The sequence below is a fragment of the Vombatus ursinus genome, unplaced genomic scaffold, assembly GCF_900497805.2.
Source record: "Vombatus ursinus unplaced genomic scaffold, bare-nosed wombat genome assembly UNPS02014802.1, whole genome shotgun sequence".
In the NCBI taxonomy this organism is placed as follows: Eukaryota; Metazoa; Chordata; class Mammalia; order Diprotodontia; family Vombatidae; genus Vombatus; species Vombatus ursinus.
The window spans coordinates 14,991,520-15,063,608 of NW_020954580.1; the positions used below are offsets into that span (position 1 = coordinate 14,991,520).

General features: G+C 37.7%; 1 protein-coding gene across 4 annotated transcripts; it reads left to right on the forward strand.

Moving 5' to 3' along the window:
* The first annotated feature begins 4,018 nt into the window (after positions 1–4,018).
* LANCL1 (LanC like 1) lies at positions 4,019–45,717 on the forward strand. Of its 4 annotated transcripts, none has more exons than XM_027873856.1 (10): positions 4,019–4,220; positions 5,233–5,329; positions 9,699–9,816; positions 28,027–28,234; positions 37,788–37,923; positions 38,510–38,656; positions 41,194–41,376; positions 43,606–43,782; positions 44,346–44,418; positions 44,822–45,717. In XM_027873856.1, exons 1-10 carry the CDS (start codon positions 4,201–4,203, stop codon positions 44,896–44,898), a joined length of 1,236 nt encoding a protein of 411 aa, XP_027729657.1. In that variant the 5' UTR covers positions 4,019–4,200; the 3' UTR covers positions 44,899–45,717. The 4 variants fall into 4 exon arrangements, with proteins under 4 accessions (XP_027729657.1, XP_027729654.1, XP_027729655.1 ...); XM_027873853.1 differs by lacking the exon at positions 4,019–4,220 and adding an exon at positions 4,711–4,806; XM_027873854.1 differs by lacking the exon at positions 4,019–4,220 and adding an exon at positions 4,885–4,950.
* The last annotated feature ends 26,372 nt before the right edge of the window (positions 45,718–72,089 follow it).

A 72,089-nucleotide genomic window follows, 5' to 3' on the forward strand; every position in this document is an offset into this window, starting at 1 on the left:
ATAGATATAGATATAGATATAGATATAGATATAGATATAGATAGATATAGATATAGATAGATATGTATAGGGTGCTAGTCCTACAGTCAGGAAGACTAATCTTCCTGAATTCAAATCTGGCCTTAGATACTTACTACAAATACTTACTTACTTACTTGTCCAGATACTGACTCTGGACAAATCACTTAACCCTGTTTGCCTTCATTTGCTCGATCTGTAAAATGAGCTCAAGAAGGAAATGGCAAACCACTCTAGAGTCTTTGCCAAGAAAACCCCAAATGGGATCATGAACATCAAACACAACTGAAACTATTGAACAATAACAACAATAAAGTTGCTTAATAAATGCCTTGTCATTCATTCATTATTATCGATAACTAGTATCTACATAGTACCTTATTAACTTTGAATAAATAGAATGGAATTAACATCATCTAATATGAAATTCATTCCCTCTATTTAAATGCATTCCTATTATAACTATTTTAAGGCATAGTGCTGTCATTAAAGCCTCTAGGTAACACTTACTACCAAGAACATTTAAAAATTACAAAGAAAAATTTTCCAAATGTTCTATTCAACAATCATTTACTAAAAGTTTACAATGTATAAGGTACTATTTTAGTAGCTGAAGACATAAGATAAATATTTATGTTAATATAAAATAAAAATAAAGTCTCTGACCTCAGGGAGCTTACATTATAATTGGTGAATAGAAAGGAGAAAGACAAATACATAAATAACTGTGATACAAGGGAGACATTGGTATGTTCAAAGGAGGAAAGGTCGAGGAAATGTTTTAAAAGAAATTTGCAGAGGAAGAGAACACTTTCCAGCCAAAAGAATCAGAGGGTGCTACACTGGGGTAGAGGAGAAATGGTACACTAATTCTGGCCTGACAATCAACACCAAGAAAGCAGAGAGGTTCTCCACCAGCCAGCACCACACCATCTATATGCTGAACCATCAGTTACAGCAAATGGAGAAATTTTGAACACTGTGAATAAGATCACTTACCTTGGCAGTATACTTTCTAGGCATGTCCACATTGATGACGAGGTTGATTCATGCATTGCCAGAGCTAACTGTGTTTTCGAGGCTCTGAAAGAAAGTGTGGAAGAGAAGTATTAGGCTGCATACCAAACTGAAGGTCTACAGAGTCATTGTGCTTACTTCATTGTTGTATGCCTGTGAAACCCAGATAGTCTACCAGAACCATGCCAGAAAATTGAACTGCTTCCATTTGAATTATCTTAGGAAGATTCTGAAGATCACCTGGCAAGATAAGGTACTAGACACTGAGGTCCTTTCCCCAGCTTAACTGTCAAGCATTCAAATGCTTGAGATCCTAACTCCAATGGGCTGGCCAGAGCCTGAATGTCAAATGCAAGTTTACCTAAAAGACTATTTTACTGACAACTCACACAGGGCAAATACACAGAGATCAGAAAAAGTGGTATGAGGACACTATCAAGGTTTCTCTGAAGAACACTGAAATTGACTTGTGAGACATGGGAGACACTAACACAAGACCACCCACATCAAAGAAAGTGCTTCTCCATGAACAAAGCAGAATCTGTGTTGTTTATGTTTAGTCGTTTTTCAGTTATGGAGAACTCTTCACGTGACCTGATTTGGGGTTTTCTTGGCAAAATCACGGGCGTCTTTTGCCATTTCCTTCTCCAGCTCATTTTAGAGACAAGGAAACTGAGGCAAACAAGGTTAAGTGACTTGCCCAGGGTCACACAGCTAGTGTCTCTATCCACTGTACCACCTAGTTGCCCAGAATCCCAGTAGCACAAAGGAAACATGAGATGTGCAAATCTGCAGACATCTCTATCCAAAATGTTCAAATGAACTATTTATGCCCCACCTATGGTACAGCATTCCAAGCTCATATTGGACTGATCAGCCACAGTTGAACACATGGACCCTTGACCCCAACATGATATCATTGGTCCTCTTTAAGTGAGAAGGATGAACAACAGTAACAGTTGTAATTGTTAAGAAAGTTTTTCCTTACATTGAGACTCAAACTGCCTCTGAAAGTTTCATTCATTGTTCTACTTGTGGTGAGGACAAACAGAACAAATCTCATTTCTCTTTCATGTTATAGATCTTCAAATATAGCTATCACATCACCATAAGTCCTCTTTTCTCCAGGCTAAATAACTCTCATTCCTTCGACCAATTCCATATGTGGAAAATTAGAAGTGATCTGCAAATGTTAAAATTTTATAATAATTATATATGTACACATACATGCACATATAAATGGACATATGTACTCATACATGTAAGCTATTTATTTATATTCTAACTAATCTGTGAGATTACTTTCTAGCTTAAGTTCCCACAAGATCCTTAACTGGATATTATTCTACAATCCATTATCTACAATGGCAATGTTAAAACTTTCTGCTATTATTCTAACTCTTCTAATTTTAGTTCTACAATATTCCAACATTATTAATGGATCTCATCACTCTTCTTCTTGACATTTTCTTTAAATTTGCCATCACTCTATCAACATATTATTTTACCTCTCATACCTTTCTCATTCCACTAAAGCTATGTATATTATAGTATTCTATCTCCTCTTCTCTCTATTAAGTATAGGATATACTTAAATAGCAGATTCTTTCTCATGATTAAGATGTGGGATACTTGTAGCAAATGTTTAATGATTTTTTAAAATGCTTAACATAATATTTTTCATTTTTTGTTTTTATTTATATGAATAAAATTGGTCTTTAATTTCATTTTATATTTTGTAATTTACTGATATTTAACAAAATACCCATTGAATCCCTGATACATTCCCTGAAAACAATTAACTTGTCAAATGACAAGCATTCTTCTCCCACACTCATTCCTCCATTTTCCAGAGTTTATAATAGCTTTGTTTAGTGGAAAGCACTGTATTATGAGATATAGGAACTGAGTTGCATTACCAGTTCTGTATTTTAATAGCTATGTGATCTTGGGCTAGTGGGTGGCAAGTGACTTAACAGCTGGGCAGCTAAGTGGCCTAGTCCATAAAGTACTGTACTTGGAATCATATAGACCTGACTTCACATCCTGCCTCACTTATACCTTGTGACCCTGGGCAAGTCACTTAAACTCTTTCAGGCTCTGTTTCTTCATCTTTAAAATGAGGATAATAACAGCATATAACATCCCAGGAGGACCTTGTGAGGCCCAAATGAGAGGTTTATAAAAGTATCATACAAATGCTAGCTATTATGTCCCCCCTTCAGTGAACTCTAATGACTCCCTAGCACCTCCAAAATAAAATGCAAATTCTTTTCCCTGCCTTCCAGTTTTCTTATGCCTTATAACCTTCCAGTACTCAGCTGATCCAGTGACTAACCTCCTGGCTGTTCCTCATGCAAGACATTCCATCTCCCTACTCTAGGCTTTTGCACTGGCTGTACTCCATACCTAGAATGGTTTCTCTTCATCTTAGTCTCCTGGGCTTCCTTTATTTTATATTGGGATTTAAATAAAATCCCACCTTCTACAAAATCCTTTTCCTGATGTCAATGCCTTCCCTCTAAAATCATCTCCCAATTTATATTTCGTTTTTATATTTAGTCTAGGGACACACCAAACCCCCAATACAATTGTCTGTAAATCTCCTCCATTAGATTGTGAGCTCCTTGAGGGCTGGGACTGTTTTTTACTTTCTCTGTATCCCCAGTGCTAAACCCAGTGCCTGGTGTAGAGTAGGTGACTTGACTCCTTCATTTTACTGGATTATAACCCCTCTAACTTCAAAATCCTGGGTTCTTTCCATTGCACTTCACCACTGCCTAAGGGCAAGTCTGACCTTGAAGGTTTCTGGATGAAATTAGCGCCCCCTGTGCAGAGGATAATCTATGCTTGTATTAACGTTAGGAGGGTAAGATGACCTGTCTGCGGCACATGTGCAGGACGGCACATTCATTAGGACGGTCAAGGTCACTTTTAGAGGCAGTGTTACATTTCGGGTTTAGACAGACAAACAGACATAACAAATCCGAGTTTGGGTCCGGGATCTGGAAGGGCCCAAGACCAGAAGCGGCTGGTTCTAAGGCTGTGGGAGGAGCCAACCTGAGTGAGTGGTTTGGGCTCGCGAGCAAGAAATGGAGAACGACCCGGAGCCAAAGAATCGATTTCAGGTTCTTAATCGGCTGGACAGCTTCCCGGGGCCGAAAAATGGGGCTAATCTGCACCAGGTGAGGCTCGGAGGGAGCCCCTCGCCCGAGGGTTCCTAAAGAACTGGCATTAGAGGGGACAGGGGAGAAAAGAAGGTCCTCTCCTGGTGGACTGGAGATCCAAGGGGGGCATAGAGGTTTGCCTCGACCACGCAGGCGCAGGATCCACACGGCGCTTAGCCATTGTATCTGGCATAAAGTAGACGCCTAACAAATGCTTGGTGTTGTAGAAAGGGCTCCTCCAGGCTTAGGAAACAGACGCCGGCAACCTAGCGTGGGCAGGTGTTCCCAGGTCGGCGTCTCGAGGCCCCGCGAGATCGGGTGAGGAATGGGAAACCACCGCCTCAAAGGAGACCTAGCCGGCTTTCAAGCCCAGTGCGGGAGCCGAGGGTTCTGACTCGAAGCGCCGTTACCTCTGCGCGCAGCCAGAGCGGAGATCTCGCGATAAGAAAGAGCATGAAATCTCCCGCCCCAAGGTGGGGAGGGGCATTGTGCGTGCGTGCAGGGGAGGTGGAGGGGGTGGAAAAAACAGATGATGTATGAAGTGCGGGATGGGCCACTTGAAGTCTAAGGAGACCAGGCGTTAGCGGCACCTTCTCCCCACCAGGTTCGAAAGTGTCCTCCTGTCTCTTTAACAAACTGACAACCAAAGGGTGGGTCCCTCGAGGGCGGGCGGACACTCCCATTGGCCCGAGTGGGCTAGAAGTGGGCGTGGCGAGAACGCTTCTGTTTTTAGAGTCGGAGGCTACGGGTGAGGGGCTTGGTGCTTCATCCTTGTCTCTATTGGGGGAAGGAAAAAAAAAAGGCTCCTTGGGGAGGGGGCGAAGTGGGGCAGGGAAGGGCGCGGGCAGAGATCCTCGGCTCGTCCCAGGTACGGGTGTGGAGGAGCCCCCGAGGGCTCAGGGCGAGGCCCTGCGTGGGAGATGCCCCACGCGGCTGTCCCCGTCGGAGCCTACCCGACCGACTGACCGCGCTGGCGGCCGCCCCCCAGCCCCGGCCCGCCCCAGCGCTCTCTCTCGCCCCTGTTTTGCAGGTTCGTGGCTGGCATCATGGCAGACAGGGCCTTCACGAATCCCTATCCAGATTATAGCAAATCCCAGGCCTTGGGATACTTTGACACTTCAGGGAGGGTGAGTTTTTGGTTTTTTTGGTTTTGTTGTGTGGTTTGGTTTTTTTTGGTTTGTTTTGGGGGGGGGATTGCAGTGGGGGTGGGGATGTCATTCAAGTCCTGCCACTTTCCCCCCATCCCCTCTCAACAGGGCCTTGGCTCCGCAATTAGATTTTCCTGCTGGTAAATTAAAGGAAAGAGAAAAGGATCAATTAATCAAAACATTTATTAAGTTCTTATGAAGTGCCAGGCACGTGCGTAGCGTTTGGGGACGCTAAAAAGAGGCAAAAGACAGCCCCCTGCCCTCAAGGAGCTTACATCTAGTAGAGGAAACAACATCAGTCAACAGACACCTATTAATAACCTGCTATGTGTCAGGCACTGTGTTAAGTGCTGGAGATTTTAAAAAAGGGGGGGGGAGCAAAAGATAGTCCCTGCCCTCAAAGAGTTTACAATCTAATGGAGGAGACGACATGCAAACAACTATTTATGTACAAATAAGCTACATACAAGATAAATAGGAAATAATCAAGAGAGGGAAAACACTAGAAATAAGAGGGAAAGGCTTCCTGTAGACAGTGGGATTTTATTTTGAACTTAAAGGAAACCAGGAAGATCAACAGCCTAAAGGGAGAGCATTGCAGTCCTGGGGGAAGGAAGGTAATTTATTAAGTACCTACTATGTGCCAGGCACTGTGCTATGCAAAATACAAGTAATATCTCATTTCATCTTTACAACAATCTTGGGAGGTAGGTACTGTTATTATCCCCATTTTACAGTTGAGGAAACTGAGGCAGGTTAAGTGACAGGAAGAGGTTAAGGCAGCTTTGTTGAGCAGTGTACAGTGTAGTACAGTGGTCTGGAGGGCTGAAACAAAACTCATCTCTTTTCCCCCAAAACTCTCTCTTCCTGCCAACTTTACTAATACTGTAGAGGGGACCACCATCCTCTCAGTCACCCAGGCTCATAACCCGGGTGTGCCTCATCTCTTTACATACACTCCCAACATGTATCTAATGTGTTGTCACCTCTTGTCATTTCTACCTTCACATCTCAGTGAAGGTCCTCATCTCCTTTCTCCTAAACTATTGCAGTATCCTTGTATTTGGTGTCTGTCTCAATGCTCTCTCCATTCTAATTCACTTAAAGAGCATATCTGACAGTATTACTGAGCTCCCGCCTCCTTACACAATAAACTCTACTGCTCCCTGTTCCCTTCAGGATCAAGTAGAAAGTCTCCATTTTTTCCCAAGTCCTTAACAACCTAGCCCCTTCCTGCCTTTCCAGATATCTTACACTCCACTTCCTCCTCACCCTCTATGATCCAATTAACAGCACCAACTTGTCTTCTTCTCACCTGACAATCATCTCTGGATTTAATGTCTTTTCACTGTTCCTCATTCCTTGAATGCTCTGCCCCATTGCCTCCTAACTTCCCTGGCTTCTTGCAATACTCATCTCTTTCAGGTTCTATCAACTACAACACTTAAAATGGATTCTCAGCATTTGGCAGCCATGCTGATGAAGGGACTCTGGAGTTCATGTCAAATAAGTAAACGTTGGCAGAACTCAGGATGTTTAGCCCCAAAAAATTTGGACTTAAAAGGGTTGTCAAGGATTTAAAAGGGCTGTCATGTAGAAATGGGATTGGAATTTTTTGTTTTGCCCCAGAGGGCCAGACTAAGACTACCGGTTTGAAGTTACAAAGTGACCAAGTTAGGCCAAATAAAAGGAGAAGTACTAATGCTAATACTTTGAGCTGTTAAAAAGTAGAATGGGATACTTTGGAGGTGATACTGGACAATCTCCCTCAAGGCTGACTGAACTCTATTCAGCAGTGCTAGAGAGGCTATTCATTTTTAAGTACAAATTAGAACTAGAAAGTTTTTTGTGATTCTGTGGTACATAAAAGAAAAGGACTGTGATTGTGATTAGAGAAATGAGGTTGGATTTTAGTCTTTAAATGTCACTGCAGTGAGAAGGTCTTTGCAATCTTGAAATCTCATAGCTCCATTTAGCAGTTTAAGACTAACTCTGAATCTAGGCTAACTGAATATTGAGATGCCACAAAAATAGGTCCTGACTTGTTCCATAAAGCTGTTAAAACATTGCTTATGTAACATTACTTCATGCCAGAACCTCAACACCAAAGGCCCTGAGGATGCAGGGTGTGCCTTATATGTAAAATGCTTTTAAGGAGGAAAGTGGTATTCATAATTCCTTTGATGTTAGGTATTTAATTTTATGCTGTGCTATCATTTTATTTCTTTCCATTTTTACTTTGCTTTATTTCTGTTACTTCACCACAATAAGTTAGTTCTAAACCACTGAAGACTTTTTTTGTCTTTTTTTAAAAAAGTATTTAATAGAGCACATCTCTATTGTGCTAAGTCTAAGCCAGATTCCCCAGACCCAAAAAAATAATCACAATTTATTACACAACACACTTTTTCTGATAGGCCCCAGAAAACAAAATCAAACAAGCAGAAACAGTTCCAAAAAACATTAAAATACAGGGGATCAAATGTCAGAGATCTGCCCTCTTTAATATGTTAACTCCCAAATTTCACTTTAGACACATAAATAGTGGAATGTATCTAAAAAGAGATATTCTATGAATAAAAGAAAGTACTGGCATCTTTATTGACTTGTAAGCTAGTTTTTGAGAGTTTCTTCAGGTTATTTATTGCCACAGTAGCAAGTATTTAATGACTTGCTACAAATGAATACTGTACTACATCGTAGAATGGCTTTATTATATATTATAGGCTAGGCAAAAAACATATTTCTCTAATTGAAATACCCCCATCCAGTCTGTTTTTTTTTTCTTTGAAGTGAAATGAGGATGATAACAACAGTTTATATTGGCTAGGTACATGAGATTATATTTATTCCTCACCATATACTGTCATTGATTTATAGACTTTTTATGTGCATTTCATCCCAATAAACATATAATATTCTTAAAGCTTCTAACCTGATAGAAGCTTAAACGATATTTCTTATCTTAGTGAAACATAACATTGGATATTTGCTCCACAGAAAAATGAATAGTGCAATGAAGAAGTTATATAGGTGTATGTAATTGATAGTTGTGTGGCCCTGGTACTTGAAATTTGAATAAGATCAGTGGATCACTTTTTTCTTCCATACTACTCTTAATGAGTTTTTAATAACAAAAGTAGTTAAAATATACCTTTAGGGGAAATAATTGGGAAAAAAATATTGCTGTTTGACTAATAAAACAGCAGCTTGAAAAACCAGTTAATATCCTCTAATGCTTCAATTTTTAAAATCATTGTAACTTAATAGATTAATAGTCTGTAGACATAGAGTAGATAATACATGGAGAATTAAGCTGTAAAGTATTCCCATTTTCTGGAAATTTTATTTATCATTAGCTTTTTGTTTGGTTTATTTAATCTGAGAAACCTTTGTTCTATTGAATTAAATTAGAAGGAAAAAGAAAAGGGGTATTGTCCGTGTCTCAGTACTGAGAGTGAGTATGTTGTAGTGGAGAGTAGTATACTTAGAAGCTTCAACAATTACTAACCATGTCACCTCGGACAAGTGGCAGCTACTCTGAGCCTTTGTTTCATCATCTGTAAAATAGGGTTACTGAGATTTGAACTCTCTGTGGCAAGAGTTCTTGAAGGTTAAGTGCTTTATAAATTAAGTGCTATTGTCATCAGCAACAAGCATTTACGAAGAGATTATGTGCCAGGCACTGTGCTAAATGCTAGGGATACAAAAAAAATAGCAAAAACAGAGGCTCTGCTCTCAATGAGCACATATACTCTATGAAAACGTGTTTTACTATTGTCATCTACCTGAAACTTTCTAGGAAGGTTTAAGGAAATTATGTCACCAAGGCCCACTCAGAATGGCAAGCAATCATGGAACTCTTGAGTAATTTAACAAATAATTGGATGGTTTGGACAAGCAGAAAAAATGTGCTCCTAAAGGAAAATCAAATGCCAGCCCATTTATTTGGGAAAAATTCTCATTAAGTGCCCACTAAATGCCAGGCACTCCACTGGGCTCTGGGGATACAAATAAAGAGAATGAAATAATCATTACTCTGAAAGAGCTTGCACTCTCATGGGAATAGATATTTATGTAACATCTTAAGGTTTATTCACATTATCTTGCTTGATCCTCGTAACAACCCTGCAAGGTAAATGCATTATCCCCATTTTACAAATAAGAAAACTGAAGGAAAGAGAGGTTAAGGGACTTCCCCAAAGTTGTACAGCTAGTAAGCAGTGGAGGAAGAATTTGAACTCAGGTCTTGGACTCCAAATTTGACACTCAGTCCATCATACTGCTAGGAGAATCAAATATCCTGTGTTTTATCACATGTATTTTTTTTCTTTTTTAATATTTACAGCTTACTACTGAATTCTCACAACGTATAAACAATAAGATTCGAGAGCTTCTTCAGCAGATGGAAATGGGCCTAAAATCAGCTGACCGTCGGGACTGCACTGTCTACACTGGATGGGCAGGTATGAAGACCTCACAAGGAGCTATCTTTTACATGAAGACAAAAATATTTGCTGATCATTACTGTCAAGTTGAGTAAGCCACTAGCTTACTTCTTGTTACCTTTTCTTTCAAAGAGTTTTTACTAGCAGATCATTATCAATCTAGTGGGCAGAGCCTAAAAGAATTGTCAGTTTTATTTGGAAATTGCATTTGTGGGGAGTAATGCTAAAAATATAAGCATTTATAGAGTGCTTTAAAGTTTACTAAACACCTTCCTCTCAACACTTACGTATGACAGTCAGTGGAAGTCTTACCCATTGTACAAAGATTAGAGAGGCTTATTGAGGCTAAGTCATTTGTCCACGATCACATAGCTAGGAAATACCAGGCAGGAATCAAGCCCAGGTCTTCATACTCCAGATCTAGTGCTCGTTCCACTATGGCAAGCTAGTCAGTTGTAGCCTCACTACATTTGATGTTCTCGTTAACTGTAGAGAAAGTATGCTCTTTAATTTCACAGATGACACCCACTCTGGAATAGCCTGCTGCAGAAAGGAATTAGGATTCAAAATTACCATGAAAAGTCATGAAAAGAAGCAAATAATTAATTGTGGTAAGGACACTTGGTCTAAGAGCACACTTAGCTACAAGATGTGGGAGTGTTCAGACACATGGAAATACATCTTATTAACAGCACAGTACTCATGAGTCAGTAGTATCACACTAGTTGAACCTATATAGGATGGAAGCTCTATAAGTTAATCTTTCTATTGTACCTAATGCTAATCACACTAAGTTTTATCAAGTTTCAAAACTTGAGTCTCTGACAATTTAGAAAGCACTGAAAAGAAATTTACAAAGATGACTCAAGAGTTATACAGTGAACCAGTGAGGGAAAATAAAAGTACTGAAATTTTGCCTAGAGGAAGGAATCTGAAAAGAAGCTTAATAGTCTTGAAAGATAACCAATTTAGAGATCTCATATTTTCCTTTTCCTCTGAAAATAGAAAAAGAAGAAATAGGTTTTTTTCAGTATTTGGAATTTAGGTTAGGCATAGAGAAGATTTTTTTTCAATAGCAAGAGTAATTAAATATTAAAATTAGAATAACTCATACTTGCTGGGATACACAGAGTGACATAGATTTAAAAAAAAGGCTGGCCATAGAGTTAGGAAAACCTGGTTTCAAGTCTTCTGACAAGTACTGGGTATGTGAGTGAAATTTATGATTGTTTTTCTCTTGGTAGTTAAAAACAATAAATCAAGCCCAGATTTTGAATTCTCTCTTCCTACCATATCTAATGCTTATGCTGCTATTTCATTCCTAGAAAGAAGAAAATCTTAAAAATAATGTGGAGTGGTTAGGTGAATTTAAGGGTTGATAACAAATACCATTCACCTGTAAATCACCAATTCAGGGGGAATCCAGGGTACTAGCATCTGAGGGTTAAGAGTACCCAAGTAGAATATGGAGCTTTTATTTCAGCTTTTGATAAGTGGTTTGACCTTTTCACAAAAGCCTTCTTGAAACCAAAGTTTGAATTGTCATAGAAACTGAAAAGTGATTTTGTGTGGAGTTAAAAGAGGCTTCTTGGCAGAATGGGGTTTTACCCATACCGTACCTCTTCTGTATGCCAAGTTTACTTCGTCTTTCTCTTCCCAAACACCTATAGCATGTGTTGCAGCTTAAATAGCAGTGATACAAAGCAAATTGTCACACTAAACATTTGAGTATGTTTTCTGTTGCTGGGTATTTGGTGCTTCATAATGTTAATAGCATCATCCAGATAAATTTGTTTATTATTTTGAGGCAAATATCCTAATACTTGCTGGTGTTTTGATAAGTAAAATGCTTTGCAGTGCCTGTGTACAAACAACTTTAAGTTTTAGTATAAAATATAACTAAAACTTGCCACTTAACTATCCTAGACAATATTACTAAGTATCTTGTACTTATAAGAAGATAATCTTACTGCTCATACAAAATTATCACCTAGAATTTCATTTTATAGCAAAGGCATTCACAGCAGTGCTTAAATATGCTCTAACTATGTAATTAAATTATTGCTTATTCAGTTACTGATACATTTTGTTTTGTCTTGCTAGAGCTCATCTTAATCCTTTTCTGTCTTGTACACCACTTATTGTCCATGTTATTTATTCTTGAAAATTGCCCCATTTCCTTTCCTAAACTTATATATTATTGAGGCTTATTTTAATTTTGAATCTTGCAAGCACATGGCTGTTAGTAATGTACAACATGAAACCTACAAGACATTTTGGTATGCCTTTTTTTTGGTGGTAAAGTCTTTACTCATACTCTAAACCTAAGGTGATAACTTAGCATCTTGTTCAGTAATTGAAAACTCCCTTGACATAACTCTCTGAAAAGAAATACTCCACTAGGTCTGTAATGACAAAAGCATAGGGTATTCTTTCAAGATACAGATCGTAATTCATCTATACTTCCTTTTCCTGTGCAATGCCTATTCATATCTAAGGAGTTTCAATAGGAAAAAGAGAAGAGAGTAGCATAACAAGAGTAATGGCCTAGAAAAAAAAAAGAATTGGAGGATTGAAGGTCACAGTGAGCACAAAGTACAGAATTAGGGGTAATACGACAGAGGAAAAGATAGGATGATAAAACATTATGATCATGTAAAGGAACTTCAGGATTCATGACCATGGAAGTGGAACATCTGTGAGTAATGGCAAGAATAAGGTATGACCATCTCTGTCTGAAGGTGGAGTGGAGAAGTAAGCTATGGGATGAACTAGGAGATTAAGGTGTTTGAGGGAGGGAGTGTGGATTGAAGTATGGTTTTTGAAGTCCCTTAGGGTAAGGACAGAAATTGGGGTGGAAAGGAGGACTGAACCTGGCTCTGAACTTATTGAGGAAGAAGGAAGACTGTCCTTGCTATTGGTAGATACCAGCCACAAGAGTCTTGATTGGGTGATAAATTTAGATTGAGTAGCTTCAGAGGAGTAGAGTTTACTCAGTGAGGGTGGTAGTGAGAGAGTCTAGAAATGGTAATGGGAGCAAGAAGTATTCCACCACACCCAGTGAGTTGGATGGTGTGAATACGTGTACAAACCAGTACTGGAGCTGGCCAGGGATACATTGTTATCAGGAGGGAGCTAGGTTTCAATGAGAACCAGAAGATTGAGGGAATAGAAAAAGGAAAAGTTTAAGATGAAAGTAAGTTTGTTAACTTAGGAACAGGCATTCCAAAGAGCACAGTGGAAGGAGTAGGTAGATGTGAAGTGGGCATTGGTGAAAGGGAGGGGTTGGGATTGGAGGTGTTGAATAGGCATTTGAGTGGGGATGAGAGTAGGAGAGCAGGCAGGGGTTATGGGATGGGCTTTGTACAGTGACAACCAGGGGTTCAGAATCACTGAGAGGGGGAGAGTCAGGTAGGGTGGAAGTATACCAGTGCTGCCTAAACTGTGGGTCACGACCCGATACAGGGTTGCAGAATATTTGGCAATAGCCAAAGGTTTCTGAACACGTAACAACCAAAAATTAATTGATTAAAAATCAAATGCGTAATGAATCCGAGGTGTTTCTGGCAGCACTTGCCTGTGTTGTGTTGTGCAACTTCACTGCAGCCTTGGTTCTGAACACAAAGCATGCACACCTTGCACTGCATATGCCCTCAGGCCACACAACACCAACAAATGCTGCCGAAATGGGAAAAGGGGTCACTAGCGGAAAAAGTTTAAGAAGCCCTGAAGCATACTGCCCATTATAGAATGAGTTCAGGTAGATTATCAGTAAATGAAGAGAGGTCTATTGAGGAAACAGGTGATTCATGTCTTCAAAATCTTCCCTTGAGGTCCAATCTGTGGCATTTTGTGATGGTGTAAGGCCCAGGGGGCACAACATATCAGTCAGGAGCAGGTAAAGGTATGGCCTGGGAGGGTCTGGTCAGGAAGCAGGAGCTGGCAATTTAAGATGGATCTGATCTGGAAATGGCCTAAGTAGTACTGTAGAAGGCCCTAGAATGAAGCCAGAGGTCAATGCCTAGATCCCAGACTAACACAGGGTTCCCTGAGAAGTTTCAGGGATGAAGATAAAGGCCAGAGGTGAGTGTTCATTTTATTTATGCAGTGGTAAAAAGAAACATTTCATATGCAGAAAATGTCAACTCCTTTTGGTCTCTCTCCTTATTTTGGACTTCCTCTCAATATTTAGTTAGACTTTTTCAGCAGAATACTTAAAAGTTTGTATTGTTCACTACACTGTGTGAAGTAAACTTCAAAAAACCCCCCTAGACTTAAGCACACTCACTACTGTCTTTGTGGGTATAGAGTCATTCCTAAATACTAATTTTTTTAAAACGGGGAAAAATCTTGAAATTTTTACTTCAAGACTGAGTGTGAAAGCTTAACATCATCTTGCCTTTTTGGAAAAGAAGCAGAGGATGTAATAAAGTGATTAGAGATGTTTTATAGACTTTAAGCATACGGCTTTTTTCCTAAGTTTGGCATATTTACATAACTGGTATTTTATTATCACCCACAGTTAATTTCTGTGCCTCATGAAAGCTGTATACCTCGATTTCTGCCTTCCAGTCCTTTGAAAAGTCCAGAGAGTGAATACTAGGTGGTTAGTACTTTATAAGCAAAAAATCCATTATTGTCTACTGCCCATTTTGGAAGTTAACAAGGCTAATTTTAATTGGTTTTCTTGCAGAGTTGGAGATGAGCTATTTTGTTTATTCTGGTCAGGAAAGTAACTTATATGCCATACAAGAATTACTGATTTTCAGTGATCTGGAAAATCAATAAAATATACAAAACTAAAAAATACTGAACACAATCTGATCTTTGATTCAAAAAGCACTTTAATATTGTATAATACCACAGGATAATCATTATCAATGTGAGTTACCACTCAAGTGGTCAGTAGGAAAAATATTCCTTAATAGAGAGATCCTATTGATAGACTACTAGCTGTCATCCTTTTTTTTTTATTTTTTAACATTTGAACACCCAAAATGTGATAATATATTTCAATTGCAACTCCTATCTGGAGTTTATGGCCTAAATTTTACAAATGGAGAACAGAAAGTCATAAGGACAAAATAAGACAGTTCAAACAATGTCAGCATAACATCAGCTAGTGTATAGAGCAGGGGTGGGAACCTGCGGCCTCAAGGCCATATGTGGGCCCTCTAGGTCCTCAGGTGGGGCCCTTTGACTGAATCCAAACTTTCAGAACAAATCCCCTCAATAAAAGGATTTGTTCTGTAAAACTTGGACTCAGTCAAAAGGCCGCACCCAACAAGCTGGAAGGCCACATGTGGCCTTGAGGCTACAGGTTCCCCACCCCTAGTATAAAGCTTTTTAATCAAATCTAATTGGTTTTCAAGGTTTTATAGTGAGTCAAAATAAGGTGCTCAGATAAAAGTCATGAAGGGGAATCTGAAGGGGTAGGCAAGGGTACAATGTCTTAAAAAGTCTGGGGTGAAAGTTTTTTAGAATTAAAATTAAACCTTGAAAAGATTCCTATGGTTTATACATAAATGGAAAATGGAGTCTGCTAGCATTCTTTTGTATAATTCTTTCTTCCTAATCCTGTATTAATTTATTCAATGTGATTGCTGAATAGAAAATTAATTGGGCCAAGACTGGAGCTTTTTCTCATAATTACTTATGTAAAAAAGGTTTGTTGAGTATCTTCTCATGTAAATCATCACCCAGTAGCCTGAAATCAATCTGTAGCTCTTGCAGCTGCTAATAAGAGATATAGAAAATGAACAGCTTCAGCTTTTTTCACCAAAATCCCCTCTTATAAAATGTGGTACAATGAGGTGTAATACCATACCTAGTGATGTATGACATATGCAGGCAGTAGAGTTAAGATGTTCGTTCATTTTCCAGTTTAATCCTTCTACATTGAGCCTATAGAATCTCTTTGCCGGTCTCCTCCAAGTACTTTGGTAGAGCAATAGGAGAAAGATAGGACCATGTTTTTATCTTCCTGCTGGTTTTTCCATCTGGGTGTCTTTCTTATTATCCCCAAATCAACTCTTAAGCTATACCAAAAAGCTTACTCTCCTCTTCCTAATTATTCCATTTCTAATTTTTGTATTTCTCTGTTTCTCTACTTCCCAATCACCCCAAGTCATAACCTGAGAATAATCTTTGATTAGTCCCTTTCTTTTATCCCTGTCCATATCCTATCATTTCTAATTCCCAAATGTCTTTCATATCTGTCTTGTCTCATCCTTGAAAGTGATTTCTCTATTCCCAGATTTCTCCCAACACACTAAACTCAGGCCTTCCTAACTCCATGTCCAATGCTGTGCCAGAGGAATAATAGGCAAAAAGGTAATGAGGTCTTTCATGATTCTCTGGTTGTTAGTACTCTCACTTCCCTCCCCCAGATTACTTCATTATTTATTGTTTTTACTTTGTATACATTGTGTGTTTACTTATCGCTGTATATGTTGTTTCACCCAGTAGGATGTAAACTTAAGGACAAGAACTATTTCATTTTTGTCTTGCATATAGTAGGTGCTTAATAAATGTTTGTTAAATTGGCCTACATTTCTTTTTTAACTGTCAGATGATTTAACTCTTAGATGAAGTATATGGGGTTTTCAGGGAGGCCTAGCACCTCTGGAGTGAGGGCTTACCAAGGCCTTTTCAGGGCTGCTCATCTGCCTTTGGTGTCCAGCTGTTCCCCCAGGTCTCACCTGTGGCTCCAAGAAGCTGTGTGTAACTGCCTCACTTAAATCCAATTCATGCGCTATCCATGTCACTGGTCCTCTTAAACAGTGGACAGTGGACAAACTACATTAGGTGGTATTTTCAAACAACAATATTCAGTCACAACATTATTATATCTTAAGAGATATTTATTCTCTGCTTTGCAAAATACATAATCTTTGAGCAACTACCTCATAATGTGGGTCTTAGCCAGTGCTAACACCAGACTTATCTGTTGTTGTTTGTCCTTTGTCTTCTTTTTTTTGTTTGTTTGTTTTTGTTTTTTGGTGAGGCAGTCAGGGTAAAGTGGCTTGCCCAGGGTCACACAGCTAGTAAGTGTCAAGTGTCTGAGGTCAGATTTGAACTCAGAACTTCTGACTCCAAGGCTGGAGTTCTATCCACTGCCCTACCTAGCTGCCCCTGTCCTTTGTCTTCTAAGAGGATCAGTGATGTCCCCCCCATGATGTCTTCACTTACATGTGAATTAGATTTAAGTGAGGCATAGTTATGCAAAGTCATCAATCAGCCTTAGTCTCTCTTCCTGAGTCATTGAAGTCCAGTGGAAGGACAAAAGAAAAGAGGACTGGTGATGGCCCAGGATGCAGTGATGACCTTGGTGTCTTCAATATCTGACCAAGTTCTAAGTGCTCCACATGGCCTGCTTCAGCCACTTTCATGGCCTTTGGAACAAATTGGTCTCATAAGCCTGTTCTGCCAGGGGAAGTCTTCACGTGCTTGGGGTAGATATCCCCCTAGTTCACTATGGGTTTGAGGCTTGTCGCTTACCGTCAGCCTGGTTTATCCCATCTACTGAGACAGTTTTACCAGAGTGTGGCCACTGTACATGCTGCACCTTCTTGGAGCCACAGGTGAGACTTGTATGAATGAGCAGCCCAGAAAAGGGCTTGGCAAGCCCTCACATTAGAGGTGCTAGTCCTCCCTGAACACCCAGATGCCCTAGACCTCTCTGAAAGGAATAACAAACTGCTAAATGACTTCATTTTGTCATTTGATTCTTTTTATAACCATATTCATTGTCACCTACCACTCTAGAGCTACTGGGGTGTGTGAATGTGATAAAGAATGCAGAACAGTAAAGGAGAGCATTTTGGAATTCATTGACACCTAATTATAACCTTTTACAATAATTACTAGATGCCTGCAACACCAGGGTCGAGAAAGAGAGGCTGATTGTTATTTTCTCTGTGCCTCTGTGCCCTGATGTTCTTTTCTTGCTTGGTAGGGTAACACTTGGTTTTCTTCTTTGTGTTCTAAATCACTGCACCCAAGTAATATCCAAAACCAGAGTGTTTGCGTGAGCCATAGCATGCTGAAAGTCTGTGTATGTTTATTCAGTGAACCTTTAGTAATAAAAATCTCTGTACAGGACACTCTGCTACATGCTAAGACAACTAAAGACACAATCCCTGTCCTCAAATTTACAAACAATCAATGTAAAATCTAGTTGTCGAGATAAGACAAAGACACAAAATATAAACACGTGTATGTGTCAATGAGTATGACAGGACGACACTTGAACAAAGTGGCTGTTGTCCTTCATGCTCGAAGAGGATCAAAATGACGTCACTGTGTCAGGGTCAGAGTATGGTGTGTCTGACTGTGAAAAAACTGAGGCGTTGAGAGGTTAAGTGCCTCGCTCAGAGCCAAATTGCAAGGCTGGGATTGAAAACACATCTGATTCCAAGTCCAGTGCTCTTCTGCCTCCACAGAAACGTCTGGAGATAGTTAGAATTGAGTACAGGGCAATGGTTCTTACTCTCTGAAAGTATGGGGACTTCCTTTGTAAGATCATGGGTAAGGAACTTATATCTTTTAATGTCAAAAATTTCTCAGATCCTCATATGATTATAATTGTAATACTATATCTGTATGTTAAGGAAATAGAAAATGATAAGCTACAGTGAATTCAGTAACATTTCTAAATACATTTGTACTTTATTAAACACAATACTTACATACGTTTGAAAAACAGTAACGTGAAATACATTTTTTCAGTCCATAGAAGGCATTTTTGTGTATTTGCAAATACCTTTATAGTACCCTGCCACAAAATTGCAGGTGCTTATTAGGCATAGATTGAGAGTCACCGTTTAGATTTTAGGAGAGATCAGAATCAGAAATGCCAGTTTTAGAGTAATCTGTGTAGAAATAATAGAAGGTAAGCAAGGAAAGGAAAGTTAGGTGCCAGAGAAGGGACATTCAGCATTGTTTATTCATAAGGCCTTCACAGCTATTACTGATGCTCCTCAAGCCCCCAGATGTTGGCTTAAATAGGACTTAGCTGGTAGAAGGCTTAAACAAACTGTCTTCGAGCCATTCATTTGCATATTTGACCTGACTCTTGAGCTCAAAGAACGGAGACAGGAAAAAGTATATTGGTCATCAGTCAGTAAACACATATTTATTAGCATCAGTAAAGGCACTCTTCTAGGCACAATGAATGATACAAAGAGGTAGAAGTCATATATAACCTAGTAGGGAAAGTGAGACATGAATTAGCAGTTTAATGGACATCACTTAAATGCCGAATTAGGGGTATAGGCAGTGGAGCTGACAGGACCTGTAGAGGGCATCTAGTCCAATTTCTTCATTTTAGAGATGAGGAAGCTAAGTCTCTGGGAGCTTAAGTGACTTGTCCAAGGTCACACCTAGAAAATAGCAGCGTCTATGGCTGTTCTGATACAGGAGATCAAACAGTGTCTTTTTATGCTATTTACCTGATTGTCCAACAAAACGTTGGACAACAGTAAGTGTTCAATAAATATTTGAGCTGATCACTCTTCTGGTTTTCCTTTGACAGTCAAAGCAAGGGGGAGAATGTGATGCCTTCCATGTCTTCTCATTCCTTCCCTGGCTGCAGGACCTGGAATACGTGAGGGGAAAGGACATGCATGAGAATATTTGATGGTTCCTCCCCAGATTGATATTATTTAATTGGAGTCTCACAAACCATTTTGATATATCAATTTTCATCCCAGGATTAAACTTGTTCAAAAGCCTAGTCATTCACTTTTCAAGCAGAGGCTACAGCGTCTGTTTAGTGCATAGTGGACTTAGGTTCAAAAGACCTGAGTTCCAGTCTAAACCTGCTGTTTACTGACCATGTGATCTTGACAAACCATTCACCTTTCCTGGCCCTCATTCCGTTCATCATGAAATAAAACTTCTCACCAAAATGAAAGAGTTGGTAGATGGCCTCTGAGTTCTTCTTCAGCTTTCTATCTGTGATCATAGGTTCTTATGGTCTATAAAATGGGAATAATACTTGAGCTGCCCCCCTCCTAGGGTAGTTGTAAGGAGTTTGTCAACTACAAATCACTGTCTAAATATGAAGGCATGATAATCAATTGGTGGTAGTTATTTCATGCTACTGTGTGTAGAACATTATACAAAGAAAGTACTGGGAAGGGGGTAGGGATATTGGTCAGAAACAGAATATGGCCTGCCCTAAAGGGCTTTATAATTTAGTTGAATAGACAGAACTCAACCATAAGTGGAACTGAAGAAGCTTTCTTTAAAAAGCAGCATATTCACCAGCTCTGAGGTGTTGCAAAATAGAGGCATCCCAGTAAAATGAAGGGGGCACTAGATTGGAGCCTTGGATTCTAATTCTACAGTTGCCACTAACTGCGAGACTTTATCTTTTTAGGGTCTCATTTTCCTGGAGGGTTGAATCTGTAAGACCTTTTCTAACTTAAAAAAAAAAATCTGTTACAGTCAAAAGGTATGAACAATCTAAGTAAGGCTAGTCAGATGGCTTCCTGTTAGCTAGATGATTTTCAGTATCATATATTTATATGACATTGAGGAAAAATACATTCATAGGAAAGTGATTTTACAGATAATCTAATCCAACCCTCCCCCTCTTCCGCCATCTTATTGAGAAAATAGGTACAGAGAAGTATAGTTAACTCCACTAGTAACAGTCGTAGGCTTCAAACTCAGGACCTCTGATTTGAAATCCAGTGCACTTTCTGCCATAATTATTGAACTTTTAAGCTTCAGATGGGGCAAAATTGTAACAGAGAAGTTGTACAACTCAAATTTGCACAACCTGCTGCTCCCTCTGTCGGAAATTTTTCTATGTCCATACCATTCAAAATTATCTCAGGGGTCTATGCATTTATGTATAGCACTGACATTAATTAAGCATCTCCAGTGCCTCATACCAGTACCGATAACCTCAACACCATTCTGCTCCTAGAGTACATGAAGGAAAGAGAATATTTCCATGCCTAACCTAATATAACTATTGGGATATTATCTACAAAGTTGAAATAGTACTCTGACAAAGGATTTACATCACATTTATAAAATAAATGAAGAATATTAAGAATAACTGGGGCAGCTAGATGGTGTAGTGGATAGAGCACTGGCCCTGGAGTCAGGAGGACCTGAGTTCAAATCCAGCCTCAGACGTATAATACTTCCTAGCTGTGTGACTCTGAGCAAGTCACTTAACCCCAGTTACCTCACTAAGAAAAAAAAAGAAGAATAACCATAGAAATGCAAAATAGAAGTGTTTTATAAAGACCATCCATGGTTAGCCCCACCCTGTACCACTACTTTTTGCTACTTTTCGGTTTTCCTGTCTAGTGGCTTTTTTCTTAATGTTTACATCATACCCCTATATCTCCCATCCTAAAAAAAAAAAATAAAAAAAAACCCTTCATTTAACCCTACCATCCACTCAAGGCAGCATCCTTCACCTCACTCTTTTTTTTTTTTAATCCACAGCCAAACCACTAGAAAAAGCTTTCTCCATCTACTGCCTCCATTTCCTCTCCTCTGACTTCTCCACCCTTTGCAATCTGGCTTCTGTCCTCCTCATAATTGAAACTGTTCTCTGCCAAGTTACTAATGATCTCTTAATTGCCAGATGTGATGGCCTTTTCTAAATCCACATTCTTCTTGACCTCATTGCAGTATTTGTTGCTATTAACCACTGTCTCCTATTTACTTTCTGGATTTTCATGACATTGTGGTCTCTTGGTTTTCTTCCTTCCTGTATTGCTTACTCCTCAGTCTCCTGGTTCTTCTTGATCTCCATCATGTCCCTTAACTCTAGGTGTACCCAAGATTCTCTCCTGGCCTTTATCTTCTTTGTATGCTCTCCTTTTTTTTCTTTTTTTTTTCCCCAGCAATCACAGATTTTATTGTCACTTACCTACTTTGATTCAAGGCACTGGAGATAAATCTTACTCCAAGAATTTCAGTGGCAAGGCAAATAACCTCTTGCTTTGGTTTCCTCATTTCTAAAATGTAATTTCATCAGCCTCATTATTGCAAATGGAACCATTTAAAAATGGACCACTCCTGAATTGCCCTCATACTTCATAGGACTAGACATTAGGAATGTTTAATCAATAATTTAAAGCACATTATAATTATAAAGTATTGTGACTATTTTTTAAAATAGCTAGTTACTTCCTTAACGCAATGTTTTGAGATTAATGAGATAATGTTTATGAAGGACTTTGTGCTCCTTAGACAAAGTGTAATTCTGTTCATTCAAGAGAACATGATTTTTAAATTTTGCATTATTTAAGTGGTTTTCCCTCAAGTTCTAGCTGCACTTCTCACAAACATTATAGGTATACCAGTATGTAGTGGCTTGAAGTCATCTTGGGGAAATGCAGTCTGCTCCCCCAACAGAATTTATAAATTTTTTTATGTACTAGTGGACTCTTCTCCCAAACTTTTTGTCTCTGTCTCTGTACCACCAGTGTCCCATTCAGTCAGTCTCAAAATCTTGGAAAAGCTCTTTGGTGAATCCCTCTCTTTTTTCCCATAAACTTAGTCAATCACAATTCATTTTGAATTTTAAAATGACTTTTTAATAGCTTTTAATGTTTATATTGACTTTAATATTAAAATTGACTTTTAATATCTTTCAGATTTCCCTTCCTTTCCATCCCATTTCTACTACACTAGTTCAGGCTCTTTCACATTTTCAGTTCAGTTCAGGAAACATTCAATAAAGATTAAAATCTTAAGTGTCTGCTTCTCTCCTTGGTTTATCCATACCACTGTACTGATACAGGAGATAAAACAGTACCTTTTTATGCTATTTACCTGATTCTCCAGCAAAAACTTGGCCAACAGTAATAAGTGTTTAATAAATATTTGAGTTTATCACCTTTCTAGTTTTCCTTTGGCAGTCAAAGGAAGGAGGAGAATATGATGCCTTCCATGACTTCTCATTCCTTCCCTGACAGCAGGACCTGGAATATGATCTGTGCTTAGCAAATTATATTGACTTTTTGGAGGAGGAGGAGGAGGAGGCACTTTCCCTATTTCCTTGATGAAAAGCTACATCTTCGAGTAAACCAAAGCAAATACCTGAGGTATAAGATTTCTGCTGAAAAAGAGTAATTCTGAGTCTTTAATATTCAGACCTTAGAATTATTGACTAAAATGTCATCATAAGGGAAATGAACCACACCTTGATTAACCAGAAATCAAGTAGGCCATTTCACTTTAATTCACTGTCAGAATAGCATTTGTACTTGATGAAACTTCCTTTTGAGATACTTATGTATTAGTGTAAAGAGAAAAATCACAGAAGAGAAGACAACCTCTGTGAAACATGATCATGTCATTCATACAAGATGCATCTTTAGAAAAGCAACGTTGACTCCAGCTTCTGCAGCTGAATATCAAAAATAGTAGCATCAAATCACAGAGCATCCTTAATTGTAAATGTCACTAGAAGTGTTTATGTGGTTAAATTCATTTGCTTGGAGCAGAAACTAGTCTGGAATTTCAGTAGCATTCATGTTCTTTTTTTTTTTTTTTTTTTTAACCATTTTTTTTTAAAGTTTTGAGTTCCAAATTCTGTCCCTCCCTCTCCCCAGTCTGAGACAATAAGCAATCAGATATAGGTTATACACGTGCAGTTAGGTAAAACATTTCCATAGTAGTCATTTTGAACAAGAAGACTTGAATAAAATAAAATAATAACAATAATAATAATAAAATAAAGAATGTGAACAACAGTATTCATATTCTTAACATCACAACTTTTATTTATGTTAGACTTTCAATCATTACTCCCTCTTAGCTATGCTTAGACATCTACCAGCTCTTTGATGATGCCACGTCATTCACTAAACTCTATTTATCAAAATCCAAATGACAAAAAAACTCAAATAACTACTGTTCGTCCCATAGTGTTCTGCAGTGAAATTAATGTTTGTAATGGTGACCTAGAGTACTGCAAGGTCCTAACGGACTTTCTGAATCAAAGAAAGAATGATAAAACTGTGTTCAAGAGGGGCAGCTAGGTGGCGCAGTGGATAGAGCTCTGACCGTGGAGTCAGGGGGACCTGAATTCAAATCCGGCCTCAGACACTTGACATTTACTAACTGTGTGACCCTGGGCAAGTCACTTAACCCCAGTTGTCTTACCAAAAAGCAAAAAAAAAAAAAATTGTATTCAGGACACTTTGGATTTTATCTATACTTTATTCTTTAAGACTATAGATTTAGAATTGGAAAAGACCTCAGAAGTCATTGGATTGGAGTAAGGGATGGATTAACGTCAGTAGTAAGTAGCCTTTGACTCCAAATCCAGCAGGCTTTCCACTGTGCCATGCTGTCTCTAATTCTTGAAAATAACTGAAAATCTGCATGTGATATATGTGCTAACATTTGGTTAACTCAAATGTTAAATTATTAAATTATTCCATTTCCCAACCATTCTGGATAAAGGGAGTTTACTGTCTATAACTTGGGTGGTCATGGACAAGCCACTTTACTCTGTGTTTCTTTTTCCTTATCTCTAAAGGTCTGGACTAAATTACCTTGGAAGGTCCCTTACAAACCTTTCATATTATGAAAGTTTCACATGCAGAGGGCATAGGGAAATTATGGTCCCTTGTATTTACTGAACAAGACATTTGACAAGTTGCTATTTGACTCTTTGGTTATTGATTTTCCATAAATGCCGTTAAATAACTAAGCTTCAAAATTCATCTCAACATGGAAATTTCAAGTTGGAATCAAAACATTTAAAGAAACCTTACCTTTTTTTTTTTTTTTTTGGTCTTGGCGTCAAGGGTAAGCTATAAGATGCTTGCTGCATTTCATTTCTTTCTCGGATAGTTAGCATTCTGCTTAGTTAGTCTCCTAAATACTATACCCCTACTTCCCTCTCTCCCTTCCGTTTGCCACCAAAAAAAAAAAAAATGACAGTTTAATCTCCTTGAGGAATCTTAATATTTTCATTTTGCTTGTCCATTGACCAATGAACTTGAATGAAACATGCTTCTAGACTGAGGTGAAATAAATGTTTAACTCTTAATTTGGGGCAAAGATAGGTAATCCACACATAGGTTTTCTTTACTTAATTTTGGATTAAGTTTATTGCTCATGAAAGTAAGGGTTTTATAAAGCATTATCTGGGGCCAGAAGTAATGTTTATATAAGTTGGATAGATAGAAATACGAAGTCTTTAAGTTTTCCCAGTATAGCTTGAAGGAGATGCCTGCTTTTCAACCCTCTTTTTCTGTCTAGAAACTTAGTTATAGAGAGATGATGTGATGTTGTTTGTATACAGAGCCTCCTTGTGCTTAGAGTAGCATACATAGCAAGTTTAAGCTATTTCACCCAAGATTTTTAGACGTGGAAGGACTGAGGATTTAAAAACCTCTTTTTATCTTCTTCTTCTGTTAAAATTTGGTAGAGAGGAATAGAGTGTCACATTAAATAACTTCAGCTTACTGTGCTTTTTGCTGGCCTTGTAATTTTCTGTTCTGTCCATATTATTTATGAAGGCTTTGAATCAATATAACTTAACTTTTTTCCTTCTTTTTTTGTTTAAAGCATTTTTAATACTTTAAAGTTTTAATGCTTTTTAATCTCATGAGTAAAATGAAGGAAATAGAAGAGCCATTGTTTTAGGAACGTAGAAACTGAAGCGCACAAAAAGTATAGCTAAAGATAGAAACTTGGATCTTAGAAGGATAGAATCCTCGAATTGGAAAAAGCCTCCTCTGGTTCCCCTCTCTCCAATTGTCTTCTGTCTTGAGACATTTTGTCTGCACCTAAACTATAAATTCTTTAACAAGGGCGTTGCTGTGCTGTTTCACTTAAAACATGGCAAGATCTGAGAAATGATAATCTAGTGTGTTTTGTAGAAAATATAGAAAACTTCACATTTAGGGCTTTCAGAAGGCTCGAGTTTCTTTAAAAAAAAAAAAGAATTGATGTTTTGGGGGCAGTGGAATTTTCTGAAAATGAGATGGAAAAAGCCTGTAGAAGGAAACAATTATCAGGCTTGTATTTAGTCCCTTTTTATTTTCCTAGACTTCAGTCATGTCAGTTATCTGGCCATGGTGCTTACATTACTTAATTAGGACAGTTGAGACAGCAGTGGGAATAGAAGCTGCCTGAATAGTGAAAGGTAACAATTTAAAACGTATCACTCTCTCTATGAGTTGGGTGGATAGAGATAAGGCCCATTAAGGACCCCATTCAAGGAGAAGCACTTGACATTGATCACTTGTGAAAAGGAATTTTTTTTTTCCTACCCCAAAATACAGTTTCATGTGCTTGTACATACAAACCCCAAGCACTGGTACATCTGATCATCAGCTTGTGGAATTACTAACATTGAGCTGCCTTGAAGGAATGGACAAGGTTATTAACTTTGGCAGGAAATGGAAATTTGTCCTCAATATACACGTGAAATTGAATTGTCTGTAGCACGAAGCTTTGGAGATTACCCATGCAAAATGAGAAAATGATCTAAATTTAAAATTGGCCTCAGTACAGTGGAAAGTAATTTTGTAGGCTGCGTTCTTCCTGCATTGAAATATGCACAGAGATGGGCTCTATTAATTTAGACTTAAACACAGAACCTGTGTCTTCTTAGAAATGGTTAATGAAATGGAAAGTGTACCGTAAGGAGAAAAATGAGCATTCTAGAAATGCTGCAGGCAAGTAGGTTCTCTACTTCATACTCTTTGACTCTGCTGTGAGACCAGTTGGCTTTTGAAGGGAGGTTCTACCTACTGTGACAGGCATTTGGAATAAGGGAATACTGATGATTCCTCAATTTTGTATGACAGTCTTCAAAAGTAGGATAATAAAAGAGTAGAGAAAGGCTCCAAGACAGAGCCACTGATGCAGCTTTTATAATGTCAGTGCTGATGTGGCTGAGCACCTGTAGAAATGAGCTGGGGAAAGCAGGATATACTTTCCCAGAGAATGAATAACTTTTATGTGTTTCTTTGAAGGCCTGCCTATGGCAAACAAGAAGACAGGGTAGGGGAGCAGAATATTTCTTTTTATTTTTATGAAAAGAAAATCAGCTTTCTCCTAAAGATAAACCAAACTCTTCCTATTTAGGCATAAAGCTAGTTTCTGTTTTTGTGCTCACAGATTCCAGATTATTTATACATGGAGTTGGGCTGTCTGTTTAATTACTGACAAGGTTTTAAAAGGTAGAGTGTAGAGAGATCTGGCACTGAATTCAGGAAGACCTGGGCCTGAGTCTCACCTCTGACACATACTGGCTGTTTGTTGGACCTCAAGCAAATTAACTCATCTCTCAGTGCTCCAAGCCTATTGGTGATGTGCATTAGTAGAGGGAATTTCCTCACCCAGAATTTGTATATTGATGAAATTTCAGGTCCAGAGAGGAGGAAAAAGTGTTGGTGCACTAGTCACTGTGTTGTAGAAATCAGTAATTTTGCCTTTCTCAAAGAGGGAGCAGCCTGTTGTCATTGAAAGAGCAGTAATCTTGGAGTCAAAAAAGGTAGGTTCATTTCCCAGCTCTGCCACTTACTTACTTTGTGACCTTGGGCAAGATACTTAACAGCTTTGGGCCTTGGTTTCTTCATCTGTATAATGAAAGACTTGGGCTAGATGATCTCTCAGTTACCCAGGAGCTCTAAATTCTGTGGGACTTATTAACACTCAGACCCTGGGCAAGTCATTTCAGCTCCCTTAATCTCAATTTCCTTATCAAGTGGGGATAATATTACTTATCCTGTCAACCTTACAGATTAGTTGTGAGGAAAATTATTTGTGAACCATAGAACATTATTTTAATTGAGTTCTTATTCATTACTATCATTCAACTCAATTCTTTAGTTATTTGGCAATGTTTTTTGAATGTCGTGTGTACTAGTCACTATGGGGATGACACAAGGATGTACGATTAGTTGCTGCATTCTGTTTTGAGTAAGGAAAGGGAAGGAAGGAGGGGAATAAACATTTATATAGTGCCTGCATCATGTGCCAGGTACTGTGCTAAGCATGGTACAAATTTTATCCCAAGTGATCCTTCCAGCAACCCTGTGAGGTAAGTGCTGTTATTATCTGAGGTTAAGTGACTTGCCCAAGTCACACAGCTAGTAAGGATTTGAACTCAAGTCTTCTAGACTCAAGGCCCAGTGTCACCTATCTGCCTCTATTAGACAGCACACCAAAAGACAGCATCAGTTGGCCCATCCATCCTTACCTTTACGAATATTTCCTTTCCAGGGATTGCTGTACTATACTTACATCTCTTTGATGTATATGGAGACACAATCTACCTACAGATGTCCCATGAATACGTAAAAAAGAGCTTAAGTTCCCTGACCAAGCGCACCATCACCTTCCTTTGTGGCGATGCTGGCCCTTTAGCGGTGGGAGCTGTGGTATACCACAAGATGGGGAATGAGAAACAGGCAGAGGACTGCATCACTCGGTACGTTTCTTTAGGGGAGAATTGTCTTATCTAGATAGTATATATTGCAGTGATTTTACGTGAGTAAGCAGGGTTGAATCAAAAATATTCTAATGATGTTACCTTGTACATATAAAGTCCTTTTCTTCCAGTGTTCCTATTATGATCATTTGAGTAATCCATGTACAAATCCCTTATTGTAATTAGGGGTTAGGACTATGCTTTCTATTTCTTAACAAGTTATCTTGACATGAGTATGCTCAAAGCTTAGCAGCAATTCATTGATAGTGCTAGTAGAATGAAATCTCTTGACCCCTAGTCCAATTGGGAAGCTCCCTGTGTGGTCCTCACCAGCTAGTTTGGCCCAGGTTAGCAATTGCAGTAAAGAAACACCAGTTATTACTCTTAAAGTTAGTTAGCATGTTTTCCTTCTGTTGAGGCTGAATTGCCTAACGTTAACCAACAAAGAACACTGTTCCCTGTCCAGTGCATGTTGGAACAGAAAAACAGAAACAAACTCTTTCATTTCAAGCTAAGCAAGTTCAGAGTCCTTTGGAAACTATTTTTTGATGACTCACTGTTATAGATTAAAAAATAATAAATGAGGTAAGCCCAGTGGCACATATTCCAATTTTAGTGTGACCACCACAGTCATAAACACTTTTCATCAAAATTTTAACCTATCCCTCCTCCCCCCCTTTTTTTAGCATTTTTCTTCAGATAAAGGGTACAAAATGTGAATATATGATAGGAAAATTCATTCATTATGGTAATAGCTTTTTTTTCTCCATTTGTAAAGCTTTGTAACAGAGCAAGGGAGTTTATAAGAATTTGAAAAAAAATAAATTACAGATTCTGTATAATTCCTTCTCATTAACAAAGCCATGAATCACTTCATCACGAATCTAGTAGCATCAGAACTCTGTACCCCCCTGTCTTAATGTTTTTATCACAACTAGAGAAAACTTGACTTTTTCCTACTTATGCACCACGCTGATTTTTCCTCTGGTCTTCCCTTTTCTGTGTTGCCTCCCTTTGCTTTCTCTTGCTTCCCATTTAGTATGTCACACAACGATCTTTTGATAAAATTGATTTAAACCCCAAGCTATGATGTGTAGTGAAATGGGTTCTACTCCCAGCATTACACGCTAACCAAATCCTCTGAGGTGTTTTAAAGAAATGGCCTTTTGGGAGTGAAGAATTCTAGTATGTTAACATCATGGCATGCTACAAGAATATGGGTATGTTGGAGCCTTATATTACTTTAAATGAAAAGTTGTAATAAGCAGCACCAGACATTCCTAGATTATACTATACCCATTTTTTACTATTCTAACTCCTTCTACCCAGAGATCTCAAAATATGACCCCAAATGAATGTCACTGTCACCATTTTGTAATCAGGGAAGTGATTTACTCTTAAATAATTTATTACAGGCAGTTTTGAGGATGATCTAGAACTTTTACTTTCTGATTTTGTACAAAAAGGATAATAGGGTATCTCCTTTTTATCATATGACATGTCTAGAAAAGCCTTCTTGGAAAAACTTGACAAGATGATTTCCTTGTACAATACAAAATTTCCACCAAACAACTTGACACTCTGAAAAATGTCGGAGAGATGGCAAACAAAATTGTTTCTTTTTATGTTTTTATTTTTCCTTCGATGCTATTTCATTGCTTTATTCCCTGTAATAAAAAATGTTGTGTTACAATCAATACCACCAGCATTTCAAAACAAATAAATGGAGAAGCAAATATCTGCTCCTGGATTCTAAGGTTTCCAAAACACTTAAAATATCCATTATGCTTTATAAATTCCATTATCTCTTCAGTTTATCACTATTGTGCAAAATATAAACCATGCAGTTAAAAGAAAAATGTTGCCTTTAATGATCATTGAACCCAATTGATGACGTTCATGACTTGAATTCAAACCCAACAAGTATGAAATAGCTGTTTTCTCCAAAACTGTGCAGAATAATTTTAATGGGATGTTATCCTTAAAGTGTTTAGAGAGGATTCACTTCTTTGTTGAACTTTCCTAAGGCAGGTAAGTTTGGCTTCATGCTAGTCAGAATTCTAATTCTGCACTGCCACCTATTGGCAGTTATTAGGCTCACAGCCCTGGAAAATAACAGGCTTTGTAAAAAAATTTCTGAAGGAAAAGAACAGCAATTGAAAAGTTACCACAAGGCTTCATTGAATTCTTTCTTGACAATTTGATAATTTATGTTGGTAAAATAGGAAGTAAGCTGAATTATCAAAATCATTCCTCTGCAGAGCATTTAGTTTTTGTTTTTTGGTTGTTTTTTTTTTTAATTTGGTATTTTCATCATATAGAAGGTCTACTAATACACTTTGGATCTCATTGAAGCTTTGCAACCACCTGTTATTTCAGTTGTAATTCATGCAGTATCATAGAATCATAGTGATAAAGCTGGAAGAAACCTTAGTAGAGATTACCTACTCCATCTCCCCACCACCCACTGCAATTTTAGATGAGGAAAATTGAGCTCATAGAGGCACGTGAATTTTCCAAGGTCACAGGAACCTAGCAATGGAACTTAAGTTCTCTACTGCAAATCCAGTTCTCTTTCCACGGCACCACATTTTATATTTTAAAAGTCATATCTTTATCATGGAACATGGATTTCCATTAGCTTGTAACTGACAAGTAGATTTTCCTTAGAAGTATTCAGTATTACTTGGAAATGTTTTACCTGATTGCACATGTATAACCTAGATCAGATTGCTTACCATTTCAGAGAGGGGTTAGAAAAAGGATAGAATTTGGAACTCAAACCCTTAAAAAAAATGAATGTTAAAAATTGTTTTTACATGTAATTAGGGGGGAAATAAAATACTATTTTTAAAAGTATGCAGTATTACTGAATTAACAGACACAAGAAAACCTAGAACTATTCACAGAGGGAAAGTTTCACATTCTTGAAGAATTCCTGTAAAGCTAAAAGATGCCAATTTTTGCTTATAAGATTGTTGATATCCTAAAACACGTCTCACAACAAAACTGCTAGATTTTGTTTTGTTTATTTATAAGTGATCATAACATTTTATGAAAAAAAATCCATTTTTATAAGGAGCTTGCATCTGTGGAGTTAGTAGAAAAAATGGAATTTTATGAAGTATTTGGACTGAGTCCATTTGATTTATTTAACTGCTATTGGGGTAAAATTAGCACCAAAAAATTCATGTGAAGTTCTGAAGCAAAGAAATAAAAAAGACCTTAGGGGTCAGTGCCTAGTAACAAGGATTGTGTACATGCAAAATGTAGACATTTGGCTTGGCAACTAAGTTTGGTACCATTTTTTTCTGCAGCCAGAAAAATAAGCCCCACTGTTAGTTATGACTCCCTTAGAGTTCATATAAGATATTTCAGGTGACTGATTTCCTTGAGTAGCCTATTTATTGTCTTCTGTATACAACTGTACCATCAGGCCTTGTATGACCTTGGCCTCCTTCCAGATTGTTTCAAAAGGTATTACACCAAAGTTGTTTATAAGAGTGTAATCAATCCTATTTTTTAAACATGTCCAATAATTTTTTTCAAGCCTACTCTCAAATACTTGTTATTATTACATCTCTACTTTCATACTTACAATAAAAATATATTTAAGACTTTATAATACTCATCTTAAGTGACCTTAGTGCTAGAATTCTGCCTGTGCATATCTTTTTGATGTGTCTGTCTTTGTAGCTCTTCTGATTTCGCTCTTAGCCAACAATGATGCCATCATGAGAACTGGCATCACAGAAATGCATCTCTGAGTACAAACAAGAACGATCTCTGAGTACAAACAAGAGGAATCCGTGAAATACAAAATACAAATAAATACAAAATAAGAATCTTTGACTAAGAAGGGACAAATACAAATCACCAAAATTAATCCTTTAATTTATAGGTAAGAAAACTAAGGATTTAGAGAGAATAAGTTATTTTCCAGAATTAACTGCTAATTAGTGGCAGAATTACAAGACTCCTAAGCCTAGTACAGTACCATGTTTTTTTTTCCAGTACCTCATGCTGATGTTGCCTATTTTAATTCTCTCTTATGCTTCTAGAGTCCTGAAGAAATATTTCTGCAATATTGTGATTTGTAGAGTCAGAGTTGCCTTTTGTAAGTTAGAAACAGCAAGAGGAGTAACCTCAAAGAACCATATGATGTCCCTGTTCTTCAGAAAGTAGTGAACTGTCAACTCTGCTGGAGAAGAAAGCAAGACTAGAGGAAATAGGATTTTTAAAATTGCATACTTGGTTTAAATCTGTGGAAAGAAAGATATCTGCCTTGTCGTGACAGCGACAGGCAGAAGGATGGTGGTTTTTTTCCCCCTCAAAGTTTAGACTAAAAATGTGAATGAAGAGTTGTTGGTCGCTTTACCAATGTAATAATGGGATGCTCTATTTCATTTTTATTTAAGTCTTGCCTCATAGATGAAATGGATAGAGCACTGGGCCTGGAGTCAGGAAGACTTATCTCTCTGAGTTCAAATCGGGCCTCACACACTTGCTAGTTATGTGACTCTGGACAAGTTCCTTAACCTTGTTTGTCTCCATTTCCTCATCTGTCAAATGAGCTGGAGAAGGAAATGGCAAAATACTCCAGTATCTTTGCCAAGAAAACCCCAAATGGGATCAGAAGAATTGGGCATACCTGAAAAATGACTGAACAGCAACAACATGATGCAATTGTCAAATATATCAGACTGCTTCAAGTTTTCAAACATCAAGATAGGCCAGCCCTTAAATTTGAAAAAGTTTAGGTTATTTAAATAAATTTATTCTGTTTTAGCAGGTAGTACAGTGGATAGAGTAGTAGTCTTAGAGACAGGAATGCCTGGGTTTGAATTCTGTCCAGACATTGACTATCTGTATGACCCTGGGCAAGTTATTTAACGTCTCAGCCACAATTTCTTCATCTCTAAAAGGGCATAGGTATGATAACTCCTACCTCAAAAAGTGGTTATGAGAATCAAATTAGATGATACACATAAAGCACTTTGTAAACTTTAAAGTGCTGTGTATTAGCTGTTAGTATTAGAACATGACTTGTTCGGGATGTTAGTCAGTTATAACAGGATTTAACTGGATGCTTCTTTAGAACTATTCAGCCTTGGTCCTTTTCTTTTAATTTGGTGTGAACCATTTCCTCTATGCTTTTCTCTAAGAAGTTTTACCATCCCACAGGGCAAGCAGTGTTTCTAAAGCAATGTGTTTGGAACTCAGTTTTCTCAATTCAGAAAACAGTATTTGAGAAGTATCAAGGCCTTTTGAATCTAACAGCATAAATTTTTTTGGTTTTTGAAGCTCCAATATGGACTCTGCTTATACTTAGAAATTGAAGCATAAAGAGATTTTTGCACCTAGGATCATAGATTTAGAGCTAGAAGGAACTTGAGAAGTCATATAGTCCAAACCCCTCATTTTACAGATGAGGAAATGTAGCCCTTACCTAAGGCCATTTTCTTAATTAGCTAAGGACAGCAGTAGTCTGCCTTTTATAAAGGTTGAGAATATGAAATTGCTTACAAAATAAAAGTGTATATTTTTATTAGAGTTTTATAATGACATCAAAGTAGTTTTCATACACATGTTATTTAAATGATAAATGAAATAGGAAAGTACCCTGGAATCTTGATAAAACACAGTTGTATAATTCAGTGTAAGAAAAATCCAACTTATATAGTAATTAACTGCATCCAAGAGGGAATTTAATTACTGAAATATCAAAAGTAATTCATTTTAAGGCATCCTCATCTTTAGAATGTATACCAAGGACAGATTTTTTTTAAAAATTCAGTGGTGTTTTCAGAGTCATGTAGGCCAATTAAACCAGGCCTCTTCTCCCAGAAGGAGGAGAAACAGACCTATAGATAGAAGCAGCTAGAATGATGGAAGGCTCTATACATGCAGTCCCTGACACCAAAGAATTCTTGCAACCCCTGTGTTTTTCTTTTTCCAACCTATTCGTGATTGGTGTGTTCAAAGGCACCTGGGGTATGTTCTTCCTGAATTTGTTCATTGGTAATATTTCACCTGTCTTTATCTGCCTTGGCTTAAAACTACATATGCCGTACATAACAATGACAGACCATCTTGGATGCCTCTCAAAAGAAGTAAATAACAGGCTTATGACTATGCAATTGCTATTTGCAGGAAAGTACTACACCACCATCATCAGTGCATATGATCCCACCATGACAAACCCTGATGAAGTCAAAGAAAAATTTTATGAAGACCAGGTGACCCTCATCATCAATGTGCTGAAAGAGGACAAGTTTCTAACTCTGGGTGACTTGTAATGCCAGAGTAGGTACAGACTATCAGACATAGCAGAGAGTCCTTAGGAGGAAGGGAGTCAGAAACAACAACAGACATGTACTACTAAAGACTTATGCATCTCATGACCTTCTCATCACCAGCACTGTCTTCCATTTACCTTAACAACAATAAAACTTTATAGATGCACCCTCATAGCAAACATTAACATGTAATAGGACTATGTATGTCATTCTAAGGAGACAGAATGTGAGAGTGACAAAGACAATGTGTGTCACACAGGGTGCTGGACTAATCATAGACATATCCTCTCCAAGTTGAACGTTCGCATTCAACAAAAAAGGTGGCCCCAAGGCAAGACAATGACCAGAAGACTTAATGTTGACAGATTAGAGCGCTTCTCTGAGCTTGAACAGTTTGTTACGAAGTTGGAGGGAAAACTAAGCCAGTACATGGTTGGCAGAAATGGAACAGAAAAGGAGTGAGGGGCTTTCAGAGATTTGGTGTACAGTATCACGTTTACCCATCTGCGCCAGAACACTTGCAGACATCAGAATGGTTTGACAAAAATAATGGGGAAATTCAGAAGCTGCTAAGTGAAAAACGAGAATTCTACAGGAATTACCAGCAGGATAGCTCATCCATCTCTAAGAAAGTGGCATTTCACTCCATCAGAAGTAAAGTGCAAGCAAAACTTAAGGACATACAGAATTCTTGGCTCAGTAAGAAGGCAAATGAAATTTAGTATTACTCTGATAGTAACAATCCAAAGAGTTTTTATGATGCCTTATGGGCCAAGTACCTGTGGTGCATCTTAACTACTCAGTGCTAATAGAGCCACATTGATTAGTAATAACGATGTGATCCTGGAGGTGGGCTCAATACTTCCATAGTGTTCTCAACAGACTGTCATCAATCAATACTGAAGGCATTGACCATATAGCTCAGGTTGAAATTAATACTTCTCTATCCAAACTTCCAACTGAAAAAGAGGTTTTTTGAATGCTATTAGGCTCATCTTATGTGGCAAATTACCTGGTGCTGATTCTATTCCAACTGAGATTTGCAAGGCAAGGGGTCCCCTGCTCATACAAAAGCTGACTGAAATCTTCCATATTCAATAGGAGGTTATCCCCCAGGAGTTCACGGATGCTTCCATTGTCCATCTCTACAAAGGTCAAGAAACTAGGTTGCCCCTATGACAATCACATTAGGGTCTCTCTTTTAATCATTGCTGGTAAGATTCATACCAGAGTCCTCCTTAATGGGTAGATTCTTCACCTGAAAGATGGTCATCTACCTGAGAGCCAATATGACTTCAGAAAGGTCCAAGAAACAGTTGATACAGTGTTTGCTGCCTGACAATTCCAGGAGAAATTCCAGGAGCAGAACAGACGTCTGTACACAACCTGACCAAGGCTTTTGACACTGTCAGTCATGAGGCCTTGTGGAAAATCATGGCAAAATTTGGTTGCCTGAAGAAATTAGTATTGTACATCACTTTCATGACAAAATGCTTGCATGGGTTCTGAATAATGGATTACGCTCTTGTGCTTTCCCAGTCACCAATGAAGTGAAAGTGCTGTGTACTTACATGTTTTTTAGCATGATGTTTTCAGCAATGTTTTCAGAAGCCTTCAATGAGGACAAAAATGGCATCAATGTCAGCTACTACGTGAATAGTAAATTATTTAACTTGAAAACGCTACAAGCCAAGACTAAAGTGGAGGGAGAGTTGATATGTGACTTTTTGTTTGCAGATAATTATACACTCAATGCTGCCTCTGATAATGAGATGCAACCAAATATGGATCAATTCTCTGCTGCTTGTGCTAATTTGGGCCTAACAATTAACACCAAGAAAACACAGGTTCTCCACCAGCCAGCACTGCACCATCCATAGGTAGAACCATTGGTTTCAGTAAATGGAGAAATTTTGAATACTATGGTTAAGTTCACTTACCTTGAGGCAGCATACTTTCTGGGGATGTACTCCTAGATAATAGATGTTGTGTTTGTATGTACACATAGATAGTGAAGTTGATGCATGCATTTCCATAGCTAGCTTAGTGTTTGAAAAACTGTGAAGGAAACTGTGGGAGAGGGAAGGTATTAAATTGCCTACCAAACTGAAGGGCTACAGAGCTGTTGTGCTGATCTTATTGTGGTATGCCTGTGAAATCTGGACAGTATACCAGCACCATGCCAGGAAACTGAATCACTTTCATTTGAATTGTCTTAGGAAGATTCTGAAGGTCATCTGGCAAGATAAGTACTGGCCACTGAGGTCCTCTTGAGCTGAACTGCCAAACATTCAGACTCTGTTGTGGACAACTCAGCTCCAATGGGCTGGCCATGTTATTTGAACAGCAAATATACATTTGCCCAAAAGACTATTTTAAGGAGAACTTGCACAAGCATGTAAGCACAGAGAGGTGATAAGAAGCAATATAAGGACACTCAAAGTCTCTCTGTAGAACTTTGGAATTGATTTGAGATATCGGCAATACTGGCCCAGGACCACCCAACATGGCGTACCCACATCAAAGAAGGCACTGTGCTCTGTGAGCAAAGCAGAATTGCAGTAGCTCAAAGGAAACGTGAGATGTACAAAATTAGAAGACATCTTCATTCCAAATTTTCATGTAGACTATTTGTGCCTGACCTGTGGTAGAGCCTTCCACAGTCGAACACAATGTACCTTGACCCCAGCATAGTGATGTCATTTTGGTCCTCTTTGAGAACACAGGACAAAAACCGTAAGAGGGATAGGAAATGGATCTGTTATTTCATTGATATAAGGAAACTGTGTGTGAGGAAAATCCCTCTACCAATACAGATCAGCACCTTCTCTGCATTGTACAGCCTTAAGAGAGTTACCTCTTTTAGGTAACTATCCTAGTATGTGTCAGAGGGAGGACTTGAACCTAGGCCTTGTTAAGGCCAGCTCTCTGTCCACTATGCCATGCTGCCTCTTTCTTGGCCCATAGAGCTAATTTCTTGGGAACAGTAATATGTGGCTTCATTTCCCAGAGCCTGGTGAAGATCGGAACCACAGGACTGGTGGTAAAGCATCTCCTTGTATACTTTTTGCATAAGTCAGTATTCTACTGGTGGTTTGTATTTAATTCATAAGCATTGTGGTTAGCATAAGGTATATGTAGCTATGTCTCTCTTCCTTGAAAGCCCAGGAAGGACTAGTTGCAGAAAGAGTTCTATTTACGTTTCTACTTTTACATTCCACCCATTTCCCTTTCATGTATCCTTTTGTTTTCAGTCTTCTCCACCTAAATAATCTTGACCCCCGAGTTCCTGATGAAATGCTCTATGGACGAATGGGCTACATCTATGCTTTGCTTTTTGTGAATAAGTACTTTGGAGAAGAAAAGATACCTCAGCATCATATTCAGCAGGTACCCTGTCCTCTACCATTCTCTGTATATTGGCTTTTTTAAAGTTTTTATTAATGCTTTTGATGAGATCCTCTTGCTCACTGTTCTTCCAAAATATGACTTTGTTCCTGCTCAGCACCTCAGGGTTTTCTGAGATAGTGGAATTATGTGTGGTCTCTGAAATTCAGACACATTCAAGAAACACAGCATGACATTGAGAGCTATTAGAGACTCTCTTATATAGAGATGCCAAGTGACAAACTGTCACTTCCATTGAAGAATTTTTATCCCCTTTCAGTGGAGAATTAGAGTCAGATGGCTCCTTCCAAGTGAAGATTTTCTTTATATAAATATTATTTTCTTGTAACAAATAATTTGTTACTTGAAAGCATTCGGGAACCTTTACTTTTGTTTTCAGAAAAGAGCTATGAATGCTTTCATGCACAAAATTATGTAACGTAATATACATACTATGTAATATACATAGACTAGTGTCTATATCCCTAGTTCCCCCATACTTCTTAATAAGGTAAGCTCCTTATCCCATGCCAGGATATTTTTTTTCTAACATTTGAGTTATTCGTCTTTGGTTCCCCCCTTCACACAGGTTTGTGATATGGTAATATCATCAGGTGAGACTCTTGCCAGAAAGAGAAACTTCATTTCAAAGACACCACTGATGTATGAATGGTATCAAGAATATTATGTGGGGGCTGCCCATGGACTGGCAGGTATTTACTACTACTTGATGCAGGTAGGAATGATTAAATTAAGAATTCTAAAATTGTGTTCCCGGTTTTGAAGACCTTAATTAGCAACATAAGTTCATTGGTTCCATGAAAGCTTGACATTGGGAGAAATATAATTGGAGGCAGTGGGGCAGTTCCATAATTTTAAAGGTTTGTGCCTTATAATGAGAAATTATTTCTTTTAAGACATTCACCAAAAGAAGTAAATGTCATTGTTTTTACTTATATCAATGTATAAAGCTTTCTCAGGACTATGGAAACTGAAACTATTCTGGTTTGGACTTCTGTATTAAATGCTTCTGCTATGGCATTCACTTGTTTTGGTGAATGTCTTGAACAGAGAAAATCGTTTCTCATTATAAGGGACAAGCTCTTGAAACAAACCCTGCAGGAAGAAGAAAATCAATATAAAACAAATGAGCACATGTTACTTGAGCATAGTTTCAGATAACGAACCTTAAGGGGCTTTCAATGGATTTTGTGTACTCATATGAAAAAAATAGCTAAATTTTATGTGTGTAATAAGTCTCAGAGCCTAATGCCATTTGGGGGTATCTACCTAAGTAAGATAAACTTGGCACCAATAGAATTCACGTGGAATGTGAAGAGGAGGATTTTGTAAAAGGATTCTCCCATTACACTGTTCTTTCCTTAAGACCAGTGGCTGTTTTTTGCCTTTCTTCATATTCCTGAAGCTTAGCCCAGTTCCTGGCACATAGAAGGTTCTTAATAAATGCTATTCTATTGACTGAGTTCTCTGTGAGTTACATAGCTTTCTTTAATTAGAGTTTGGAACTGATTGGTGTTCTTGTACAGCTGAGGGTTTTATGGTTAAAGATAAAAGTTTTAGCAAAGATAATACCCATCCATAAGCTCTGTATGTCATAGTGGAGTAGATTGTTTCAATTAGTAATGCAAAGGAATTTCAGCAGGTTAAGTAGCAGAATGGAATGTAATAAAATCAAGTCCAGCACAGTCCTTCAGTGAAGCGGATCATTAGAAGGTTGTTTATGCTGTTGAATGCAAATGCTTCCTTAAATATCTAAGCAAGTGAATTTTTCAAGTGTATAGTAAATTTCCTCTGCCTCTTAATTTGGAAATTCCTCAAGTATTATTAATGCCCATTTGGATTTAAAGAATCATTTTGTTTTTTCTGGCATTTGTTCTTGTGGCCTCTATTTGCGGAGACAGATAAAGGCCCATAAACCTTCTTCGAGAAAGAAGGTTTTAAAACTTTCTAAATGAGGCTTGGGCTTATGTGTCACACAAAACAGAATGTATCAGTTGACCTCACAGTGACACTGAAAACCAGATCTTCGGGTACCCTGAGTCCTTTTACTTACTTAATAACTGTGGTTCAAGCATTGATTTTTCCATTTGCAAATTGTTAAGTATTTGAAATTTTTTGATTCTTAATCTAAAAGATTCGTTCTACCAGGTTCTCACCTGTCAAAGCAAAACAGAACCATGTTAGTTTGAGGCTATACTGTGTATGAGATTGGGGAGAGAATAGTGACAATCCAAACTTGAGATTGAATAGGAAGCAGGAGATGTTCTGTTTTTGCTAAAGAATTTAGTATTCTTTTGGTAATCATGAGGTGTTATTTATCCCTCATTTTCCTTCCTTTATTCCCTCTTCAAAAGAAAAAAAAACCAGAACTGGAATTTATTATTTGTGGGGAAGTCAGTGAACCAAATTGAATTGAGAGCTGTGAAGTAAGAAAAGAGCATATATCACCTGTGTCATTGGATCCTATAAATTGCATTTAGGTAGACATCTTTCATTTGCTGTACAGATTATCTAAGATGAAGTATGTACAAAAGAGAAGATTTGATCCTAAGTTATGCATTACTTTCATACTTGTGTGTTTTCCATCAGATATTTCACCTCTTATTTTCTTGTGACAAAAAATGTATTGTGCTTGTGGACTTCTTTGGAGTACTTCGTTAAATCCACCCTCTTAGGTAGCACATTATCATGGACAAGTCCGTGAAATAGCTAGCCTCTCAGGGATTATTCTGAGAGCCTAGAATCAAAAGTTATGTTTATTTAGACAGAGGTAAATGTTAAGAAATAGAAAGTACAGAACAATCCTTTACCAGTTCCTGAGAGCTAGACTGATTGCCTAATTAGAAATGTTCCATTCTTCAAAATTCGGAAATAACCTTCAGGTACAGGAAAAGATCTAGACATGGAAAAGCAAAATAATTAAATAAAACCCAAAATGCCTTAATGATACCAAATATCTTTTCTTGTGTTTTGCTTCTGTTTAAAATTTGTTCCTCAGACCTAGGAAGAAAAGGATTTCTTCTTCTTCTTGTTTTTAAAAGTAAGATTAATAATAAGCCTAGCATTTTACTTTTACAATGAAGTTGATTAAAAATGGTTGTCGTATTTATACTGTTGAATGTAAATGTTTCCTTAAATGTCTAAGAAAGTGAATTTTTCAAGTGTATAGTAAATTTCCTTTGCTTCTTAATTTGGAAATTCCTTAAGTATTTTAATGCCTTTTTGGATTTAAAGTATCATTTTGTTTCATAGCCTAGCCTTCAGGTAAGCCAAGTGAAGTTGCACAATGTGGTCAAGCCCAGCGTAGACTACGTCTGCCAGCTGAAATTCCCTTCTGGCAACTACCCTCCATGTGTGAATGATTCTAAAGATAACCTTGTCCATTGGTGCCATGGGGCCCCTGGGGTTATCTACATGCTCACGCAGGCTTACAAGGTACGAACTTCTTTCTTACCCTAGGAGAGGCAGTTGAAAACAACTTTAAGCTAAAGTATAATTTCAATAACTCAAAAATAATTTCAGAAACCATGTGCACATTCCTCTTTTTGGTCTTTACCCAGGAACTAAAATAATTTTTCCAAATGTATCACATAAGTCAGGAAACCAGTTAATGTAAAATTGAAGAGATCCAGGTTAAATCAAGTCAACATCACTGCCAAGGGGGACTTCTAAAAGTGTCTCCTGGCATACTCCACTAGCCTTCTTACCCACAAAAGGGGAGAAAAGACTACCATGAAGGATGCTTAGCCTACTGTACCTTGGTCAGCATTTGTTTGTATGATAATGAGCATTTTATAGATGATAGACACTAATTATCTATAGACAATGCCAGTTTGCAATATACCAAATTCTGCATTTCGGAATATTGTCTAGAATGCATAAATTTATGCCTAACGGCTACCCTTTTCTCTGCCCCATACTATCTATCCCTATTCTTCTTAACTTTGAATTATTACATTATTACATATATTGCAGGAGCCATAGCAAAAAGGAAATGCCTAATGGGGGTTTTCATAAAATCTAGTTTGGAATGAAAAGAATACCCATTTAAGGGGTCTAATTCTAATTCTTTGGCCAGAATTTGAGAGGAGGAAAGGATAGGCAAGTCAACCCTGGTATAGCTAATAATTATATAAGCCCTCTGTATTTTCTTCATTTTTTGTAAAGTATAATGTTCAGCACTTATTGTGTATGAACCATAAATGGCATTGTGTTCTCCCAAATAAGAAATAAACACTACAGAAAAGTTTCCTTGGATGTACTTCATCCTTATTTCCCAGTAATTGGGCATCTTTGTTACTGAAGAAAGCAGCCATGTGTTCTGTGGAAGGTGACTAATGATGACAGCTTGATATGAATTAGATAATGTTAACGCTACTTCATCAATCACTCTAAAAGATCTTTTACAAGTGCAAAGTCACAGTCATTTTTAATGTAAGTAGAATCACTGAGTGCTAGTAAAATGAACCACCATCCATGTAACACATCTTTAGTCATTGGACCTCTCATTGTCTATGACCCTCCCTCCTCCTCTATTTCTCTTAACCCCCAGGTTCCAGTGTAGGAATCACAAAATCTTTGAGTTAAAAAGCACCTCAGAAGTCATCTAGTTCAACCCCTTCCTAGAATATGAGTACCCTACCACCACCACAACATCCTGGTCAAAGAAATTATCTACCTTCAATATAGTAATTTCCCTTGTCCAGGAACTTACTCCCTCCTGAGACAAGTCTTTTCTGTTTCTAGACAACTCTGATTGTTAGATAGTTCTTCCTCATATGGAGCCTAAAATCTGCCTTCTTGTAGCATCTGCACACTGATCATAGTTCTGTTCCTTGTGGCTAACCAGAATAAGTCCAGTCCATTTTCTGCATGACAGACCTTCACATATTTGAAGAGAACAGTCACATCTATCCACAGTCTCTTTTCTAAGCTAAATATCCCCAATTCTTTCAGCTATTCCTCATAAAGAATGGATTTCACCACCCTGATTACTTACCATCTGAATGAAACCCTGTTTATCAGTTTTCTACCTAAAACATGACACATGCAGTGTTTAAGATGTAATAAATCTTGACAGTCTAGTCCAGGGGTGAGGAACCTGTGGCCTTGAGGCCACATGTGGCCTTCTGTGGCCTTGGGTGCAGCCTTTTAACTGAGTCTCAAGTTTTATAGACCAAATCCTCTTATTCAGGGAATTTGTTCTGTGAAGTTTGGATTCTGTCAAAGGGCCACACTTGAGGACCTAGAGGGCCACATGTGGCCTTGAGGCCACAATTTCCCCATCCCTGGTCTAGTAGAACTATCTCTTCTCTCATTCTGGACACCACATTTCTGTTAATGCAGCTTATGTTAAAGTAAGCTATTATTGACTATCGCATCACACTACTGACTCTTCCTGGGCATACCATCCACCAGAATTTTGAGGTCTCATCTAATAACTAATAACTAGGCATATCCTCCCCACCTGATATTTTTGCAGTTGACTTTAATAATCTAAGTTCAGGACTTTACATTTATCTCTTAAATTTCATCTTTGATTTTACCCATCATTCAAGATTATCTAGATCTTTTTGGCTCTTTTTTTCTGTCATCTACTATATTTCAGTTGTCAGTGAAGTTAAAATTATCATTTACGGTAAAACTGAATTTTCCTGTCTACAGGTATTCAATGAGGAAAAGTATCTTAATGATGCCTCGAAATGCGCTGATGTGATCTGGAAGTTTGGGTTACTCAGAAAAGGATATGGGCTGTGCCATGGTGCTGCAGGCAATGCATATGCCTTTCTGACATTATACAAACTCACCCATGACATGAAATATCTGTACAGAGCTTGTAAGGTAGGTACTCAGAACATCCAGAGAGGGGAAAAAGATCTTTTCAGGGCATTTTAAAAATTGCCTAATTCTGGTTTTTTTTATTTATTTATTTTTAATCTACAAAAGTAAACAGTTAAAAAATAGCCTTTTAAAAGTTTATTTAATTTGCCTTTCATAAAACAGATTATTATATTTAACAATCTAGTTAGAGCTGGAGATGGAGTAACTTTTTTGTTTTGTTCCTATCTTCCTTTGGCAATTTGTTTTTAAGCCTTGAGATAAAAATTTCAGTCAGTCATGCCCTTCCTAAGGGTTGGGGCTGCAAAGACAAAAAGTGAAACAGCCCTTGACTTCCAGAAGCTTTTATTCTATGTAACTAAGTCTAGCTTTGCCAGCTAGATTTCTCTTTGGGTCACAGATTTCTCAGCTTTCCTTGTAGTTCCTATTTCATTAGATCACCATGATCTTCCCTCTAAACTCTTTAGATTTTCAGATGAGTGCTGAACATTGGTCTTGATCAGAGTTGTGTCATCTGAGTAAATATATATTCTGAGTAATTTGACATGGCCTTTTTTTTTTCCCAGTTTGCTGAATGGTGTCTGGATTATGGAGAGCATGGATGTAGGACTCCTGACACACCTTTCTCCCTCTTTGAAGGTATTCTTTTCACATTCCTAGTTTTCTTCATAATAGAAATATACATTTGGACCCCCAAGGCATTCCTCTCCAACTAATGTAATCTCTCTGGTCCTTTTAATTTTTTAGCCCTCCCTTCCCCCCCTTTGCATTTAGTGGAAAAAAATTATTGTACTAATTCTTGGTTTCTTTATGTCACGAGTAATGAGCAAATAAACTGAAGCCTGCGCTACTGTAAATATAAACCAAGAAGCTGAGAATGGCAGTAGTGCTTTCTAATGCGAATATGTAACTAGGGAAAGATGCTTTTAGTTCTGCTAAGGTTATGCTGTTAATTTCAGAATATAGCTAGTGCAGAAAACTAGAGCCATGCTAAAGTAGTCACCTTAATATGATAATTCCTTGTCTCTTTTGGTTTCTTCAGGAATGGCTGGAACCATTTATTTCCTGGCTGACCTGCTCATTCCAACAAAAGCCAGATTCCCAGCTTTTGAAATGTAAAAGACCAAATGCATCCCTGCAGCTCAGTGCATGTCCATCACTATCCATGCAAACATTGGGATAAATGAGTCCATTACTTTTCACTCACCTTTCTTAACTAAAGAGAACAAATTCTGTGTTTAAAATAATTGGTCTTTTCAACACTAATCTTCAGCTCAGTGTGTTTTGGAAAATTTTCTTTTATTTAAAAGGATCTGGGGAAAAGAAACTTTAGGTTGTTTTCCTAAAAGGGGGTGAAATGTACAATATTTTGTTGGAAACACATACACACATATTTCAGAACTTGCAAGAAGCTGCTTATTATTTAAACTTTTCAACGTGATTTAATGTTGATACAGTTTTTGCTGCTGTAATAAAAACTGAATTGTAGTTAAAGATTAATACATAACTGTTAGTGGATAGTACTGCTTCTTAAATATTCATTTTCCTTTGGACTATAGAAAAGATATTATTATAGCCAGGCTTCTGTGTGGTTGGCTGACTATCAGAGGAGAGGAGAGCAGAGCTATATTTGCTCTGGAAAACTGCAGAAGCCACAAACTGGACCAACAATACTGAATCCTTTCTTAAACTCACATTGTCTATTCAGAGTTTATTTAATGAACTCTTTATCTTTTTATTAGTGGATATAAGCTAGCATTTGTATACAACTCCCAAATTTAAAAAAACCTTAAAAATATGATAATCAGTTTAAAATTTTTACTTTGTTTTGATAAAGTTCAAAGTATGCTAATAAATTACATGTTTATTATTTTTGGCTCTAGAAAAATGTTCTGAATTTTGGAAGTTCTTATTAAAAGGTGGATATTTTTGTTGTTACCATGTGGTCAGTGAGACATGTTTTTGCTTACTAATATATTGTGAATTTTTCACCTCCCTAAGCCTTTACTTCATTTTATTTGCCTTGTGATCACTGTGCTTTGTACTGCTTGATAATGCTGTAGAATAGGTTGATCTCTATCAAGTTGAATGAGCCTAATCGCACTAAACAGAGTAGTACTTATCCCACTTTTGTTACAAGGCCAAGAAAAATCCACTGGCCAACTACCTGAAAACAGGGCCTCTCAGCATTTGGTAGAAGCTCTGTTTAGCTGTAGGTATTATCTAATGAAGGCAGCTAGGTAGGGCAGTGGATAGAGTGCCAGCTCTGGAGTCAAGGAAGAACTGAGGGGGCAGCTAGGTGGTGCAGTGGATGGAGCACCGGCCCTAAAGTCAGGAGGACCTGAGTTCAAATCTGGCCTCAGACACATGACACTTACTAGCTGTGTGACCCTGGGCAAGTCACTTAACCCCAATTGCCTCACCAAAAAGCAAAAAAAAAAAAGGAAGAACTGAGTTCAAATCTAGCCTCAGACTCTTACTAGTCAGCCTGGGCAAGTCATTTAACCCTGTTTGCCTCAGTTCCTCACCTGTAAAAAAGAACCAGAAAAGGAAATTGCAAACCATTCCAGTATCTTTGCCCAGAAAACCCCAAATGAAGTCATGAGGAATCGGTCACAACTGCAACAATTGAACAAGAAATTATCTAATGATTGTGTTCAACACAAGTAGAACAATCTTAGGCAACTAGTTTGTATCTAGTTCCTGTCTCATGAACAAACAAAAATGGTTTCCCCCTATTAGGCAACTGATTTGTCTATAGTCGGTTTATTCATATGCCTGTACTAAATACCCCAGTGAACAAATAGAAATTCTGTTAAATGCTCAGGGGCCATATTTTCAAATCATTGGCTATATGGCGTTTTCCTGACCTTTCTCATAGAAATGAGTTGAGTGCTACCATATTTAACTGAAAGACTAAGATTCCTATAAACTGAAAGTATCTTACAGCCATTAGCAAAAAGTACTAAAATATAGTGATCCCAGAGCAGTTAAAACACAAATCAAAGCTTACAGAGTTGTTAAATCACAAATGAAAACTTGTTTCATTGACTTAATGATGACAAAAATATGCACCTTTAAAAAAAAAATACTTCCCCAATACAAAACATTTGTGTTGCAATTCACCATTTTCTGAGTCTTCAGCATTAGCCAGAGAAAGCACCATTGGTGCCTCAGAAACCTCCTCCAACTCCTGGCTCGTTGGTACCCTCCTCTACTGCTGTCTCCATGGGGTAGGCTGGACCTGGCCTCTTACTCTTGTTTTCTATAGCTTTTTAGAGCTCTTTAGGGGCAGAGTTTAAAAACAAAGTTTAGGAAAATAGAATGTACCCATTTGACCAGCATCCCCTCAGAAGAACAAAAACATGCTACTTCCATTGAAATCTGGCACTTGAGCTGCTCATTGGCTCCTGGTGTTAACATCTCTATTATTTTCTGTGTAGCCTAAAAATAGCCAGTATTAGTGGAAATAATCTGGACCTTTAAATACTGCTGATAGTAGCATCTAAAAACACTTTACACGATTTCCTGGTTGGTCCTTCTGTGGATTGTGCACCTGGTGGGTAACCCCCTGCCATGTACCTTTCTAAAGTGCTGTGGGTAAGTTGTACCTTCCTTGTGAAAGGTTTCAGATCAGCTGTGTGGGCAGTTACAGTAATAAGAAATGTAATGCACAGCAAAGCTAATCTGCCTGTGGCTGATTGTCCTGGTTGAAAGAATAAAGCTCATTTGGTTTAGCTACAAGTCTGCTGTACTGTTTTTGTACCTTTCAATAAACAGTTGCTAACCAGGGGAAAATAGAGAGCTCATTCCTCAGAGCTAGAGGATGAGAATGACTAGCTTATACTGCTTCAAACTCCTTTGACTAACTCCAAGTAGACTTCTGATGAAAATTGTGTTTTCATTGAGAATCTTAGTTGATGTTTGGATTTTAATTGAACTGTAGTTTGTTTTTTTCCAAAAAAAAAAAAGGTTTCAAGTAAATCCATCATGAACACCATGATTTTAAAATAGTAGACTAGTCAGGAGAACCTGAGTTCAAATCCGACCTCAGACCAAACACTTGACATATACCAGCTGTGTGACCTTGGGCAAGTCACTTAACCCCAATTGCCTCACCAAAAAAAAAAAAGAGAGAGAGTATGAGAAGAGAGAAAGAATTGGGAATAGGCTAGGCATAATTGTAAAATATATTTTTGTAGTATAGAAGAAAAACTTTTGTCTTGCCTAGTTTGCTATTTACTACTGTAGTAAAAGGCTAGACATTTCAGTGCCACCTACAAATGACAAGAATTTCCAAAATAAAAAATGTGTCTTTTGAGCCCTAAATTATTTTGTGTCCTTTAGCAGGTTTGATTGCATTTTCCCAAAATTTTGTTTCAGTTTTTCCCTAGTATTTACAAGATTATGGGTAAACATACAATTATACCAATTAATTCTTGCCTTTGAGAAAGAAATATAAAGAACAGGACGTGTTAGGTCACAAGAATCAGTAGTGGGATCTAGAACAGTGCCACTTTCTCCCATGACTCAGCCACAGAATATGTCACAGGTCATGCCACATGGTTTTTCCTCTTCAGTTAATTTTTTTCCCCTAATTTCTTTTCTCCACTTGAGAAAGAGAACTTACAAAGGTACTCATTCCCAATCTCATGAACAGATAGAACTTGGTCCCCAGTGTTAGAACTGATTTAACTAGAGTAGATTTGTTCATGGTGATTTGATTTGTTCAGTCCTTTTTCTGTCTTTGCATTTCAGAAGTCTCCTTTCTTTGTTTCGCTGTCTCCCTAGTAATAACAATCTGAAGAAAAGATCATGATTGTCACATTCCTTTTTTTTTTTTTTGCTACACTTGATGCACCATAAATTCAGTGTTATAAAAAGTTTCATGCAATCTCTGCTCCTACATGCATCAATTAATAAAAATCTAAAAGCTGCGTTTCCTTGGCCTCTCATACCTTATTGCTACCACATTCGCCTCGTTCCTACTCAAACCTGTCACCTAACACTATGTGAGAACATCATCAGTTTTGCACCAGAGACCATGTTGGTATCATTGGTCTCATTGTATAAACTGTCTAAATACTGTCTTCCAGAATTCTCTCACCACAACATCCCCAGGGACTTATTTGACAAATTTGTAAGTAATAGGAGAAAGCCAAATACATGATAAACAAAGAGATGAAATAATGAGAATAGAAGGATGAATATACGCAATGCTGCTTACAGTCAACTAGTTTAATTTCACATCTCTACATCATATTAACTTTTCATCTACATCCAAATTATAGCCATGGTAACAATAAATCTTCAGTTAATGTTGTATCACACCACAAATAAGTATTAGGGAAAAAACATTATTAGGCACACTCTGTCATTATGCAGGCAGATACAAGACTTGTTTGATAAATCAGTTTATAAAGCACTGTCTCAGTTGTTCAGTTTATCTCATGATGAAACTTGGACCTTAAGGAAAATATTTTAAGGAAATATTGATGGGATTCCCAGTAAAAGTTGCTGGTTCCTATTGATGTTTCTTTGAAATATGATTTTAAAAATCTTTTATACACCTTGTTTACAGATCTTCAATTGCATGTTAAAATTTTGATTCTTTGCCGTGGTTTTCATGCTGCAAAACTTGGTGTTGACCCTCTGGTGTAAATTGCTAGCTGTCCGAAATAACTTCCAATAACCAGTATTGGTAGGGATTAATTTTAACAAGAAGTCATTGGCTTTCCACAATCTTTAATATTTCATCTCTCCCTTTTCCCTCATAAGAACTATGGCAAAATTTCCAATCCTTTAGTAATACAGCTAAGAGAAATGGTACCATCTTTATCCTGCTCCATTTATGTCATGAATGATTTTATTTTCCTACCTGTTCTGCAGCTTATCTACTTAAGTTTGAAGATAATCTTGCCCTATTGCAAGGAGAGAATATGTTTGTAAGCTTCATAGCCACCTTCAAAGCTCCCAGAATTCCTCCCTGGAGACATCTTGGGTGGGCAGATTGAGATTAGAGAGTAGGTGACACTTGCCGCCAAATACTAAAAACCCTCCCCTATTTCAGAAATTCTCACTATCAATCCCACTATGACAAAGTATTATATCCCAAAGTCCTCTAGCAAAATAGAGAGTAACAAAAATTATTAAGATCCCACCCCAGATTCTTTATAATAACTATTTTTTAAAAAATCATGAAACAATAGTATATGGGGCCAATAAGTTTTGATGATGTTAGCAAAAATGTTTGTGTTTTGAAGTTAACACCAAGTATGCTGGTCTGAGAGGACTGTTGGGTTTGAGTTTGACCCAAAGAAGGAGTCCACACTCACCACTCAGCCAATCAAGGCTGGTTATTGGTAAAAACAATTGAACAAGATCCAGTAGACTTCAGCCTGTGATCACCTGTGGCACTCCAGAATTCCTTAAACACTGGATGGTTTTTACTTCTGATGTTAACTCTTGCTAGGTAATGGTGTAGCTTTGGTTTATAGTCCACTACCATCAAAGATTCTTTTCTTGCTTCAGGATCCACTGTCCAAAAACAAGGTTGTACAAAGTGGTGCCTGAACATACAGGATGGTTAAAAAGAAATTAGCAAAAGTCAATCTGGAACCAGTGAACCATTAGCATTCCCAAGTAATCCAATCCTAACCAAGCACGAGAGTGTTCGGTTGTTGTCACACTTTCCAGAGTGCTGCAAGGAGCCCTTTTCAGTCATATTACAAATTTACATATTACAGTCATAGCATCAAGTCCAGTCATAGCATAAAGCTTAAAAACGCACTATGGTAGAATTACAGATAATCAGATGCATCAAGTCTTCTGAGGTGAAATTCTTATCTGTAACCGATGTGGAATACAAGTGCTGAAAAGCAGCAGCTCCAGGAATTGCAGAAACAGGTATGCACAAGAAGACTTACACAAAGTTATACCGAGTCATTAAATAGACAATATGACAAAAAGGCCCGAGACTTTGTTTGCTACACCAAAAAAAATTGGGATTTGTCTTAAGAATTCCAGGAAGCCAGTCAGTTTCTGGTGTATCGCAGGGAAGATACCAAACTTGGTCAAAGATGACACTCTAATAACGAAACAAGATCAATACCTGTGTTCTTGAGCTGATTGCTTCTTGGCACAGTAACAAGAATCAAGCAGGGAAGCCAGTTGCCAAGCTACGGTTCTCTCCCCTTTTCAAAATGTAATGTGACTGTTACTGCCTCTCCAAGGTACCTCAGGAGCTCCCAAAGCTGCTTCTGTCCCAAAACTACAGACATACATGACTTGCTTGATTTTGGTAATCTCTTTAGCAAAACAGGCCAATCCTAGCATCTTCCTTTGGAAACGTCAATCCTAAATCTGTCTCGTGGTCTCTGTTGGAGGATATAGAAGGGCTTTATCAAAATTCCACCCATTTGCATTTTAGTATTGCTACTTATACACTGCCACCTCTTACTCTATTTTGAATACTTAATTCTGGAAATGTTGTAATATTCTATATTTTCAGTTTTTGTTAGTTGTCCAGGTGCCCATGTGCTTCACCTGCCAGTAAGGCTTCTTAGCAATGGAAAAAAGCTAAGGTGATGTAAAGGTAAAAGATACGAGCAGTTTTTCTTAAATGTAAAGAAAAACAATGGATAATAGTCTGTTTTATGTACCGGTAGCCAAAATTATTCTAATTTATTTTTCTTGTTAATAGATTATTGATCATTGGTATGCACATGTGGTATCAATTGCCTTTGCTAAACAGAGTCTTCTTCCTCAACAGGAATATTATGAGGCACTCTACATCTGAAGTGCGCTAGAATAGTTAATTCAGGATTAGCAGTTGTAGTGAAAAGTGCTGGGTTTAGACCAGAGAAAGCCTCACTGTGCCACAGATCTGTGTAATCCTGGGCAAGTCCCTTCAGCTCCCAAGCCCTCATTTTTCTCATCTATAAAATGAGATGGTTGGGCTAGATGAGTGGAGTCATACTCAAATAGAACATATCCCTGCAGATTTCACATTGACTTAGAAAACCACAAATTAACATTATCTATGTTTTATTTTTATTTATTTTGCTAAACATTTCCAAATCACATTTTTTTTATCCCCAATTACATTTTAATCTGGCACTTTTGAGTTTTGTAAGCTATTTGCCACCTGCAGTCCCAAGTTTGACACCTCTGAGGCCGATGATCTCTAAAGTCCAGCTCCAAATCTATGATTCTATGAATTGGGTAATTATTAACAAAGCAGATGCAAGTTGGGAAGGGAGAAGGGAAGGGAATAAGTATTTGTATAGCACCTTACAAATATTATCTCATTTGATACTCAAAATAGCCCTGAGGTAGATGCTGTTATCTCCATTTTGTAGTTAAGGAAACTGAGGCAAATAGGAGCTAATGACTTGTCCAGGGTCATACAACTAGTAAGTGCCTTGAGGCCAGATTTGAACTTGGGTCCTCCTGACCTCAAGCCCAGAACTCTATCCATTAGGTCACCTAGCTGCCAGTAGGTTGCTTAGAAGCTACATGTCTGAAAAGTTTTAGAAATGAGGAAAATCAAATATTACTGTTCTTGTTATTTCCAATCTTCTATTCCTTGAGTGTTATATATTCTAGATCATTTATAGTAAATTTACTTTCCACCGCTCCCTAATGTCAATATGCATCATCATGTAAAAGAGCTTTTCTCTTACATGTATTCAACTGCTTAGTTTTAAAAATGGAATTGGTTTTATCTTTTATTTTAATGGATTACCCATGTTTCATGAAACTGTGTTTAAATTTGTTCCATACCGATTCAAGAACTTACATTTAACTTGGTTCCATCTTGATTTTATTTCTTTTTACAGACCTCTGCTCCCCAGACTAGTTTAACCAAAACCGCTTCTCCAGTAAACACAGCATTACCTCTGGGGCTAACATAATGATAAATAGCTTCTCTCCAGCAGATGTCAGTAGAGTTAAGTTCAAATTGTTTCTTCTTGAACTTTGCAGGATATATAGACTTTGGTAGTCCACTCCTGATGGTCGATTGATCGATTTATATATTTATGTATTTGTAATTGCACTCAGAAGAGCAGGTAATCCTTTGAGATCTTCTCTACTCCCTTATTCCCTTGTCCTGTCAGGGATCAGGCCTTGCCAACCCTCGGGCCTAGTTTACTCTCACCATTCTCCTCCGAGGACCTTGCCACCAAAAAAATTGAGAACATTTTAAAAGAGCTTCCTCTTCTCCCCTGCTCACCATCTCTTATCATTCAGACATCTCTTCCTGCTAGCCTTCTTTCACTCTGGTGTCAGTTGAAGAGATGGTCCTTTTTCCAAAAGTAACCCTTCTGTATGTGTCCTTGATTCAATCCCCTTTTGACTTCTCTGGAAAATTACCTCCACTGTCATCCTCACTCCCCTACCTCCAGTCTCTCCCTCTCTACTGGTTCTGCTTACAAACACATCCACATTCCCCCCCATCTTTAAAAAAATGCTCAGTGTATTTCTCTTCTAGTTGAAATCCTGGAGAAAACCATCTACGTTAGGTGCCTTTACTTCCTTTCTTTGCAATTCTAATCCCTCTGCATGCTGGCTTCCAATCCTGTCATTCAATTGATAACTGCCCTTTCCAAAGTTACCAAACTTTTTCTCAACCCGATCCTTCCTGACCTCTAGCATTCTCCTTCTGGATACTCCTCACAAGATTTTCATGGCCTTATTCTCTCTTGGTTCTCCCATCTAACCAACCACTCCTTTTTGTGCACATTAGCTAATTGTTCATGTTGCATCTGTTGACCATAGCTTACTCCTGGGTAGTCCCCAAAAGCTGTGACCTAGAATGTCATCTCTTCTCCCTCTTTATTATCTTGCTTGGTGATCTCATAAGCTCCCATGGGTTCAGTTACCTTTTCTATGCAGATTATCTATATGTCTATAGATATATAGATAGAGATAGATAAATAGATAGATACACACACAAATCCAGCCCTAGTCTCTCTCCAGAGCTCTAGCCCTGCATCAAAAAAAATTGCCTTTTGTACTTCAAATTGGATATCCCATAGGCATCTTAAATGTAACATATATAGCATGCACAAAACAGAAATCAGAATCTTTCCCAAAAAACCCTCTCCTCTTCTAAACTTCCCTGTTATCGTCACGGTTATCACCATCCTCTCAGTTGCCCACCTTGCAATTTCATCGTCATCCTTGACTCTACTACATATCCAGTCTTTTGCCAAATCTTGTCACGTCTACCTTCACAGCATTTCTCATGTATCTTCCCTTCTCTCTGATCACAAAACCACAATCCTAATGAAGGCCCTCATCATCTCTCACCTAGACTGTTGCAGTAACCTTCTAACTAGTATCCCTACTTCAAGTGTCTCCTCCCCAATCCATCCTCTACTCAGCTACCATGGTAATTATTCTAATGCTCAGAAACTGAATCACTTCCCTGCTCAAGGAGTTTCAGAGTCCCTGCTATGTCCAAGCCCAAGTAGAAGCTCTTTGTTTGGCATTTAAAGCTCTTCGTAACTTGGTGCCTTCCAACTTTTCAATTCATCTTACACCTTACTCTCTTCCATGTACTCAACATTTCAGCAATACTAACCTATTTGTAGTTCCTTGAGAGTGACACTTCATCTCCTGTCTGCATGCCTTTCTGTCCCCCATGCCCAGGAGTATTCTTGCCTCTCAATTTCCATTACTTCCTTCAAGAGTTAACTCAAATTCCATGTACTTCAGGCTGCCTTTCCCTGTCTCTCCACATATAGCCCCCAAACTATTAATGCCATCCTTTCTTACAGTCTCTTACATCTACTCAATGTACCTTGTATCTCCCTCGATGTTGTCTCCCAGATTAGAATGTACACTCATGAAGGGCAAGGACCATTTTGTTCTGTTTTTTACATTTGTTTGTATTCCCAGCACAGCATATATACAGTCTGGTATATAAATGCTTGTTGGCTTGACTTGAGATAAATTTTAAGATACTCTTAGATGTAAGGATTTTATTTAGAATGAAACAGCCTTTGACAGTGGCACAGTCTTTCAGACATCACTGATAGTGTCTCAGTGATCACATCTACCAGTCCTTCTAGGACCTGTGATGTAGTTCATCTGAACTTGGTGATGTAAACTCATCATATCTGGACACTCTCTTACCATCTCCCCATCAGCCATTTTTATTTTGTCACTTACAATTCAATGAGGATTTTCATAGGTAGAGAAGGCAAGCAGAATAAGAGTTGAACACCTCTGCCTTTTCTCCTTCATCCATAATCATCACTCCACCCCGCCTAGGAAGTGCTACCATTTCTTTGATCTTCCACTTCTTTGAGCCTCCTCTTTCCCTCAATATCGCTAACAAGTCTAATGAGTTTATTCTGAGCTTTCACTGATGTGATACTTTTTTGGGGGGACCATGCTACACTTTTGTTTTCATCCTCCTACCTGCCGCTGCTCTACCCGGAAGCTTCCTAGCTTCTCTGAGCAGTCGTGCCATCATCATACTCCTAACATTCTCTCTCCTACAACTCCACAACAGTTGTGGAGTTCCTGTCCTGCCTGGAAACTCCCAGCCTTTATACTTTCTAGTCCTCCACAGCTTCCTGATGCCATAAGACAATTCCTCCTGGAGGCTGAACCCCTATGGACAATGACGAGCTACCTGAACTCATTCCTCAGTGATTAATGTACTACTACCCTATCATACCTGGTAGGAATTCTGAACACCTTGCTCCCGTTATTCATCCCGCATTGAACACTCCCTTAATTCTATCTCCTGACACCCAACTTCCTCAACCTCCCCCCCCCAATTTATCACCCAAAACTACACTTCCCATTGTGCTCTCAGAAATGTCTGCTCTGCAGGTAACTAGTTTTCATCTTACCTCTTTCCCTTTCTTTCTGCATCTTCTTGCACTCACTGAGACCTGAATGCCTTCTAATCACACAACTTCCCTGACCACTCTTTCCAACATTGATTGTACTTCCATTCATATACTCTGTCTTGTTCACGGTGATATCATGAGAGATGTTGTCTAGTACTTTTCTTGAAATCCAAATTTACTGTGTTTACAGCATTTTCCTTATCTACCAGTTTAGCAAAAGAGATGAACTTAGCTTAGCAAAAACTGTACTTGCTAGTTTTCCGTGAGCCTTGCTTTCCCTTTAAGTTCTTGTAAACGAACTTTTTAATAACATTCTAGAACTTTGCCACGGACCAAAGCTCGCTGTTTAAAGACTTCATCTTTTTTTTTTTCATTTCTCAAAATGGGAACAAACTCAGTTTTTAATCTTATGATACCTTTCTGTTCTCTATGATTTTTCAAAGATCCTGAAGCAATAACAACTACATCCTACATCTGGTGTGTAAATTGTCTAGGTGTCATAACAGCCTCATTGAAACCAACTAGGGCCTCTCTTACTTTCTCACTTATCTTGGGTTTCAGTATGATGCTTGCAAACTTATTTTACCTCTCTAGTCCTGGTTCTTCATTTGTAACCTGAGAGGGTTGGAAGAGATAATTTCTTAGGTCCCTTCAAGTGCTAAGATTCTAATTCTATGACTCTGAGGCTATTATTGGAGTGCTAACTATGGTTTGAGTCAGCACTTGGAGTTTCTTATGCTGCAGGATACAACCAAATGAAAAAGTTAGAAGGTCAGAGGATAAGTAGAAGTTTGCTACAGGTTGGATGTTGTACAGGCTTCCTAGAAATGGTTGTTGAACTGGTACCGACACTGGAAACATTTCTAACCATAGCGAGAATCAGCAAGGAAATAATGAGTCTTCACTTATAGAACAAGTCTAAGAATTATTTTTTTTTAAAAATTAATAAGTTATTCTGAGCAGAAATACTATGGCCTATACTTTATTGTACATTAAGGAAAATATTGGTTAGAGCGCCAGGAGAATAGGCCAGTGTCTTCCATTGACCAGCTACATGACCACAGATGCGCTTAGTTACCTCAGTTTTTCAACTATAAAATAGAGGGATTGGATCATTTGATTTATGAAGTCCCTTCCACTCTTAAAATTCAATGATGCTGTGATTCATGTCTTGCTCTTTTATTGGGTCACGAAATTATTCTGGAAAACCTAAGATTAATTCAATCTGCTTCCACTAATCCAGCAGTTAAGTAAATGTAATGGTTGCAATCTGTCTTATAGTGGATAGAGATAGTGGGCCCAGATAGGAAGGTACCAATACCAGTTTACCACAGCAATCCCAGCTTCAGAGCTGGTCCACTCCAGCTACTATCATTGGCCTTTGGGATGCCCTGATCTTTCTATCTATCTTGACTAAGGTATGGGATGGGGAGAAATCCTTTTTATCCTTGAATTCAAATAAGACAAAATTGGAGTTTTTGAAAATGAACTTTTACTGAGCAACTGAGGACAACAAACAAAAGATAGAAACAACAGTTTATGGAGTGAGCATTCCCTAGCCTCACTTTAACATATAGCCAAATATTGGTTTGGCTAAAACAACTTATGAAGCACTAAGTCCATAATTTCCTTCCCTACCCTCAATCCTCTATATAAGTTAGATGATACAGAATAAATGCTAAACAGAGATTCTCAAAATGCTAGCAAAGATAAATTGGACAGGGGCAGCTAGGTGGTGCAGAGGATAGAGCTCTGGCTTTGGAGTCAGGAGAACCTGAGTTCACATCCAGCCTCAGACACTTACTAGCTGGGCAAGTTACCCTGGCCAAGTCACTTAACCCTCCTGATAGCCTCACAAAAAAAAAGAAAGAAAGAAAGAAAAGAAAAAGATAAATTGGAGTCAGATTGCTTCTAGGCCATGTACTCTATGCCACCCCCAACCCTCAACTCCATGCTCAGTTTTCCCTGGGCTATACTACCATTTCTAGCCCATAGCCATTTAACCCTCTTCAACACATCCCCTGGAAAAAGAAGGCACTTCCCTCACTGTGCTTTCAAAGATTTAGCCCCATGGACAATTCCGCAGGTTAATTATACAGCTTTGATAATAAAAATATGCCTTATTCCTGACCCATTTTTCTTTGATCTTTTGTTTGCTGAAGATATTCTTGAGGGGGTTACTGAGATTACAGTATCATTAAAAAGTAATCTGACAATCTGGCAGTATGATACTATGGAAGGATCATTGGATTTGAAGACCTAGGTTCAAATATGGCTCTGTTCCCTACAATCTACAGCTTCAAACATGTCTTAAATTCTGTGGGTCCCAGTTTCTTCATCTATAAAATAAAGCTAGATAGCTAGATAGCTTTCAAGATCCCTTCCATCTCTGAAGCTGGTTATAAGATCTTGCCCTAACTACTTCACAGAGTAATCATGAGGGTCACATGAAATATTATTATGTAAAGCACTTTGCAAACAAAGTGTAACATAAATATGAACCTTTTTGTTATTAAGAATGGTTCTAACTTTCAATAAAGGCATTTCTCTTTACTTAGCATTCTAACCTACCATTTGAAAATAGTCTCTTGAGCAACTGTGCCATCTAGAAGGCTGCCATACTTCCTTAGACCTTTGGACTGAATCACAATGGAACCAAGCTCAGGCTACTCATATCTTCCTATTTCAAAGATTCCACCTTCTTTTACTTTCTCACCCCCCCCTCCAAGTTTTTATTTCTGTCAGAGAGCCTCAGTTTCTCAGCTTGTTTGCAGAGCAATGACAAAGACATACTCTGAGCCCAAAGACTGATCCCGCATTTGTCAGCTTAGAAGATGAATCCTTCCTACCAGGGTAGGTAGATGCTTTCCAAATGATGAAGCCAAGCATGACATGGTAGCAGACATAATTTCCAACAAGGGAAGAGGAAAAGCATTCTCATTCACATAATGGCACTGGGAAAATGAATGAGAATGACACCTGTGGAACATGTTTTGCTATCGTTTTTTACTTACTCAGGAGTAAGAAGCCATAGGATTCATTTGCACAGTTAACAGTGTCTTTCATTACTATGTTTCCCTAATCATTGTCTCAGTGGATTTTTCATTTTATGGATATCAGTTCCTATTGTAGTATGAATTTTCTTTTCCCTTGGTAGCTTTGAATAGGGATCATCTATTAAGCTCATTGCACACAATTTGTCTAAGGGTAGAACCTTGAGACTTTGTTCTTTCTCCTTTTATATTTCCATGAATAAAATAACCATTTTTTAGAAGAAAATAGAATATTTCTCAGTGGGATAGATATTTTCTTCCTCAGTCACTGAAACCAACCACTACTCTGTGTTAGCAGGAGTGTGAGCAATAAGCCTCTTAAGGGAATTCTACCATAGCTCTGATTGGAGTTGGTCATGAAAATTCATTTGATCCCAAACTTTACACATGGCATCCCTGAAAATATGACATCTATTTTATGTTATTACAAAAGTAATTCCTTTTTTCCCTTTTTACACATTTGAAAAAAAAGGTATTGGCTTTACTTGTAGTTTTCTAAAAGACTGCTGATATAGTAAGTGGTTTGAGCCTGGGCTTTTATTTCCATAAATAAAACCTCAATGGTTAGGAGTGCCAATTGCCTCTAAAAGGTTTACCATGAGATAATGTACTTGCTAGGAGAACTAGGGACTGATAGAGGAATTTGTGCCAAAACATACATTTACTTTCACTAAAAGTTTTCAGATTTATATGAGCCAATGTATCCTTCACAGGATACATAAATAACAACCAAAGTGAGTTGTTAAATTTGGCTTAAAAAGACAAGGAGCATTTAGAAGTGGTAGTAACTATTCACAGAACTGAGTAGGTCCAATCATTCTGCGTATCAGTCTAGAGTTTTGCAAGACAAGTGAAGTAAAGTTATGCAAGAAAAGACTAAATTGTTCATACCCTTTGATCCATTGATCCCACCACTGGACCCAAGGAGGTCACAGGCAGATACAAAAGTCCAGTCCTCTTTTTGTGATAGCAAAGAGCTGGAAACAAAGTGGGTGCCCATCAAATATAAAGGAATGTTACTGTTCGTAAAAAAATGGCAAATGTGAGGAATTTAAATAAAAGCATGGGAAGATCCATATTAATTAACAGAATGAAATAAGTAGAAGCAGGAGAATATTAAATGCATTAACTACAATAAAATAAATGAAAAGATCACTATGAGGAAACCAGGCTCCAAGTCACTTTCGGTACTTTTTTTGAAAAGGACAATTAATGAAAACTACCTCTTCTCAGTGAAGAAGCAGAAGCTTTACTAGGGCAGAATGTTACATCCACTGTAAGGCATGGTCACTGTTTCAGGAGTTTTTGCTTAAGTGTTCTTTTTTACAAGAGGAGGTTCAATGTCCAAGGGTATTGCTTCCAGAAATGGTTGCAATATTAAAACAAAGGGCATCTATGAAACATGTTATAATACCCTCTTAAGAAAAACTTCCTTTTAAAGTGTGGTTGAGTGATGGTGAAGAAGACAGGGCACTTAATTCTCAGCTGTTCTACAAGTTTATGAAGTGATACAAGAACTTTATTCCTTGTACCTGTTTCCTAGTGTACCCTGAGGTATTAGTAAGAATAACATTTCAGTTTTCACAAGAAGAAATGCAAGTGAACATAAACCCTGCTCCTTTCAATTTTAAAAATAATCAAAACACATTAGGAAAACAAAGAGGTTGGTAGTTGTATTGAACACTGCCCAGAGGGGAAAAGCACAATGATAATGACAAAAAATGTAAGTGGAACCACAGTAGAACCCTGTCCTCTTACATTCACAATCACTAATCCTCCTTTCTTCAACTGAAAAAGCAAACGGTGAAGTAGTGCAAGCAATGGCCTTAGTGAAGAGAATAGCAAAGAGGGAATTGCACTTGCAGCCAATCAAGGCTGCTTAAACCAGAAGCAGATTACCTCGCTCCCACAAATCTACCAGCATGGCCTTGAAGTTCATATCAGGCCAAATAATTCATCAAGAAGTCCAGTGAGGAATTATAATCACTTCTTCCACCCTGAGACTTCACTTCAGAGTTTAGCCAAAAGTGAAGCCTGAAGACAATAGGCAAGAGGGTACCTGACACTAACACTTAGAAGCCTCCCAGCTGTAACTGGGGACTGCCAAGAAAATGTATAGCTTAAAAGGATTTGTTTCCCAGGGTAAGAGCAAAGAGCTCCCACAAAAAAAGCTCTGTGGTAATCAGAAAGCCCTGGAGTGAGGATATTGGAAGTGCCAAGAAGTAGCAGTGAGTAGTAGCAACCAGTGCACAGCATAGCAAAGCTATGGGGGCAGAATGTCCCTGGCCCAGAGACTCTAAGGTTCCTAGCATCCTGTTCTGAAATACCTTCGAGGTGCCTAAATATTCAACACTCTGAACCTGAGGGACCTAACCCCAGGATGTGGATGTCAGGACAAGAATCCAAGGAACCCAGGATGAACCAGGCAAGGTAGACTACCCACCCAAAAGTGTAGCAGGGGACAAAGCCTGACCCTAGTGCAAAGTTCCAATTCAGGAATAGAATCTGGAGACATGAACTAGCATAAAAAATTATTGCAAATCTAAAGGTCTACCAAAAGAAGGAAAGAATAACTGTAAACAGCAAAAACAAAGATGCAAAGGGAGGGGTGGGATAGACTTTTGTTAAGGACTACATGAATGCCTAGAAGCAGTGAAGCAAGAGCTAAAGAAAAATAAATATAAAATTAAGAGCTGTTGAGGAATGAATTAGAATAAATAGCTTAGAATTGAAAGTGATCGTCTTTACCCAAATAAGAGACTCTTTGAAACCTAAAATAATCCAAGTAGAAATCAATGACTCCTCAAGATATAAAGAAATATTAGAACAAAGTCAAGATTGAAAAAATAGAAGAAAATGTAAGATATCTGTTACTAAAAGACAACTGACCTGAAACACAGGTCAAGAAAAGAGAATTTAAGAATCACTGATGTCTTAAAAAACATGATTTTTTTTTAAAAACCTGAATGCCATATTTCAAGAAATCATAAGTGAAAGCTTCTCAGATCTATTAGAGACAAAGTGAAGATAGAATCCACTGAAAGAAACTTCAAAAGGAGCTCTGATTCCTAAAACCTAGCCATTGCTCTGATTCTTAGAATCTAGCCAATACCTCACAGATTCTCAGATTCCTCAAGAGTCTGGCTAATATGATGGATCTTTAATAAACCTTGTCTTTGGCTGAAAGAAGGCTTGGGTCGAATTCTTTTGGGCAGGACCCGCATGTCGTGATCTTTGGGTCCCAGCCACCCTAAACCTCTAGACCTCATCATATGGTTCCTTGACCGGGAAAAACTGCCTTATACCAAGTTCTTCACCAGCTGAGACTGGAAGGGTTACCCAAGACCAATAGGTCATAATGGAGAGTTCTGACAAAAGGTGATCCAATGGAGGAGAAAATAGCAAACCACTCTGGTGTATTTGCCAAGAAAACCCCATGGACAGTTGGTCAACAGGGTCATGAAGAGTCAGAACTGAACAACAAAGAAGGTCTTAGTCATTCTAGATAGCAATAACTCAGCAAATAACGGACTCATCTGATAGACTTTAATCTTCTGTAAAGTAGTCCTTGCTTGTTAGAGGACTTCAGTATTTATAAAAAAAACATTTTATTGTGTAATATGGGCAAATTGAGTGCCAGCAACCATTTCTCCCCCTTTTTGTGAACTTTGTTTTCTTTTGTTCTGACTTGTGATTTCTTCAGTACAGGAGACTCCCAGTGTAAATCTCCCTCCACTAATTAAAATCTGTTTCTGGATGCTCATTAGCCATTCTTTAAATGATATGCTCTTGATGGAGTTGTGAACTGATCCAACAATTCTGGAGAACAATTTGGAACTATGCCCAAAAGGTTATAAAACTGTGCATAGTCATTGTGCAATGACTAACTTTAATAGACTTACCTCTTTCAACAATGCAAGCTTCTAAGACAACTCCAAAAGACTCATGATGGAAAATGTTATCCACATCCAGAAAAAGAACTATAGAGTCTGAATGTAGATCGAATCATACTGTTTTCTCTTTTTTGTTGTTGCTGTCGTTTCTTCTTTCTCCTGGTTTTTCTCATTGGTTCTAATTCTTCTTTACAACATGACTAATATAAAAATGTTTAATATGAAACTATATGTATAGCTTGTATCAGGTTGCATGCCATTTTCGGGAAGAGAGGGGAAGGAGGGGGAGAAAATTTAGAACTCAAAATCTTATGGAAGTGAATGTTGAAAACTAAAAATAAATAGATACATACATACATGAATGAATACATAAATAAATAAAAGAAACTTCAAAAGGAAAAGTTCCTGGAACATGAGAACCAAACCCAGAGCTCCCAGGTCAAAGAAATGCTATAAAATCCATTAAGAAGCAGTTCATTTAGCAAGGGACAAAAATCAGGTTCACACAAAACTTGTCAGTTTCTATGTTAAATGAGAGGAGATCTTGGAATACAATATTCCAAAAGACAAATGAGATAATCTTACAAAAATAACTTACCTTGAACAGCTTAATATAATCCTATAGGGGAAAGGTGAGTTTTAAATGGAATAAAAGACTTTGAAACATATCTGATGAGAAGACTAGAACTGAGTAGAAATTTTGATATACAAACACAGAAGTCCAAAAAAATTTAGAAAGGTAAGTTTATTTGAGCAATTAGAATAAGCTGCATGATGATAAAGAACTAACATTCTAATTGGGAGAGAAAAACCAAGTGTCTTCACAAGCTTAATGTCTTCAAATGGTATTGATGAAGTTAAATAAGAAAAATAAAGATCCTGAGAGTGGATTGGTGTTGTTGTGAGAATTTGAAGAGGGGAAGAGAAGCAAGGGTAAAGGGAATACATGTGTAGAAAGGAAGAAGTGGGTAGAACATGTTATTTCTCATAAATAGGTTATGTGAGAAGAATTTACAAACAAAGGATGTAGTGGGCGCTTAGGTGACTCTCACTTTTATTTGAAATGTACAAAGGCGTATTGAATACACACATACACAAAGAATCTAGAGTAGAAATAAACCAAATTCAACAGAATTTTAAAAAAAGGTATAGGGAGCGGGAGGGATTAAAAGGGAATATAATACGAGGGAGGAAACAAACAATTTAATTTCTGAGGGGAAGGGGAAGGGGAAGGAAGGAATTAGAATCTAAGGGAGTACCTTATTTGCCTCTTCAACAATTGAGGAATGGCTGAATTAATTGTGATATATGAATGTAATGTAACAGTATGGTACTATAAGAAGTTATAAAAGAAATTATTTCAGAGAATCCTGGGTAGTATGAACTGATGGAAAGTGAAGTGAGCAGATCTAGGAGAATAATTATTCAAGGACAATAACATTATAAAGAAAACAATTTTGAAAGACTTAAGAATTCTGTGTCTCCAGAGCCACCTGACAGAGAAGTAATAGACACAAGGTACAGAAAGAGACAAACATTTACAGACATGGCAATTGTGTGGATTCATTTTAAAAGCTTGACCATACTTATTTATTATAATGAGGATTGGATTTTCCCCCCTTAGGTTAATTGAGGTGAGAAGGGAAGTTAGCAAGAGTTATGCCAATAAAAAGACATCCATTGAAATATTTTTTTAATGCATAGTAGAAGAAAGAAGGAAGTTTAGAAGAAAGCACAAACAGGACAGTTTATGTGACATGTGGAATTAATTACTTAAAAAATCAAGTAGTATGAACTGGAGATTTCCTTTTTCATAGGGAATTCTGTTTTTATGTTTGGCTATAAATATGGAAATGTTCTTTTTGGTGTTTTTTGGGGTTTTTTTTAATTTTTAAGTGTTCAACTTTAGAATTAAGTATTTTTTTTAAAGAACACATCCAGATGTTTCTGGAAGGGCCTCATAAGCTGTTAGTAGCAAGGGGAGAGGGTATCACCCCAACTGAGGGTCTGTGCAGGTCAAGGAATTAAGTTACATCACTTGGAGGCAACCAAGCTCTGAAGGGAAGATTCACATTATGCAAAGTTGGAGGAGATAGAGTGATAAACCAAAATGACCCTATCAATTTACCCTGAAAAAGAAGGCTGCCAACAAACCAGAATGCTCATGTCAACTGGCCAGTACATTCTCTTCCAAGGAGGAAAAACTACTTGAGAAACCAAATTAATATCAAAAAGTTGCTCTGTGACTATAGAATTAAAATACAGGAAGTTGGATCATCTTGTGAGTCTCACCTTGAAAGACAGTGTCATCAAGCCCAATCTTTCTCCATTCTAAGAATATGTGTGTCAGACAGGCCAAGATATTTGTGTCTGCCAGTCTGAGCATCCCTTCCCCTAGACAGTACTGGGTAAGTATTAACAAGTTCTTATATTTTAGCTCTCATTTCTTCAACACTCCATACAGATGCCACCCTTTGGTTATGACATTAAATTTAATAATTTAAAAAGGCTTTACCTTTGATTCTCCTGAGTCATAACCCCTAAATTTACATTCAGTTTAAAATATAAAATTCCAAGTTAGAAGGAACTTCATAAGTAATGTTGACTCTCCCATCTAGTTGGAGAATAAATATAGATTCAATCATGTTATTACTCTGGCTCAGAAATCTTCAGTGGCTCCCCATTGCTTACCAAGTAAAGTTCAAACTCCTTTCCTGGAATCCAAGGCCTTCCATAGCCTGGTTATATTCAACCTTATCTCATTTAATTCCTTATCCATTCAACCTATATTCCAGCCAAATAAACTACTCTTTGCTGAGTGAACATGCCATGTACATTCCTACATTATAGCGTTTGTTCACATTGCTCCTTGTGCCTAAAATGTACTCACTCCCCTTCTTCATTTGTTGAATTCTTATCCATTTTTTAGAGCCCAGCTGCGATGCCAAATCCTCCATGAAACCTCCCATGACATTCCTCCTTGAACATCACATAGCACTGGGTTTTTTTTTCCTTCTCTAATGCACTTACGTAGTTACATGAAGTATAGTTCCAATATGTAACTTATCAGACTAAGTTGAGACAAGGATAGGGGTACTTCCAGGTCATATAAGCAACAAGTTGGAGCATTAAATGTTTTCTTTGATCCCCATTACCTCTCAAACCTCTTCAAAACAGAAATCATGCACCAAAGATAAAGCAACTTCAGCTGTTTCCCTGGGCTAGGGCACCTGGAATCCAAAAGAATGTTTAAAAAAAACCCCAAACCCATGAAGTGATGTTCACTGACCCTAAGCATTCTCAGCACCCCTTCCCCACCACCCACGAGGCTGCACCAGCCAAGGACCCAACAGAAGCTTGTGACAAGATCCACTCCTCTCTGTCTTTCTATTGCTGTGGACACCCCAGTTCCAGACTGTGGAAGTTTGTCTGAGCCCTGACAGAGCAGGCAGCAAGCCCATAAGTTGCGAAATGCATTCCCAAAGCACCAACACGGCAGCTGTTTGCCAATGCCAGGCAAGAGAGTTACGGAGCAAAGGGAGCAGGACAGAACACCAGGATAGGATAACATGGGTTGGAGGGAGGGTGGGGAAAAATGTGCACCACTCTACTAAGACTAGAGAAAAAGCAGAACATCCAGCTTGGGCCAGTTCTGACCACCCATAAGTCACTTGAAACAGAGACCGAGTGAGGGAGTTGTCCACATGAATTGTCCGGTGTGGGAGGAGGCTAAGATGCTCTGAGATCTAGACCCCAAGGAAACCACCATCAGAGGAAACAGCCAGAAAATGAATAGGAGAAAACAGGAGAGGGGGAAAGACTAAATTACCAAAGATTTCAAGAAGAAGAAAACTAAAAGACCTTGAAAGTAGGCAGATAAATCAACAAGAAAAACAGGAACAATAGAAGGGAAAGTGCTCTACAGATATAGTAAACAAGTTTAAGTACCTATGAATAAATGCCGGGGAACAGGAAAATTATCCAACACTTGATGAGACAGAGGACCCTGTGGAATATGAGAACATTGAACCCACAACTTGCTCTTCTAAGTGGTTCAAAAGAGAAATGAGAATTATGATAGCAGAATGTATGGCATGCACAGCAAAAAATAATGGGCAGAATAGAAAAAGTATAATCCATAATGGCAAATCTCACCAAAGAAAAGAGACCAATAGATTATAAATGCAAACATACAGAAGTGGAGGACGATCTAAGAGAAGCAAAAGATAATATTAAAAGAAAATATGCTCACTATAAACAAAAAAAAAATGCTTATCTCAAAGATAGGATGCATAAAGATAACCTAAGGATCACAGGTCTCCCTGAAGAGCAGGACAGAACAAAAATCCTTAACGCCATGATGCAAGAAATAATAGATGAGAACTGCTCAGAACTTCTGAACATAAAAAATGAAATACCAAAAGAAAAATTCAAAGATCACCTTTAGTAACTATGTAAAAGAAAATGACAAACATAAAAGAGGATATATTAAAAATTAGAGAGGAAATAAATAAATTGGAAACAAAAAACAACATAGAAATGGTAAATAAAACTAAAAACTGGCTCTTTGAAAAGACTAATAAAATTGATAAACCCTTAGCTATCTAATTAAAAATGAGAGTAGAAAATCAAATCAATAAAATAGCAAATGAGCAAGGTGAAATCACAGGAAAACCAAAAGAAAAAATAGAATAATCATAAAATTATGCAATTATATGCTAACAGCACTGAGAACACAGAAGAAGTAGAGGAATACATTCAAAAATATAAAATACCCCAGCTTTCATAAAACTCAATAGAGATCTTAAATAACCAAATCTCAGAAAAGGAAATAGACCTTGCTGCAAAGGAACAACCAAAGAAAATAACACCGGACCTATTCACAGAAGAATTCTATCAAACTTTTACAGAACAATTAGTACCAATACTTCCCAAGTTATTCTCAAAAACTGAGAAAGAAAGAACCCTACCAGAATCCTTTAATGGGACAAACATAGTCCTAATATGATCAAGTGGGATTTATACCAGGGATGCAAAATCCTTCAATGCTAGGAAAATATTCAACAATCAACCCTAAAAAAACAAAATATCCAAACCCATATTATCATCTCATCATCAAAAGCCTTTAACAAAATACAGTACTATTTTATGCTTGAAAACAACAACAAAGACAAAACCCTACAAAGTACAGGCATAGAAGGATCTTGTTTTTTTAATCATAAAAAGAATCTATCTAAAACCAAAAGCAAACATCATATGCAACAGGGATACATTAGAACTTTTCCCAATAAATACAGGAGTGAAGCAAGATTGCCCACTCTCCCCACTATTATTTGATGTAATTCTCAAAATGATAGCAATAAGACAAGAGAAAAGAATTAATGGAATAAAGATAGGTAAAGAGGAAATAAAACCATCCCTGTTTGCTGATGATATAATGCTTTACTTGGAAAACCCTGGAAATCGGCAAAGATACTAATTGAGACAATTAATAGCTTCAGCAAAGTTGCAGGGCTACATAATCCTCAAAAGTCAACAGCATTTCTACATAATTAAAGCAAAATCCAATAAGTAATAATGGAAAGGAAAATCCCATTCTAAATAACTACAAAATGTCTAAAGTATCTTAGGATCAACCTTCCAAAGCACACAAAAGACTTGTATAGATTCAATTACAAAGTATTCCTTACACAATTAGAGAACAACCTACAAAACAGAAGGAATATTCAATGCTCGTGGCTATGCCATGCCAATATAATAAAAATAACAATACCACAAAATTAACTTGCACTTTTAATGCTGTATCAATCAAATTACCAAAAGGGTACTTCACAGAGCTCAATAAAGTAATAGCAAAATTCATTTGGAAAAACAAAAGATCTAGAATATCGAAGGAAAAAACAAAAAGAAAGAAAAACAAAGGAAGAATGGCACTTCTAGGCCTCAAACTATACTAGAAAGCAGTAGTCATCAAAACCATCTGGTATTGGTTAAAAAGAGATACACCAGTGGAACATACTAGACAAAGGTAATTCAGAAACAATAAAACTTAATAACTCTGTGTTTGATAAAGTGGCATGTATAAGTTGCCTAGAGAAAATTTCTCTGATTTAAAAAAAAAAAAACCTGCTGGGAAAACTGGAAAGCATTCTGGTAGAAATTAGGCTTATACCAATACCTTACACCGGGTTAGGGAACCTGCAGCCTCGAGGTCACACATGGCCTTTTAGGTCCTTGGGTGCAGTCTTTTAACTGAGTTCAAGTTTTATAGAACAAATCCTTTCATTAAGGGGATTTGTTCTGTGAAGTTTGGATTCAGTCAAAGGGCCATGCTTGAGGCAGGTGGCCTCAAGGCCACAGGTTTTCGACCCCTGCCTTACACTATACTCCACAATACATTCTAAATGGATACATGACTTTAATCTTAGAGATCATACTATGAAAAAATTAGAAGAGAAACATTGCTATAGGTAAGAGACGTATTCTTAACCAAACAAGAGATAGAGGCAATTACAAAAGATAAAATAGGTAACTTTGATTACTTGAAACTGTAAAGCTTCTTCACAGACATCATTAATGCATCTTATATAAGAAGGGAAGTGGTCAAATGGGGGAAAAAATCTTTGTATTAAATTTCTCTGACAAGGGTTTGGTATCCAAGACATATACAAAATTAGTAAATATAAAATATAAGACTAATAGCCATTTCCTAATAGATAAATGGTCAAAGGATATGAACCAATAGTTCTCAAAAGAACTGCAAAGTAGTTACAGCCATATGAAAAAAATGCTCCAAATCACAAATAATAAGGGAAATATAAACCAAAATAATTCTAAGTTCTACTTCATACCCTGCAAATTGGCAAAAAATGGCAACAATGTTGGAGGTGTTGTGAGAAGATAGGCACACTAACACACTATTGGTGGAGCTGTGAAATTGCACAAACATTTTTGGAAAGCAATTTGAAATTACGCAGATGAAGTTATTAAAATGTACCTACCCTTTGAACCATAGACTCCATTACTGTGCTTGTACCCCAAGGAAGCCATCATTTTAAAAAAAGCCCCCATATACTCCAAAATATTTATAGCAGCACTTTTTGTGATAGCTGAGAATTATAAACAAAGTCAGTGCCTATCAATTGGGGAATTGCTAAATAAACTGTGGTTCATGAATGTAGTGGAATACTACTGTACTATGAGAAATAAAGCGTGTGATGAATGAATACAGAGAAGAATGGGAAGATCTATATGAACTGATGTAGAATAAAGTAAGCAGAGCCAAGGAAACCATATACATAGTAACTACAATGTAAATGGAAAGAACAATGACACACCAAAAAATAAAAAAAAGTAACAAAATCATAAAGATCAAGTGTGACTTAAATGAAGAGATATGAGAACACACCTCCAACCTACCCCTTCTTGTAGGTGGGAGGTCCACCCATGTTACACATTGCACATGTTTTTGGACTCTCTCAATGTATTATCAGCTGTGTTGACTGCCCCCCCCCAAAAAAAGTACTATTTGTTATATGCATGGGATGGCTCTCAGGGACGGAGAGTGGGGAGAGATACCTAGGATACTATGGTGATGTAAGAAGCCAAAAATATCAATGAAAGTTGTTTTCACCAAAAAAAAAAAAAAAAAGAGGGGAAAGGAAGGAGGCCTTGCTTTGGTGGTAGGAGGGAGTTCCACCGATAAATGCTCCTATGGGTGAAGAGAGATGGTCTGTGATGGAAGATAGGGACCTTAAACTGGGCATGACCTGGAGAATTTTGTGCTTGGAAAGTCTACTCATCCTATCTCAGTGGAGTTGGAACTCCCAATGGCAATGGGCACCTGGGGAAGTGGGAGAACATGGTCCCAGTGAAGAGATTTTAGGCAAATTAGGGGGAAAAAAGATCATTAGGGGAGGTTAGAGATCAGTGGTGGGCATCATTATTGGGGATGTGGTGGGGGAGAGGCCCTATTCTCCCCAACACTTGCAATAACTAGCTTTGTTTTAGGAGCGATACATAATAGAAAAGGGAAATCTACCAAGCAAGCTTTACAAGGTAGTGACAGAAACTGCCAAAGGGAGACCCTAGAGTGGACATGTTAGACATTTTGATTGCATGAGGATTACAGAGGGAAGAGAGATACCAGATAATTATTGGGGTTATAAATCAAAGAATGAGGGTCTAGAGTAGACAGGAAGAATGGATAATGAAGATAGTGAGAGAATTGTTTGTTTTTTGGAAAGGAGTGCAAAAAAAGAAATTTAAATGACTCGGTGAAGCCAATTCAATTCCAGTGAAGCCATAATGAAGACGATAAATGTAATACTCAGAAAGAATTGAGGCAACAGAGAGCTTGGTGAGGGCAAAGAGAGGTTTAGTATGACTGAATGATTGATGGGGTGGGAGAAGTCAAAGGATAGGAGCTGGGAGTTAGAAAATGGAATTTCAGAATTCATGCTCTTAGAGGTGATACAAATTTGTGTGATAGTGAAGTTGTAGAGATGAAGATCATTAGAGTTTCTGTGCCTCAGATCCATAGTATGCCATTATTGACAAGTGTGGTTAACATCTCACCATAAAAAATCAATAAAATCATCTTCTTCTTCTATAACCACCAGTTTAGTCCTGAAAATTTCAGTTTCCTAATGGAAAGTTTTGATTCCTAGTAGATGTAAGAGGAGAAGAAAAAAAAGACAAGGAGTTAGTGAATTTTTATTAATAACTTGGCTGAAAAGTGGCAAGACAACATCTGGAATAGATATTATCAATTTGGCATACAGTTCGTCTCCTCAGATAAGATTCAATATGACAAGCACTGTTATAAGGAAATAAGCTCCATCTAGTTAAATTAGAATGATTAGGGTCATTTAAGCAGAGGAAGTTTAATTTGAATGGATCTAAAAGTTTTGTACAAACCAGAATACCTAAGTATTTAATCTTGCCTGAAGCTTGTTTTAAAATTGAAAGTGATTATAGCACAGACCTATAAGGAGTGGAAATATATTAGAAATTAATTTTTAACTGTTTCGCACCACAGACTTATATGTCAGGAAATCAATCCAAGAATGCTTGCCTTCCATTTTGTACACAATAATAGAAGAAAATGTTCTGCTACACAATTCATTAACCATTTCGTTATTTGATTAATTCTTAAATGTTAAGTTGATCAACTAGAATGTGCCTTAATTTTTTGCTTGCTTTTCTAGCCAACAACTAAACTTACACTGCAATGTGAATCAATAAAATTTCAAATAACTAATCTCTTCCATTGCTTTCTATAATTAAGTAGCCAGGTGTGGTTTGAAAGCTCTCAGAAGAGGTTATATAGCTACTGAAATGGACTAGGTACATGTAGCATGATACAAGATAAAGTAGATTTGGCAGTTCTGCAACTTGAATGATTAACAAAGATAGCCAGACCAGATTTGAGGGCTTGAATTATCTGGCTTTGCTCTCTGTATAAATACCAGAGGTCTATTTTGTTCTGTCTT

Coding starts and splice junctions, on each gene's coding strand:
- LANCL1 (XM_027873856.1), top strand. CDS start 4,201: ATGGGGCTAATCTGCACCAG. Junction 5,330..9,698: donor ACTTTGACACTTCAGGGAGG/GTGAGTTTTTGG, acceptor TAATATTTACAG/CTTACTACTGAATTCTCACA. Junction 37,924..38,509: donor CTCAGCATCATATTCAGCAG/GTACCCTGTCCT, acceptor CCCTTCACACAG/GTTTGTGATATGGTAATATC.